The sequence below is a fragment of the Talpa occidentalis genome, unplaced genomic scaffold (assembly GCF_014898055.3).
Source record: "Talpa occidentalis isolate TD23 unplaced genomic scaffold, MPIMG_talOcc4v2.1 talOcc4.4, whole genome shotgun sequence".
In the NCBI taxonomy this organism is placed as follows: Eukaryota; Metazoa; Chordata; class Mammalia; order Eulipotyphla; family Talpidae; genus Talpa; species Talpa occidentalis.
In genome coordinates this window covers 56,452,443-56,524,531 of record NW_023604295.1, presented here as the reverse complement: position 1 = coordinate 56,524,531, position 72,089 = coordinate 56,452,443, and the positions used below count along the sequence as shown (strand labels likewise).

Genomic DNA, 72,089 nt, shown 5'->3' with positions numbered 1-72,089 from the left:
AATGCCTTCAATATTTTTTTTCAGTCTAGACTCTCTTAAGGAGTGAGCAGAGTTTGCCTTTAAAGAGTCAAATAGGGTGTATTTTAGGATTTCCGGGTCAGGAACGGTCTCTGTAGCGTGTTCCTCTTTGTTTTTACAATTTGGAAAAAATGGAAAACCATTCTTAGCCGCTGGCCTTGCAAAACCTTGCGGATTGCAATGATCAGGCTGTGACCATTCACTTTGCCCAGCACAGAAACGAGCTTCCATCGAGCCCCCACCCCTTCCCAGTTCTGACCTCAGTCCCACCACATCAGTGGACACCATCCGTCCAGGATTAGCTCAGTCTTTTGGGTCCCTACACCTGCTCTCTGTGCCTTTACCCTACTGGCTGGTGAAGAGTTCTACAAAGCCCCCAGGACACCCCCCGCCCCTCGCAGACCAGTAAGTGGCTATATCCTCCTTTTCTCTAAAATGGCAGTCACTTCCTATCTGGGAGCAAAACCCCAAGTTCCTACATCTTGAGCAAATTAGTATAAAGTTAACATAGGAGTGTCTCAGGCAATTGCATTTTTATAGCATTTTTTTTCATAGTGACAGTAACTTGGAAAATATTAAAAAGTGTATAGAAAAAAAAGAATATTCTCCATAATCCCAACCCACAAAAATTAACTATTAAACTGTTTATGTATCCTTGTAAGTCCTTTTTTCAAAATAACAGGAAAAATTACTGGACAAATAGATTTTTTAAAATATTTCCTAATAAACTTGTTTAAGTGAGAAATGCACAAAAGTATGTCAACTATAAACGTAGAGTTCAGTAAAGTTTCAAAAACTAACACAACCTACCCTTGCAGCCACCACTTAGAAATAGAGCATTCCTGGCATCCTTCATCCCCCTGCACAGTCAGGGGCAACTTCTCCCCACATATATCCTCTTCTTACCTTCAAATGAATAGATTAGTTACGTCTGTCCTTCAATTCCACATGAAATGAATGATTTTTGTAAATAGTCTATGTGATTTAATTTCTTTCACCCCATGTTGTATTTGAGATTCAGCCATGCTGTTACATGTGACAATCTTTTTTTATAAATTTTACTTTATTCTCTGTAGCATTCAGTTATGTCAAGTCAGCAATTTATTGATCCTTTATGTGGTTATTTTTTATTTCAATTTGTATAATTCACATTCCACCCAGTTCATCTACTTACAGTGTATGAGTCAATGTTTCTAGTATATTCGCAGATAGGTGCAATCATCAGTATCACCAATTTTAGAACATTTATATCACCTCAACACAATACCATACCTTTAGCTGTCATCCTAATCAAATCCCCTGTGCTTTACAGCCTTAAGCAACTACTATTCTACTTTCTATCTCTATAGATTTGCCTTTCTCTTCTGGACATGTCATAAAGATGGAATCAACAAATATGGGGTATTTTGTGACTGCTGCCTTATACTGATATTGGAAAATCATGTTATTTCTAGCTGTGGTGCTATTAGAAATAATACTCCTGTCAACATTATACCTATCCATATATTATTTGTGTCTATGATACATCTTTCTGCTGGGATAGATGCCTAAAGGTAGAACAGCTTAGACATAGGTTATGTTTATATTAGCTATGATTGATAGTACTAAATAGTTTTTCAAATTTACATTACCACTAGCATTGTATGAGAGTTTTCATTGCTCCACTGCCTCACCAACATTTGGTGTGGTTTCAATTTCCATTTATCTGAAGACTAATGAAAAAGAGCTGATTTTCAACTGATTTATTAGTCATTAGACTATCCTCTTTAGTGAAGCACCTTTGGATCTTTCCATTTTCTACTGGATTCTTTTTCAACTTATGTATTTGGTTTGCTTTTTAACTATCTCATTGTTAAATGTTAAATGAATGCAAATTTCTAGTGTTTAGCGAAGTCTAATTGATTATTCTTCCTTTGTGGTTAGTGGTTTTGCTATCCTATTTTAGAAATCATTGTCTAAAAAGATCTCATCTGTTACCAAAAACAGTGTCTTTTTCTTTGAACATTTGTATCTACTAACCACATAGGATTGGCTTTGGAATAGTGGAAGAAGTTAAGGGTTAAATTTCTTTAATATAGTTATCCAGTTGACCCAGGTATTGTTCTTGAAAGATCCTCCTTTTCCCTCTTCTCTGCAGTGTCACCTTTGTCATAATTCAGTGCAAATATAAGTCATTGTAGATATTGAAATCAATAAACAAGAACTTTAAAGTAACCATAAGAACATATTAAGGAATCTTACTAGAGGTAAGATATGATTGATGGAGAGATGGGAATATTATCTATTGTCAATAGAGATATGGATAGGGCCTCCCTGGTGGCACAGCGGTTGAGCACTGGGTTGCGAAGCTGCCCGCAGCCTCTGCAGCGCCGGTTCGATCCCTGGCTGCCGGGCGAGGGTCCCACATGGCACGCAGACCTCCCCTGCCACCCACTGCTCCCCTCAGCAGTGCACTTCGTCAGTCTGCCTGTTCCGCTCTCTGCTCTGGCTCTGGTGAACTCTCTCACCCTCCCATGCTTCTGACTGTATCCCAATCCTTGTATAAATAAATAATAATAAAAAAGAGATATGGATAATATTTTTTAAATAGATGAAACAGAATCCTAGAACTGGAAAATACATTACTTGAAGTTATTTGATGGGATTATTAGTAGGCTAGATACAGAAGGGGAAAGGAACATTAAGCTTGAAGATAGATGAATAAAAATCATGCAAATTTAAATACACTGAGGGGCCTCCCTGGTAGCATAGGGCTTAAGTCTCAGCGCTATCACACTATCATAGCTGTGGTCTGAGTTCAATGCCCAGCCAGGGAGCTAACCCATATATGGCACAGCAGACCTCTCCTGTCTTGCCCACTCTTCCCTTTAACATTATATTTCAGTAGATCCACCTGTTCTGCTCCCCTCTCTGTCTGTGGTGTATCCTCTCACCCCCCCACACCTCTGGCTTACACCCCAGTTCTGTGCTTAAAAAAAGCTTTTTTAAAAAACAAATTTAAATACACTGAGAAAAAATGTTTTAAATAACAAAGCCTCAGTGATTTATTTAGTAATATCAAGTAATCTAATATACATGAAAATGATCTCCTACAGGCAAAATGAAAAAGTGTGGGACAGAAAAATATTTGAAAGAGTATTAGCAAACACTTTCCAAACTTAAATAAATGTATTTTATCAAGGTTGTTTGGTTGTCAGTAGAGAGTTGATTCTAATTACCTAGCTTGCATGAATGGAATTTAGAAGTTAATATAAATAATTATAAACCTTTATATCTGCATGTATAAACAACAGGGCATTTTAAAGTCACATAAAATCTGAAAAAAATACCGTGTTGGTTGGAATTGCATCACTGTACTTTTTTAACACGAATGTTGCCCTCACTAAAGACTAGTAGTATCACAGCTTTTCAAAATATCCCCTCAATGCATTGTATGGCTTGCATGGATGACCTTTCTGACCTCTCCTTTTTTAATATCATTTTTTAATTAATGTAACATTGGCTTACAACATTCAAAATTATTTAGGGGTAAATGTTCATCCCTCTTCAGATGTATGTTACCACACTACACCCACCATCAAAGACCCATAATTCTCTACCATAGTCTATTAGGCCCCTCCCCCACTTTGCTTCCCTCTCCCCTCTGTCCCTTTCTGATAGCCGCAATTCTATAGTCAGATTTCTACGGTTTCTTTTGGCTTAGTTTTGTCTGTTCCTTCCCTTTGTTTTCTTTGCATGCCACAGATAAGAGAAATTATCCAGTATTTGTCTTTCTCCTTCTGACTTGTTTTGCTTGGTAAAATTCCCTCCAATCCCATCCATGTTGTTGCAAATGGCAGGATATGTTCATCTTTTTTATAGCTGTGTAGTATTCCATTGTGTTTATATACCACCTCTTTATCCACTGATCTGTCATTGGGTACTTGGGTTGTTTCTATAACTTGGCTATTGTAAATAGAGCAGCAATGAACATAGGAATGCATATGGCCCTTCAAATTAGTGCTTTCATACTCTTGGGGTAGATACCTAGGACTGGAATTGCTGGGTCATGTGATAGATCTATTTTAATACTTTAGAAACCTCCATACTGTATTCCACAGGGGCTGACCAGTCTACATTCCCACCAGTAGTGTACGAAGTTTCCTTTTTCTTCACACCCTCAACAACACATGTTGTTTCTGGTCTTTTTGATATGTGCCATTCTCACAGTATAATTTCATCTTCAGATGCTGGCATGACTCAAACCTTACTGGCTTCTTTCCATTTCAGGGCTTCTAGGATTATTTCTTCCTCTTCCTGAATGTTCCTCCCTCAAATATCCTGACTCTCTTCTTCTCAGATCTTTATTCGAATGTCATTTTCTCAATTAGATTAAGTGAAAACAAAAATCTTCCCCCATCCCCACCATGTTTTATCTATACCCTTTAATGGAAATGCTGTATATTTTCATTATTTAACTTCCTATTAGTGTTGTTTTTCCTACCACTAGAATAAAAGTACCCAGTGAGGGATGACGGAAATTTACCAGTTTTGTTCTTTGTAGTGTCTTTTATACCTTGAATGACAAACAATTATAATTAACTTTTTTTTTTTCATGACTGACAATGTGGATAATCTCTCTTTTTTTTTTTTAACATTTATTTATTTATTTATACAAGCACTTCGTACAGTCAGAAGCTTGGGAGGGCGAGAGAATTCACCAGAGTCAGAGCAGAGAGCAGAAAAGGCAGACTGACGAAGTACACTGCTGAGGGGAGCAGCGGGCGGCAGGAGAGGTCTGCGCGCCATGTGGGACCTTCGCCCGGTGGCCAGGGATCGAACCGGCACTGTAAAGGCTGTGGACAGTTTCGCAACCCAGCGCTCAACCGCTGCGCCACCGGGGAGGCCCAAGATAATCTCTTTTTTAACCTAATAACCCTATCAAGGCATTTCTTCATTTTTTCAATAGATATGAAAGTCCTCATAGTATTCCAGCATTTTTATATTTTTAAGGTATATTTAAGTTTCTTGGCAAAAAGGATTATAGCAGTAAAAGCTCCAGCTTTTACCAAGGAGAATAAGAAATGGGATAGGATTGTTTGCAAAGCAACCATAGGCTTTGCCTTAGTAAATAGACTGAAAATTTCCTTTAACAGACCAAATTGCTCAGACCCCCCTCATAAAGAAAACTACTTAGTGCTATAATCACAAAGAAATTCCCCTATTCAGTTACAAGCTAATTTATATCAACTTTTTCTCTTTAGGCGGTCAGGCTTCAGGATGGACGATGGACTTTCAAAATGGAAAAAGATGGAAAATCAACAAAATTACCTTAACTGTGCTACCAGCTGAATGAGTATTTCTTTGTAGTATGTTCAGACTTAAGAAGAATTATATTCTTACATTATGTAATCTACCAAAAACCACTTAGCTACTGTTTTAATCTAGGTTATTTTCGAAGGCAGAGCCTGAGACAAAGCTATACACATTTTTGGGGGGAAGATGATCCCAAGGCACAGGAATGAGAGAAGAGTGAACAGGGAAAGAAGGAAAGAAAATCCAAGCAAAATAAGGTAGCGTTACCCAATGGCCTAACACTGTTAATGGTTACTTAGTGCAGAAGCGTCTGAAGATTCTCATTAAACTTTGTCTAGAGATGAAAAGGAGAAGCATTTATCTCTCAGTGGCCTGTAGATTGCAAAGACATCAGCGCATCTCTGGTACCAGAGGATTGTGTGTCACAGAGAGAGAAGCCCTGAGACAGGGAGTTAGGTTCTTAGCCCTTGCCTGAAATAAGGCACTGTTATCACCGAGCAGGGTGAAACCTGCCCCGGGCTGTTCACCAGAGCTGGAGGTTGAGGAGATGGGAGAGAATGTATAAGAAATGCCTTATAAGCCTCTGGATATGTTGTTAGCCTTATGTAAGTCTGTTTACTCCCTTCTTGTCGAATCAAAATTTCTGTGGCCAGAAGAGGTTACACAAGGATTAAGTAAAAAAGTTAAATCTATTAGAATATATACCTTATAGTTTTATATAGATATATAAAAAATTTTTATAGTTTTATATAGAATATATACCTAACAGTTTTAACCATGAGTGGTGTTTATAAGAAATAGAAAGTAACATGAGAACTTGGAAAATTAAAAAATAATTTTACATGAAAAATGGGGCCATTGGATAGAGATACCAGGTATCTTCTAAACTCAACCTCAGAAACAATCATGAATTGTTTGTAGAAAAATGGAGAAATAAAATTAACTATTTTCTTGTGTTTCTGTGCGCTTTATAAATCAAATGTCATTACCTTTTCCTAACTTAGTGTTTCTACTGTCACCCAATGCTAGGATACAGAGTTTACAACCATGGAAGGGAAAATTGGTAGAAACACAGAAGAATATTTCAGATAATTTCAGAGCTGGCGTTAATATTGGTTGAATTACGGGAAAATTGCAGGCTTTGACCTGGAGTTCCTCTATGAGGTTTCCTTATATCAGAAACCGTTTTCTCTCTGCCTACACCCCTGTGATGTCATAATCACTCTCTTTTATGGAATTGCCACTAATAAGATAAAACCTTTGAGTTGTTCAGTTGAATGTGTGCTGGGCTCCTGCTATTTGCTATATTGGCACTCTGTGCATAAGACATACTATAAAACATTAGGTCCAATTTTCATAATACCTTTTCTTTTAAGGTATACCCAGAACATTTACCAAAACAGACTGTATGATCACAGATTTAATCTCAACAAATTTCAAAAGATTACATGGAGTATGAATTAAACCAAAAGTCAATTACATAAAGATAAAACATTTCCCAAATGCTTATGGAAAATTTATAACTCTAAATATAAGTTTTATAAAAAGATGGGCTAGCAGCATTTCATGAAACCAAGAAAAAGCAGCTTTGCAGACATTGGACAACAGCAACAAAAGACTGATCCCTGAGGGAGAGAAGGCTTAACAAGATGACCCTACAACTGTCCTGCCTCTGTATGTTTAAGTGCTCTGGATCACATTGCAAAAGGTGAAGCACAAGCAAAGCAGAGGAGTATTTCTGAGTTGAGAAGACAAAAATTGAAGTTGAGTGAGAGACTGAAATGGCTTGAGTTTTTAAGAGCAGAGTATCATCAAAGAAAAAAGAATGCAGAGGGAAAAAAGTTCCAGAACTCTACACCCAGATCTTTTGTTTCCACTGCTAAACATGACACTTAACAATTCCCAAAACTATCGATAGCATGAGAGCCTTCACTGAGAACTCCATTCACTAGAGAGCCCAAATTATACCTTAAATATTTAAGTTATGGCTAAAGGCTAAACTATCCCAACAGTAAAATCTACCAACACTTGCCCAAAGCAAACCTCAATAGTATGAAGCTGAATAGCAAGTAACTACCTGACAGAACAAAGTCCAAATTTGTTAGTTCAGGTCCTCTAAGAAGCAATAAATCAAATTGAGGATTAGATTTATAAGAGACTTCAACACTCAACTTGAGTGTTGAAATAGAGATGAAGCCACAGGAGGCAGAGTCTCAACCTGCAACACAAATCCAAGAAAGTTTAAGATCAAGGTCAGGCTGATACTCTCTCAGTAATCATGCCCTTTTAGGTTCGCTTTGCCAGAATCATCTAGTCATAGTTACAGGGGGTGAGGGAGCGCCAGGAGTCACCAAGCAGACCACCTGAGATCCACACACACCCTTCCTTGTCCTGTTGTGTAGAAGCAACCTGACATCATGGTCAATTACCCTGTGAGTTTGATGACTCCTCAACTGCATGCCCCTAGACACAAGAAACACAGTGCCTAGTGGTAACCATTGTAGCTCAAGGGAAACCTCACTGTAGCTGTTGGCAAGAGTATGCCTCTTGGAGACCTCTAAGCTTACACAGCATAAATGCACAGGGCAGAAAACACAAATACTTCCAATAAGTCATCGCAAGTGTCATAAATGAAGCCACTCCCTTTTGCTAACTCATTTGACTCAGTCCTCCTATTGCAGACACAGAACCACATAGGTCTGGAATAGTGAATACACTGTATCCTGAAAGATAACAGCCAGTGCTTTCAGAATATCCCTCAAAGCTCATACTTTGCCTGGCCTTTAGAAGACCTTTCCAGAATCCCATGAGGCTGGCTGCATATATGAGGTTACAGCATAGTCTGGTAGGTAACAAGTCCAGATCCTACACTTCACCTTCATTGCCATAAAGTGACCAGATACTGGGTAAGCCCTGATGAGTGCTGGCTGAGATTCTGGGTAAGAAAGAGAAATATGTACTACAACTAGGTTCTTCTCCTTATAAGGAAAAACTACTGGCCCTTCCTGGGTCAGAAAACTGAGCAAAGGGTTGGGCTATTTCATTAAGGCCAAAGCCCCCATCTCTTCCTTTTACATTTTTACCTTACTGGCTAGAGATGTTCAGCAGCATCCTTGTTGTTTGTTCATCCTCACATTCTGACCTCCTAGATAAAAAACCCTCAAAATTCAGTGCCAGAAATATGCCGCTCATCATGCCGCATGCTGTTTCTTTTTTTCTTTAAGATTTATTTATTTATGCATACAAGAGCTGGGGTACAGGCCAGAGATGCGAGGGGGTGAGAGAATTTACCAGAGACAGAGCGGGGAACAGAACAGGTAGACTGACTGAAATACACTGCTGAGGGGAGCAATGAGCGAGACAGGAGAGGTCTGCTGCACCATGTGGATTGGCCAGGGATTGTACTCATGCTGCAGAGGCTGCGGATTGCTTCAGAGTGCGGTTCTTAACCCCTTGTGCCACCAGAGAGACCTTACATGCTGTTTCTTAAAATGCCTGAATATATAGTATTTTTCTTCCCTTATCAAGCTACAGCACTTCTCTAGTGAGATTGTCCTGGATTTAACTGTAGCCATCTACCTAGGAGCTAGGAGAGAAGATGGAGGCTTTTCATGAAGAGCATCTACCTATTGCCTTGTCAAGGAGGGGGTCTTTGTAGCACCTTCCACCATAGGGGAAATCCATAGCTTTCCAGAAAGTGCTATACAGCCTTATATGACCACATTGGTAAATTCTTTCAAATTTTTAAGAGGAAAAAACTACCAAATTTACATAACTTTTTTCTACTGAATAGAAAAACATATTTCCTAGCACATTTTATGAGACAAATGTATCTTTGATACCAAAACCTGACTGAGGACGTTACAAAAAAGTAAAAATCATAGATGGAGCTGACATAAAAGTAGGATTGCCAATTTAGACCCAAAGATTCACAGAAATAAGAGATTATCCCCATTATAAAGTTTTGCTGATCACCTCAAGAAGATAAATAAAAGGCACAAGCAAAGCAGAGAGAAGTCTTAAAAAGTGCCAATGGCTTCCCAGGTCCTCTTTTCTTGCATTAGATAAACTATGGGGACAAGCTAGAATGAAATCTTCACTATGACGGGTCACCTCACACAACATAAAACATTTTGGTTCTCTATACTTAGATGATTATGTAACTTATAAGTCATTTTCGTAGAAGCCATCTCCATAAATTCATAGATTCTGGTTTTGTTTACCATAGTTAATTTTAAATCAGTGTCATCCTGTTAAAAATCACTTCATAGATGTGAACTAAACCCTAGTAATTAATATTACTGTATTTACATAATGTCTGCTATCAATGTTTAGAAAACAATTATCCTCAGTTACCTTTCCCCCCCCCAACCCCCCCACAAAATAGCCCCCAGAACACTTCTAAAAGAGCAATTAATGGGAGGCTAGCTATTTAACTCTTTCATGCTAAGTAGCCAATAAATCTTACAAATGTAGATGCCAAAACTAAAATAAATATTACAAACAGAATCTGCAAAGAGGCTAATACATTATGAAGTTAGTTTAACATTTAAAATTAATTAATATAATTCATCATATAACAATAAATGAGAAAAACCAAATGAAAATCCCAACAGATGCAAAATAAGCAATTGACAAATCAACACTCATTAACATCATAAATTATCAGCAAGCTAGAAACAGAAGGAAGCTTACATAACATCATAAGGTTATCTGCTAAAAAAACAAAAACATGTAATATTGATACTTAATCATAAATATGGAAACTTTTCCATTAATACTAACTAATTAGGATTAATGCAGAGATGTTCACTCTCTTACCTTGATTGCACTTATCCTAGCCAAAAGAGGGAAAAAGAGAGAGAGGAGGAAAAGTGCGGGAATAAATCTCAAAACAAAATAAATAAAATTATCCCAGAACACATGACTCTGTATGCAGAAAATGTGAAACCTACAAATAAATTCATCTACATGGTGAACACATTGAGTGATATAGAAACATCCTATCAAAATATGCATTATACATCCTTATACTGGACAAATTGGACAAATTAAAGTATTTAAAATTCATAGTTTCAAAAACATCAAACACATATGAATAAACCAATTATAAGAGCTACAATTTTTCTACAATGAAAATAAAATATTGCTAAGGGAAATTAAGGAAGATTTAAATAAATTGAAGTATAAACAATGTTAATGAGAGGAAGATTCAGTATTTTAAAAATCAATATTTTTAATTTGCTCCAAATTTATCTGTAGATGCAGTCAACATTAAAATTCCAGCAGGTTTTTCTGAGTCAGTTAATAAACTGAATCTAAAATGTTTATACAAATAGAAAGGACCAAGAATAGCTAATACAGTGTTAAGGAAGAATAAGTTGAAAGACTTACACGACCAGCTATCAAGACCCACCAAAATCACAAATTATGACAGGTAGATTTTGCATAGAGAATAATAGGCTAGCGATAAAACAGAGGAGTAAAATTACAGTTATTTTTCTCTAGAAGCAAATGCTTCCTTCTTATCCTAATACTATCTCCAACTCTTGTTCATCCCCTATTCAAATCAAACTATAAACTTTGTGCCTTGGGGAAGAGAGACCAACAAAACTTCATCAAAGGAAGCATGCAAAAGAAAAACTAGTTAATTGATTTTTGTATTTCCATCAACCAAAATCATGGCACCAAATGCAGGGTTGGAAAGATACTTGTTTAGGGCCTCCCTTGTGGCACAAGGGGTTAAGACATAACCTACAGAGCTATCTGCAGCCCCTGCAGCCTGAGTTTGATCCCTGGCCAGGGAGTTACCCACATGGTGCAGCAGACCTCTCCTGACTCGCCTGCTGCTCCCCTCAGCAGTGTACTTCTGTCGATCTGCCTGTTCTGTTCCCCACTCTGTCTCTAGTGAATCCTCTCACCCACCCACCCCCCACCACCTCTGGCCTGTACCCCAGTTCTTGTATGCATAAATAAATAAATCTTTAAAAAAATATACTTGTTTAGCAAATCACCTCCATGCCCTACCTCCTCCAAGCTCATTTTAATGGAAGAAAATTATATCTCAGCACAATTGAGAAGACAATAAATTACAATTGGAGAGAAAAATAAGGGTGTTAATTGTTGGCAACAGTGAAAATAAAGAATTCCCAGGGGAAAAAATGCATGTGGAATAGAGTGCCCTACTTCCACCTGGCTTTCCTGAGAGCACTTTATAGCATTGTTTTAAAAATTACAGCATTAAAAGTCGGGGTAGAAATATCTGCATTGGATAACTAGGCAGATCGATCCTAAAGTACCTCATGATTACTGTGGGGTCACAGGCTCTAACTAATGTTTTTCTCAGTATGCTTAAAATACTTGAGAAATTACCCCAAGAACTGACAGTTCTGAGCACCTCTTGACTAGAGACACAGTGTGAACTCTTTAAAGTGCTAGAGGGAGATGCAGGCATCTTATCAGATGTCAGCATGATGGATAAATATTGCTGAAGACCAGAAAAGGCAGTGTTCATTTCAGTTGATACCAGTTGTGAACAGATGTCTGTCAAGAACCATATGATCTTGCCCAAAGTCATGACACCACTTATGTCCTCTGGAATTTATATGCAGCCCTGTGTGGAAGAGGAATAGATGTTGTGTTGATCTATTTCAAAATATAATGTCTGTTTATCTGGAAAAAGAGTAAAGTTAAGGATATGTGTGTGTGTGAGTGTGTGTGTGTGTGTGTCACTAAGCAGAGAGACAGCTTAAGAAATAAATTAAGGAGCATCTCTGGTGGTGCAAGGGATTAAGTATCAACACTATGAAGCAGTCTGCAGCCACTGCCGCACAAGTGCAACACCTGGCCAGGGAGCAATCCACATGGCACAGCAGACCTCTCCTGTCTCGCTTGCTGCTCCCCTCAGCAGTGTATTTGATTCAATCCACCTCTTCTGCTCCCCCTCTGTCTCTGGTGAATCCTCTCATCCCCCGCACCTCTGGCCTACATCCCAGCTCTTGTATGCATTAATAAATAAATCTTCAAAAAAAAGAAATAAATTAAGTTCAGTTATGGGAAAATAAAGTCATTTTTCTGCACACCTGGGCATGTGACTTGTAAGCCCATAAATAAAACAGCAACACGAAAATTTTCAAGAAGCATTTACAGGCAGGGGCGCCTGAAGCAAACCATCTGTATTCAGTTCTTTTAACACAGGCTGCAAGGAAGGAGCTCTAAGATTAGGGAAACATTTTCAAATTATGTTCTGTGGAACACTAGTTCCATAGGATATGAATTGATGTTAAGAGAGAAACAAAGTTGGTAGGTTTTTTCAGTGCCAGGTTCTCAGTCATTCATATGCAAAAGTTTAGTATAACCCTCCAAAAGCAAAGTTTTGAACTGGCCCATGCGGCAGCATTATGACTGATGTACAGCAGAATCTACCTTCAAAGGATTCCTTCTAAATTTGCTGCGAACACTGGCAACTGTTAGCCCAGTGTGGGACCTGCCTCAGCTGCAGAACATCACCTCACATAGTGTTACGCCCCGCCCCTTCATGGAGTTGCTCACTTGCCAAGACCTATCACTACTCAGTCGTTGCCTCAAGGCAACTCTAAAGGTCATTCCAAATCCGGAGGCCCCTGTAGTGTTGATCAAGGCTGTTGTTGGACTTTCATTACAACTTGAACCCTCTACCCAGTCCTGCTTCTTTCTCTTTTTTTCAGCCAGTATTGGTCCCGAGAGCATTTCTTAATAAACATCCTGCAGATTAAACTGCACCTCAGAGTCTGCATCCTGGAGAAGCCAAGCTGGGACACCCCACTTTCCAATTTTGTTTGTCCAACACAGGCTTTTAATAGGTGTATCTAGTAGCATGGGGTTTAAGAAACACGTTTTGGATGCCAGTGAGTGCAGTATGAGAAGGTGGTATTTTTGTGGGAAGGAATGGGAGAGGTACTTGATACTTGAACACCAGCCCATGCATTCCTTTGAAATTTGAAACCAACCGAATTTGAGATGTAACTCTAATGGTTAAAAGTACTACAGGATACATTCTCTAGTGAAACAGATGGAGAGGATGTAAATATTATATGACCTGTGCAAATACACTTTCTTTTTCCTGTAAAAATGCTTAAATCTCTAAGGTGATCAACAGTGTTTGATAAAATGTACTCATTTCTGCCTGGAAATACAAATATTTTTCATTCACAGCTGCCTTTGGATCTTAGTGGGAGAAGAAGGGGGGACGTATAATAAAGGCCTTTGAAAATCAGTTTCCAAGAAGTGAAAACTGGGAAGTAGGAGTCAACAAAACTAAAAAATCCTTATAGAACTGTAAAAGCTTTCCCAAACGTCCAATGGATTATTATACACTAAACTTACTAAAATATTTGTGTCGGTTAAGCCACTGACTAACATCATTTCAAGAGTAACTGTATTACCCAAAAAAAAAAAGGAATGAATGAATATAAACATTTTTTAGCATACTTTTGAAATAGTGATTTTTGTATTAAACACTACTTTGTAACAAGGACCTGGCTTGAAGACTGACACCTAAGTGATCAGAGACAGGGAGCTGCCAGGCTAAACGGTCAGCACACTGCAGTCCCCAGTAAGATGAGATGCAGGCAGCCTCTACAAATGTGGCTTGGAGGGGGAGGTGGTGGAATTTGCTTCAGCTCACTTGAATAAGCTACTGTGTATGGCTCACAAGGGTCCCGTTCTTAATGAGGTGGTGCGTAGCAGCAGCACACTGTGAATCCAAATAGCAGATGGCAGCACTGTTGAGTAGGCTGGCAGTCTGATGTCTAGCCACCAACTGGCAGCAATCATTATTAAACTGATTCATGAGCCCAGGGAAAATCTTCATAAGAGTCCTAGCAAATGTGAGCAGTGAGAAGCAAATGATCTATCGCTACCCTTTATGAATACTACCTATATCTTTAAAAACATTATTCCCCAAGGCAATGTGCACGGAGAAATGGCATGGTGTGTGGAACTGAAGGCCCCATTTTTCCTACATACTCATATATTTTTAAACATGATAGCTATGATTTCTCTATTTGGTGAATAGCTTTTACTCGAAGGAAATAACTTCATAGCATTCACCCTATGGACTCATGGTAAATATTCAATGACAGGCAACCATTCTATAAATAAAGATTCCTTGGAAATGGTATTGCTGAATTAATAGCAACATATTCTGTCTCACATAATGAAGTAATGCCCTAAACCGCTCATAGTGCATTTACCTGAGGCAGGTAACATCCTTGGTGAAAAGCTTGTTGTGATCACACTTAGTTAGAAATGCAGATTAGGAGAGTCACCAGTTTTAGAAAACAGTTCTAAACCAAAGGGCTTTCACAAGAAAAAAATCTTGAAGGTATTAGGTTTTTTAATTCTGTTTTGACAAATCAAAATGCTAAGGCAATAGCAGTTTTTTCTTTTCAAATATTGTCAAGATCTGTTATTTGTCACCAATTAAGGCAATTTCTACATCTCTAGATAAAGAAGACTTAAGGAAAGACTTTTATGAAACATAAACAAAATACTTGACATAAAAACATCAATCCTTCCTGTTCTCTAAATCTTCATTACGTTTGCTTTCAAAATTGAGATGCTAGATTTCTCTTATGTCATATGGTAAGAAAATACTACAGTCAAATATCAGGTATTCCACATGCTACAATCACAGCTTTTATTATGTAATCTTTTATGATTACTTTTGAATGGAAGCAAAAATGTAAGTCTTTTTAAGAGAAGTGTTAAAATTTCTCTGAATGAAGTTTCTTTTGGCTTTAGCGCTTTGGTAAACCAATTCAGGCTGAACTGCCACTTAGAAATTCTGGAGACTTTTGTGACCTTTTTCAAACATGAGGGTGATTCCCTCCCAAAGTTAGATATCCCTGACAATAAAGTTCAAATGCAATATCACACTACCTTCAAGTTTCTCAATATTCTCCCTAAACAAGAAGTCAGATGCCAGAAGTCATCATATACCTTAATATTTGCGGCAAAAAAATCCAACAAATCAATGAGGGGTTTATTCACATTTGCCAGTCTCTTGATTACTTTGCAAGAAATAAACCAGGGGTAGAAGATGGTATATCCATATCTTGTTCTGCCTGAGAAAATAAATGCCATGTGTTAAAAGAAATCTGAAAATGATGGCACATGAATTCTATAAAATGGCTGGAATCCCTCAAAATATTGAACAACTTAGACAGACTTATGTTTTTATCAAACATTATAAAATGTTTATGTTTTATTTAAACATAATTTTGTATTTCCTAGATATTAGGAAAATATGGTATAATGAATATTTTTCCTGGGTATTGGGTTATTCTCCAAGGTCAGTATAAAAGAAAACCACTAATGGATAGTGTAGTTAAGAGAAAGTATTTCCAGGTGTTCTGATGCACTCATAAAGACCTGAAGGTGAGTAGGTGGACTGAAAGTATTACAGAGGCTCAATTTGAGTAACTCAGTCATATTACCAAAAGATGAATATTCTCTCTTAAAACAGAAGAATTCTAGCAATTATGAACTGCAGATACTGGAAATGCATTCCTTGAAACTTTCATGTACCAGGTAGTTGTTTTTGTTCTCTACCTTTCCCTGAATCTACCCTTATCAAATATACCAATGGTATCCATTTAGTGAAAAATCAAAGTTTTGTTCTCAGACTCACTCTAACACTCCAAGGCTTTTAATGCAATTGATCACTACCACCACCTTAAAACACTTGATTGGCTTGGTTTCCAGGCAAGTAGTGCATTTGCTTGCTTTTTTTCCTCTTTTACTACAGTTCATTATAAGTTTGCTGCTTAGCTTCTCATCAAAATCCCCATGTTTTGAAATCTGAATATTCCTAGAAACTCTGCTGTGTATACATTCTGATATCTGAATGAAGGTACACATTCTACTATACACTCTAATAAGGGCAGCAACTATTTGTGTCTGAATTACTGTGTGATGTCCAATACATAGTACACATAGAATTATTTGTTGAAGGAATGAATGAATAGTGGAGCAACATCTACTTTTAAGAGATGGGTGTAAGAACAATGATGATAACCTAGAAATTAAATAGTTCTTAACAGTAGTTTATTAAGGTAGGGATATATATCATAATCCTTATCATTGCAGAATCCAGCCAGTAACTTATCCAATAACATGCAGCTTCTAAGTGTGAGAACTGAGACTTGCACTCCTGTCATCCAAAGGCCACGTTCTTAATGCAGTACTACATGTATTGATGTGTACCAAAGAAAAATAAGGAATAGGAACCCTGCTTCAGTTTGCAGATTTCCTGGCACTTTGCTACAGTGAGATAGTCTTGACGTTGATAGCTCTGATGATAACAGGACAACAGATGCTGTTTTTCTTACATTCAAAAAGAAAAGGACCTTCTTACCTGTAAAATGCAGATGAAATTACTATCAGTCTACCATCTATCATTTTTTACTAAAATAAGATAATGTATAAATATAAATATTAATCACTGTCCAAAAATCCTGGATGACTTTTATTCTTCAGTTATTTCTACTGCAAGGTACTGAAAGAAGAGATGAAGTAGAGAGAAAGAAAATCTCCTTACTGACAGGAACAGAGTAGAGAGCAGGAAGAAGACAATCTAGAAGGAGGTAGAACATCGCTTATATACCCAGCTCTTTCATGTAGAGAAATGGGAGGAGAGGAAATGATTTCTAGTTTCCATGTAAAATATAATGAAAACCCACTACACAATTAAGGAATTAAAAGTTCATTGACTAAGCCAACCTATATTATTTTTTTTCAAAAATGGAAAATCATAAGGACAAAAGTACGCTGATAGCATAAATTTTAAAAAAGGCAATTCTTCAGTTAATTCTTTTTTTTCTGGTTTGGTTTCACTTTCCATTTAATCCATAGACATTACAATTAGCATATCCCAAGGATGAGGAGATTGAGTAGGCAGGGATGTTTGATTAATGAAGTAGCACTGATCCAAGGACCTCTTGCTCCTCACAACAGGTCTTTTTAACTGTAATCAGGTAGTACAACTAGGAATACTCCTCAAATTCCCTGAACTACTGAATTCCAAGTCGTCGTATTGATTTTTTTTTTTTTTTTTTTTTTGGGACCCTCACACTGGCCGGGAATGAACCAGAGCTGCAGAGGCTGCGGGCAGCCTTGCAGCCCAGGGCTCAACCTCTGTTCCACTAGGGGAGGCCCTCGTCGTATTACATTATTAAAGAAAATGGCAACCAAGATCAAGTTATAGTCGAGGACTTCACCTAAAAATTCTAACAAGGGTCCTCCTGGTGGTGCAGGGGTTAAAGTCTCAGTGCTATCAAGCTATTGCCAGCCACAGGGGCCTGAGTTAGATGATCCCTGGCCTCGGAGCTAACCCACATGGGTTAGCTCTCCCATCTTACCTGCTGCTCCCCTCAGCAGTGTATTTCAGTAGATCCGCCTCTTCTGCTCCCCATTCTGTCCCTGGTGAATCCTCTCTTTCTCTCTCTCTCTCTCTCTCTCTCTCACACACACACACATCCCACATCTCTGGCCTGCACCCCAGTTCTTGTATGCATAAATTAAAAAGTTTTAATAAGGGTACCTCCTTCCTTTGTTAATATAGTCATTAGCTCTCCTTTAAGGAGATTAAAAACTACCACTGCAGAGATACAAGTTTCTTGATTATGTTTATGCCTCTACTATGAACATAACACAAGACTTTAACATAGTTAAACAAACATATTTCTTAACCCAAAGAGTGCACAGGTATGCCCTCATGGGTAGAGTTTTAGACTCAATAAGTCAATATTTAAATCTAAGTTCACATCTAGCCAAAACAAGACTCAGCCTCAACCTCACTATGTTCATTATTTAACTGGATTGAGTCCCTCACAAGGTAGTTTTGGAGATTTGTAATAATGTGCTTAAAGGGATTAGATTGGCTGACACAGAGTCAGTTTTCAGTAAAGCATGACTGTAATTATTATCAAAGTTGTTAATCATTGCGATGGTGATACTGAAACTGATTGTAGTTTTATTTTCAGGAGATTTGCTTTTTTAGGTTTTGGTTTCATAAAAAGAGAAGTTCATGTTTTTGTTTATATAGAACCTATTATAGAAATATAGGAATTCGTATTACAATTATCCCCCCAATTCACTCATGCCAACTATGTGCTAAATACCATGTGTCTACATCTAGAAAGATATAAAAATAAGTGTAATGTAGAACATACGTAAACAACAACTTTAAGAAAAAAATAAATATCATGAAAGAAACATAAATAAAATATGGAAATTCTAAGTAGATGGTTCTATGTAAAGAAATCTGGGAAATTATCATGGAAGAGGCAGGATGGGACCTGAACTTTAAGCTAAGCAAAGAATTTAGAAATGCAAAGATTGAGAAAGAGGTAGACAAAATGGATGGTTCTTAAATGATTCACTCATTTCAAAATTTTCTCATTGCTTTAATTCCTGGAGTCTAACCCTTGTGGTTCTTACATGTTAGTGATGGAGAATAAGGCCAGGTGAAAGTGAAATGAGATGAGCAGGAGCATGGAATGTCTGTGATGGCCCCAGGGAAGAGTAGCTGATAATAAACCTGCAACCAGATCATGGGAGGTTTTAAATGCTGAGGTAAAACATTTGGACTTTATTCAAGGCTTTTGGAAAGAAATTTCAAAAGCATTAACCCCATTTTTGAACTTAAAAATAAAGTGGTCTGGTTGAAAATACAAACTCGGTGAACATTGCTAAAAGATAAACTGAGGCATAACAACATTTTTTAAAGTATATCTGAGCAATTTCTCAATTAGAAGGGGGTGGCGTGGAACCAATAAGTAGTTTGGAATGCTCTGTGGTGGTGCTTTCTTTGGAAGCAGAGAAAGGAAATGATTGGGCGGTCTATGGTTTCAAGTTGAGTTGACTGTTTGTGATTGGTTGTTCTTAGTGCTTTTGGTTTCGTAATCTTGAGGCATTTACAGGCTTAGATTTTGGTTTGCTTATGTAGGCTGCCAAGGCACTACAGTCACCTTAGTCTAATGGCCTCGTTTCTAATTAATTCAACAACAGGTACATTGTTAAAACAGGTTGAATGGTGTCTCAAGTTCTTTCTAGCAGTGTTTGAAATGTATCAGAAAGAAAGAAGGCTGGAAATAGGGGCACCTGGGATAAAAAGCTATTTCAATAGGTCAAGAGTGAGGTAATGAAGACTTAAACTGAGGCAAAAAGAGACAAATGAGAACCACTGTAATGGAGCTTCATGACTCCTCAGAATTGCTCTAAGTCCTGCCAAGATGGACAGCTTAGTTAAACTAAGAAATTCAAATCCGTATCTCCCTCAGCATTTATACTCACAGTGGTGTAAACATTCCATTTTAAAACTGTACATGAATAAATAACAAGGGGATTGAAAATTCAGTTCATCTTACAGATTCTAAAACTGATAGCTGTGAAAAACTAGAGGTGCCTAGGGACTCCAAACTGTAAAGGGGAAACACCCATGTTGCCCCTCCTAAGAGTCTGCACCCATACATGCTCCAAAAAGTGAAGTAATCAAACTGTGGTATTCAGAGATTTTTAATTAGTGAGAGTTTCTAAAAGAATAGAGAGAGAGATTGAGAGAGAGAAGAGGAGTAGGGGACAGAGAGGCTTAAAAATACAGAATCCCTTTCAAACTCCAAAATCAACCATCCCCTGGTGGGCAAATATTCAGCCAAACAGGCAAGGTCCAAAGTAGAGCAAACAAGGCCCAAAAGCAGAACAAATCCAAGGCAACCTCCCCCAGCAAGAAACATGAGCAAGGTGTGCAAGACCTAAAGATCTGGGATAGGAGGAAAGAACCAAAGTTCCAATCTGAATCCACCACAAGGTCAAGAAGGTGGCTGCTATAGTCTCTCAAGAAAGCCAAACTGTGCAGGCAGCCACCAAGCCACCAAAGCCCTCCAGCTTTGTATCTTATGGTCTGCCCCCTCCCCGCAAGGCTCTGCTCTTCCCCTTGATTCCAGCTATCCCCTTTGAAGAAATCAGGGAGTGTAGCAGTGAGAGTTATGGCTCTCTTAAAATACAAGCCAAAAACATAAAAGCAACCTCCCAAACTATGCTTTCTTTTCCTTTCTGACATTATCCTGCCTGCCTCCATCTTGCCTGTGCCTTCCTCAGGGCTTTCAGTTAGCATCTCCTTATGGTTTAAAACACTTGACAAATACTGAGACCCTCTCATGACTGCAACCAGTGTAGCAGAGCAAAAACCTGCCACCCCAAAATGTGTCTTTGGGAAGAGGTTTATTTCATGGGAGGGACTCTGTAGGCTAGGTGGAAGTTGCTTTTTATTTTATATCTAAACTTCTCTCTGTAAGGGTTTTTCCAGGAAAACCTAATCCCCTTGTCTCTTTTCAGAGGAAAAGACAGCAGTACCTTTGTTTTCCCCGGTGAGGTCCCTAACTGACCACCCTTTATTTTCCCAGCCTCCCTTGTGCTAGCTAAGGCATTTAAGATGGCATCTAAAGCCTCTTGGGAGACTGACAGAGTCATGCTGGGTCTCTCTCATGTATACAGAAGGCACACATGTTATTAACCTTCTCTATGCCTTTTGTCTTATCAATCTGTCTGATGCTTGTTTGAGTATCTGTCAGCCTGAAAGGTACAGGGGGACCAGATGAATTTCTTTGCGCCCCCACACCAGCGACGCATAACCTGCTAACTTTCAATCTGGCCCATTTTTGTGTGATGACACTTTCTTGAAGTGACTAATATTATCTCTCTGAGAAAAAGCCCTATGTGTGACTTTTCATTATAAAAATATCCACTGGGTACATAACATTATTCAAGAAAACATGAAAGCTTGCAGAACAAGTAAACAGCTAAAAGGGCAGCAAGACAAGATAAATGTTTCCTAATAAAAACATGGGAATACATTTTGTTATCTGTGAAAAGTAGAGAGGTTATCCTGTGATATATATAAGGTTGGAAAATACCACAGGAGACATATTCAGACAAAACTATAGATATATTAATAGATCTATAAATACAAATCTATCATATTTACATCCTCCCTTCACGTGCCTGTTCACTCCACTCTGTTATTCATCCAGTTATAAAATCAGAGACCTAAGAAATATACTTAACCTGCCCTCTTCCCTAGTTTCCTATACCTCAATATTTAAAATGCTCTGGTTAAACTCTACTAACTAGATTTGTCTTTTCCTTTCAGAGCTGCAACCAATGACTTTTTCCCCTTCTGATTTAGACTTTAAGGAGACACTACCTAAACGTTCTGAAGAAGATACAGGCAAAATGGAGACAGACAGGACAATGCATATGGGATTTGTTTCCCTAGAAGGGCCAATAGACTTTTTTCAACATGTCCAGAATAGGCCTTGTCCAACAAATGACACCTGGGTATGATCAACTGAAGGTCAATTGGGCCCCTGGGAGCCTTAGGGGGCCCACTATCATTATATGAGGATGCCAACTACTTAATGTTATGAACAGTGAAGATGGTAGCGTCTAAGAGAAGATGTTGCCCTTATTTCAGTTGTTTGCCTTTTTCCTAATCAAAGAAACAATCACTGTTCCCTCTTTTCATGACTCTGAAGAATGTGGTTTGGTATGCTCAGTGAAACCAGATTTATCTTGAATATCTCCTCCCTACCTGTTTTTACTCTCAGAGTGAAAGGATGAGGTTAGGGCCTCCCTGATGGCGCAGGCAGTTAAGCGCCGCACTGTGAAGCTGTCTGCAGCCTCTGCAGCGTGGGTTCGATCCCAGCCAGCTGGCGAGAATCCCACATGGCGAAGCAGACCTCTCCTGTCTCACCTGCTGCTCCCCTCAGCAGTGTATTTCATCAGTCTGCCTGTTCTGTTCCCCATTCTGTCTCCGGTGAATCCTCTCACCCTCCCGCACATCTGGCCTGTACCCTGGTTCTTGTATAAAAAAAAATAAATCTTTAAAAAAAAAAAAGGATGAGGTTACCTCTTCCTTATCTATCACAGGAAATCTCCCCCGCCTCTCTACTTGCCCCCCCCAAGTCCTGTGGTTCACCACATTTTACTTTAGAATTTATAACCATGTAAATTCTCCATATGTATGTTATTAAAATTTGGCCTTTTCTCTTACTAAACTGCCTGATGTTAATTTCTTCATCTACCTAGCCTCAAAGAACCCAGATGGGGTAGTGGAGATTTCCCCTGCACCATGATAAGTGAAAATTCCTCATGGCATAAAGATCCATGTATACTCTATTTTTCTCCCTTATGTACCCTTATCTGTGCTGTTCCCTTCTGCTTGGAACAGTTCCTTCCACTATGAATGAACTCCACCAAGAAGGCTCCAAGATCACTTCCTCAGTGAAGTCAGTGGTGTTCGCTGCCACACAGCATACATCCTTAACACACATATTATTTATCTTAAGCACTATCTGTAACCTACCTAACTCTACCCCAGACTTAATGAAATTCCTAAAGTAGAGAAGTCTCATCTATCATCTTGAGCATCAAAGTCAGTATCACACACAGTTCACTAGCAACATGAACATGACTTTACAACTCAACTATAATCATTAGCATAACTTTACTATTCCAGGGGGCTCCTGCCAGGAAGATAACATTGTAAATAATATATTCTTCATGACAAGAATTTCTTTAATATCCATCAATTCAACAGAAAATATCAACCAATAGTTTTTACATGCTAAAAATTTTTTTCTTTTTTTTTAAAGGTTTATTTATTTATGCATACAAGAACCGGGGTACAGGCCAGATGTGCGGGAGGGTGAGAGGATTCACTGGAGACAGAGCAGGGAACAGAACAGGCAGACCGGCCAAAACACATTGCTGAGGGGAGCAGTAGGCAAGACAGGAGAGGTCTGCCGCGCCATGTGGGACTCTCGCCCACCGGCCTGGATCAAACTCGCGCTGCAGAGGCTGCGGACAGTTTCACAGTGCTGCGCTCAACCACCTGCGCCACCAGGGGAGGCCCCACACTAAAATTCTTTAATAAATATAAAGGAAATAAATATTTTTAAATGTATTACTTAATAATAATGTAGCCTTACAGTGAATGGAGAGGATTATTACTGAATGAAGTGTACAAATTTATTATACTTCACTCCATTCTTTTTCTCCAGTGTTTGATAATTCTTCGTACTACTCAAAGGGAACAAATTTAATAACATACCAAAAAGGAGGAATTTTCTTAACTCTGTAGAGAAATATTTTCTGGATAACCTTTAATCAAAACAAAGGCAAGACCAGCAAATATCTCAGTCAAGTCTCCAGTGACATGGGACTTGTCTGATGATGATTTTCTATATACTGAAAAATTTTAGGACAATTAGTAGACAATTAGTTCACATGTGCTAGATGTGCTTATATACTAAGTGGCTTAATAGATAATAGATGTTGGTATTAAGTGAGCTTCCATCTCCATAATCTTTTCTCCATTTACTCATTTGTTTTATGCAATATCTCACCAATTTCCTGTATCCAAGAATCTTCTGTCTACCATCTAGAAATCATGAAGTATCATCCACAAAGTCACATATATCTTCAACTTATCCTCTGGTTAGTCTCTTGCCTTACTTGTATTAACTGAAAGCAATTTACTGTTGGTCCACCTCTCATACACTATTTTAGTTTCCTTAGACAAAAGAATGATTCTTGGTCTAGGGGGAAAAATACACAAAATTATAACAAAGAAAGTGTCAAAGAACATCTTGTCAAAAGGAGTCAGGAGCTAATTTAAAGAGATTCCTAATGGTCAAAGACAAGAAAATTTGGGCATCACTAAGAATAATTCCTACAGTGGATTGACCCAAACAAGAATATTTAAATCCATGAGTTTACGATTATATTAAAATAATAATTGATCAACATCAGAGGAAGCTGGTCATCATCTCATTATTTTGAAAGTAGTTAAATAAAATTTTAAAAGCATGCATTTTCATAAACTACACCAATGCACCACTAGTGTACCAAATATAAGATGAGAAGAAATTTCTGTTTATAGAAATGTTCTAAGGTATTTCCAGTCTCAGCCATGCATGATAAAGTAGCTGGTATTGAACTAACCCCTCCTGCCAAAAACAACTATAAAAACTGAGTGACATACATAAATCAACTGATTGAAAGCACTGGCAAGAAACCAGGACAGGAAGGACTTTCTCCACTCCTGAGAGAAGGAAGGCACATATGGTGAGCTCTACATCCGTGCTATGGTTTTTCTCTGAGGACATTTCTCAAATTGCTCTAAGGGAATAGAGCTTAAACACAAGGAGACATTCTTATTGGACTAAGGGGGAAAAAGGGCTGAGTTCAGGATTGCCAAAGCAACTTGGAATTGAGCATCAAAATCCCAGACAGGAAAAGAATTCAGAGAAGGAACCAAAATGCTGCATTCAAATTCCCCTTAATTCATGTTAATGCTCCGTGATGTTAACATCTCTGGTGATACTAACAAAAATGATGGCAGGTAGGGAAATGGAATCAGGGTTCTTATATCAATTGGTTGCTGTTATTAATCTAAGAAAGACCACAAAAACATAGATGTATACTGTAATTATATGGAAAACACCAAAAGAATAGATTTTTTTAAGGTTTATTTATTTATGCATAGAAGAGCTGGGGTACAGGCCAGATGGTGGGGTGAGAGGATTCACCAGAGACAGAGTGGGGAGCAGAAGAGGCAGATGTACTGAAATACACTGTAAGGGGAGCAGTGGGCGAGTCAGGAGAGATCTGCTGTGCTATGTGGGTTGCTCCCTTGCCAGCCGGGGATTTCACTTGTGCTGCAGTGGCTGTGGACAGCTTCATAGGTTGTGTCTTAACCCCTTGTGCCACCAGGGAGGCCCCCAAAAGAGTAATTTTTAGGTCTATAACTAAAAAAATCTGTCGAGGGGAAATTAAATAATAAATAACACTGGATTAAAATAACTCAAGATAGGAAAAATAAAGGATCAAAGAACAGATGGGTCACATAGAAAACAAATAACGTCAGTAAGCCGAAACCCAACTGTTTTTGTCAGTTTGAGCTACTACAACAAAGGGCAATAGATTGGGTGGTTTATAAACAACAGAAATTTATATCACACACTGTTTTGGATGTTGGAAGTCCACAGTCAGAGTGCAGGCATGGTTGAGTTCTACTGAGAGCCTCTTTCAGGTCACTCACTCTGATTTATTGTTGTATCCTCATATAGCAGAGGGTAAAGAAGTTCCCTTTCTAATCCCACAGATAAAGGACCTATCATCATAATCTTGTCTAATCCTAATTAAACTCCCAAAGCCTCTATCTACCTCCTAAGACCAACACATTGCTGGGGAGGGGAGTATTTCAACATACTAATTTTGAGAGGACATAAACACAGTCCATAACATCAACTATATCAATAGTGCTATAGGATGTATATGGAACAAAGACTTCTATTAAAATATAAAGACTGAACAAACTCTAGAAATCTGACTATAGAATCGAGCCTATAGAGGGGGTGGGTGGGCATGGGGGGTATAGGGGGTGCCCAAAGGACAATGGAGGAGAATTATGGTTACTGTGTGGTGGGTATGATGTGGTAACATGTCTAAAGAACTATGAACTTATACCCCTAAATCATGCATAGTGCTATAAATCAACATTACTTCAATAATACAATTAATAAGAAATAGTGATATTTCAAAATATCAAGTGACCATTAAATAGGAAAACAAAACATTTCTAAATTTGTGCCAATCATGTATGAATATTCTGATATGTATTAGACTTCATATAAGAGAGTGGTCCCAACAGACTATAGCAAATAGCCTAGGGGTGTAGTAGGTCCTACCATCTGGATTTAGTACTATGACATTTGCCCAATGAAATCACCTAACAATGCATTTCTCAGAAAGCATCCCTGTTGTTAAGCAAGACATGACCGTATAGAGGTAAAAGAGACAAACCCATAATCATTCTTAGAAATGTTACAACTGACAGAATAAGCAGGCAAAATAGCAAGAATATAGAAGATTTGAACAACATAATAAAACACCTTAGCCTATTGACATAAAGACAATTGTAGAGTCAAAACAGCTAAGTACATTTTTTAATTCACTTAATCATTTGCCAAAATAGACCAAAGCAATTCTTAACAAATTTCAAAGAATAGAAGCCAGAAAGTATGTTCTTTGACCAGAATGGATTTAAACTAAATGAAGATCACTGGAAATATTCCTAAATTTTTGGAAATTAAATAATATAGTTCCAAACAACCTTTTGAGTAAGAAAAAATCACAATGGCCATAGAAATAATACAAGTACTTACAAAGTTACTTTCAAAAGTTGATTTGTTTTTTAATTATTTCATAAAACAGCTTTTGGAAAACTTTAAAGAAAGCTTATAGGCTTATTCCATCTCAAGATGGCTTACCGCAGTTTTAAGGATGCTAGCCGCAGAGGCAAGACTCCTGAGTCTAAGCCAAAAGACTGTCACTCACGGCACAGTGACAGCATGAGATTCAAGTTTATATTGGTTCCTTTGCCTCCCCAATCCCATGGGGGTGACTATGGATCATCTCAAATGCATGTTGCTCATTAGGGTGACAACTCCTACTGTGCCCAAAATTGAAGTATATCTGTTATTCAGACTGCATGCTGTAACCAGGGAAGTCTTAAGCAAACTAGAACAAGTTGGTGACCCCGTATATACAGCTGAGCTGTCCTGAGCTTAGGAAACACCTAACTTTTAAAGGACACTGCCAATGAATTTGTCCAACTTTTGCTGGAGGAGACATTATTTTAATTCTCCCAGACAGCAAGTACATATGCCCTTTGCTTCAGCAAGAGACACTATCTTTTCTTCTAAACCTGCCTACTCTACAAGCATACTTGAAAGATAGTATAGCACAGGAGCTGTCAATGTATCAGCTAGTCTTAGATCTGTGGAGTACTACCCTATACTTATTCTTTTAAAAGTATGTTACAGTTATAATATAATCAACTCTGTACTAACCTCTATCTTGACTTTGAAAATTAAAAGTCCACACTCTCCCATATTAGATTAATTTCCTTTTGTTATGAAAATGATACAAGATATTTATTCATTGTTTCCTTAATAGGAATCTTGTGATTTTTTTAAATAATGTTTTTATTAAGGTAATATTGATTTACAACACTGCTTTTGATTCAGAAATATCAGATCTCACCTCTTCAGATGTATGCTGCCACACCCACCACCGAGGCACCCTAGTTCTCCACCATAGTCCATTGTGTCTCCTTCCCACTTTCTTTTCTGCCTTACCCCTGGCCCTCTGATAGCCTCGGTTTTACAGTAAGATTTCTAAGTTTTGTTTTTCGTTTGGTTTTGACTGACCCTTTGTCTTGCCTTTTTACAGTCCACCATGAAATCATGTGATATTTGTCTTTCTCTCTTTGACTTATTTCACTTAGTATTATCCCATCCAGTCCACCCATGTTGTCACGAATGACAAGAGTTCATCTTTTTTTATTGCAAAGTAGTATTCTGTTGTATGGATCTTCTTAATCCATTCATCTGTTCTTGGTGACTTAAGTTGTTTATACAGCTTGGCAACTACAAACAGTGTTGCAATGAACATAGGAACACATACATCCATTGAAATTAGTGTTTTTGCATTCTTCAGGTGTATAATTAGAAGTTGAATTGCTAGATCGTATAGAGGACCTATTTTTAATATTTTGGTAAAACTCCACACTGTTTTCCATAGAGGTTCAACTAGTCTGCATTGCCAGCAACGTTGTCTAAGAGTTCCTTTTTCGCCTCCATTTCGCCACATTCCTTTTTCTTTCACCAGCACTTGCTGCTTCTGGTATTTTTGATATGAGCCATTCTTAAGGTATGAGGTGGCATCTCACTGTGGTTTTTACATTTCCCTCATGGTAAATGATTTTGGACTTTTTTTTTTTAATATCCAAGAGGTCAGCTTTATTATAAAAAGGGAGAGGAGAGTAAAGACACTTGCACAGACACAAGTGGGCAGAAAGAGCTGTCCCGAAAGAGACAGGTTTGCTAAAAAAGAGGCCTGCCTGGCCACAGGTGGGCAGCCTTGGGAGGAGAGCTGCCTCTGCTGCTTTGCAAAGGGAAAAGGTGGGCAAACAGACACACCTGCATAGTCACAAGTCTGCAGAAAGGCTGTTACAACATTGTACATTTTTTCATGTGGCTGTTTGCCATTTGCATTTCTTCTTTGGAGAAGTGTCTTTTTAGCAATTCTGCCCAATTTTTAAAAATTGGATTATTTAGGGCCTCCCTGGTGGTGCAAGGGGTTAAGATGCAACCTATGAAGCTATCTGCAGCCACTGCAGCACAAGTTTGATCCCCGGGCAGGGAGCTACCCACATGGTGCAGCAGACCTCTCCTGACTCGCCCACTGCTCCCCTCAGCCGTGTATTTCAGTCACTCTGCCTGTTCTGTTCCCCACTCTGTCTCTGGTGAATCCTCTCACCCCCCCACATCTCTGGCCTGTACCTCAGTTTTTGTATGCATAGATATTTTTAAAAATTGGATTATTTGGGGGTGTGTGTGTGTGTGTGTGTGTGTGCTTATTGTTATTGTTGACCTGTATGAATTTTTTGTAGATCTTGGATATCAGTCCCTTGTCAGATAGATGATATGCCACTATTTTCTTCCACTTAGTAGGGTGTCTTTTTGTTTTAGTGATGGTTTCTTTGGCTGTGTAGAAGCTTTTTAGTTTGATTTAGTCCCATTTGTTTATATTCTCTTTTGCTTTTCTTGCCATTTGGAGATGAATCCACAAAAACATTGCTGACGCCAATGTCATGGAATGTTTTGCCTATGTTTTCTTCGATGTATTTTATAGTTTAGGGTCTTACATCCAAGTCTTTAATTTTTTTTTTTGCGATACTTTTTTTTTTAAGATTTATTTATTTATTTATACAAGCACTGGGGACAGTCAGAAGCATGGGAGGGTGAGAGAATTCACCAAAGCCAGAACAGGGAGCAGAGCAGGCAGACTGACGAAGAAGTACACTGCTGAGGGGAGCAGCGGGCGGCAGGAGAGGTCTGCGCGCCATGTGGGACTCTTGCCCGGCAGCCGGGGATCAAACCGGCGCTACAGAGGCTGTGGGCAGCTTCGCAGCCCAGTGCTCAAATGCTGCGCCACCAGGGGAGGCCCCAAGTCTTTAATTCTTTCTGAGTTAGTTTTTATGTAAGGCATGGGATGGTGCTCTAGTTTCTTTCTTTTGCATGTGGCTGTCCAGTTTCCACCCCACCATTTGTTTAAGAGCCTTTGCTTTCTCCAGTATGTTGGTTAAGGCATTTAAGTGTAATCACCAAGATGGCCTATGTTTCAGAAATAAGTGGCTATTTTATTTCAGTAGCAAAGACTTAATAATAAAGAAAATAGATATTTCTAGTGTTTTAAATATCCAAGGGTATAACTATTACACCCTTCTTTTTGCATCTACCAAGATCAGGGTATACCTAAAAAAATAACAAGAGAATTTAAGAATAGTGAATAGTAAATAGTGAATAGTAAATCAGAAAAAAAACACAGCAAAACTACACCTTTGGTGAATGAAATGTATCCTAGGAGTGTGAACTACCCTAGACTTTATGGAATGTGTGAAATTATTTTCCCTGGATGTGGCTAGCCTTTAAGTTCTAATGACCCATATTAACTCTAACAATTTATTTATAACAATTTACAAATATATCTGGTTATATACCCCACCTAGAAGATTTCTGGAGTTTCTAGAGGATGTTTCATAAGCTGTCACCAAAAGTTTTCTTACCACATTCCACCACTTACCACTGAGCATCCACATTATACCATTGTTACTAGCCAAAGAGTCAAAAACTGTCACCAACTCAGAATCTCTCTCACTGGTTCTGGGTCTGGCCACCTGCCAACCTAAAGGCAAACAAAGGACCTTTGATGCAACACAAAAGAAAAAAAAAGTTCTAACCAATAGGGTAGAAGGAGAGGGAGAATTAGCAGGCTAGAGGGAGAGGGAGAAGGTCCAGTTACCAAGCAATGGTGCAAGGAAGAGATGGTGTGAGGAAGACATGCAGCCCCATGAGTCAGCAGTGTGTGGCAGAGGCCTGCTGCTACTGAGTTGAGGGTGAGGGGTGCATAGCCTGTTGCCCAGCAAGGAAATTAAAGATCAGTACCCACACGCATTGCTCCCTACTAAATACTCACAAAAATGGCCACTGAGCTCCACCCCCTTCCCAGCAGCATCCTCACTCAGACCATCAGGAGTTCAGTTGAGATTACACAAGCCACTAGATGTCAGGGAGAGGTATTCAGCTCTGGGTTATGCTGCTGGTCCTGGAGAGGGGACAGGGGTCAGCATGGTTTGCACCCAGTCTGGAAGTCTGCACTGGCAGCCCCTAGGGCCTGGAGGTGCAGGGCTGTTCTAACACCATCAGGTCTGTAGGATATGGGAGCCTCCCAACACAGCTGTGGCTTAGGTACCACAGATAGATCATATTCTCTTACTGCAATAGTTTTCTGTTGTTTCATAGCAAATTGTAAAGGCTGTGACTTTAAACAACACAAGTGAATTTTCTCACACATCTGTAGGTCAGATGTCTGGCATGGTTTAAGTGGGTTCTCTGCTTTAAGGCCTCCTGTGGCTAAAATCAAGGTTTCCCTTGGGCTGGGCTCTTTTTGGGAGGCCCTAGGAAAGAATATGCATTCCAACTCATTCAGGATGTGGGCCAAATATGGACTGAGATCCATGTTTTTGTTTTTTTTTGTTTTTTTTTTTTGCTAGCTGTCAGCCAGTTCCTTGTGGCCTGGCCTGCAATCCTTGGCACAAGGTCCCCTCCATCTTCAGAACAGCAAAAATGCATCAAATCCCCCTCGTGCTTTGACTCTTTGACTTCTTCTTCTATTACTACCTACAGAAAACCCTCTAATTTAAAAGGATTCCTTGATAAAATCTAATCTCCAATCTCCATACTTTGAGGTCAATGACTTGGGGCTTCAATTACATCTACAAAATACCTTCAAAGTAGTAGATTAGTGTTTAAATGAATAATCTGAGTCATAAATATTGGGATTGTGAGAAAGAGAGTGGGGAATGCATCTTTAGAATCCTATCAGTTACCATGTGGGGAAGAGCTCCTCTCACCTCTCTAGCCCATTGTTTTAAAGAGTACCAATCAAATGTTGTTTGTCTATCAATACCTGAGTTCTAGAAAATTGGGTCTTTTAAGGTTTATATACAGACTCATTGCTCTCCATAGGGTTTAAACTGAATGCAGTGGGGGCTTGGCTGTACTCAAATGAACCTGAAAAAATTTATGCTGTGTTCAAAATCACCCATTCACCCAGACAACTGAGGCTTTGTTACAGGGTCAAACTCTCTTCTTTTAGGACAAATACTTTCTCAGAAATCTCTTTAGACCATCAGAAAGACAAGTTTGGTAGGAGATGGCCTTACCAGGACATGACATGCCCAGGTATGTCTGCACTCTGTTTGAGTCTACAGCTTGTTCTCTCAATAATTTACGAATTATTGATATGGGATCTCTGCGCTTCCTGTCAGTCCAAACATTAACCACACTGAGCTACTGCTCTCCGTGGACACAGAGTATGTTCTTGCTGAGCGGCTAAATGTATGACTTGTAGTTTGAGACAAACAGGGATTTATGCTTCCCTAGTTTACACACTTCCTCAAAGGCAAGCCACAAGTTTATGTGTGTTTGGAAAGGGTAAGGGCAAAGTAATAATTAACCAAACACATTTCTAGAAAGGATAAGTAGAAAAATATTTAGTGTGTTTTTTTTCCTCCAAAGATATCTGAAGGTCCAGAATCAAGCAAAAAATTAGGCTTTGTTTTCTAAGTATAGAATAAAGATTAGTAGCAGCTATGCAAAAACAGAGGAAGCATTATAAGAAGGAAAGATAGCGTCCTCTGTTTTCACTTCTTTTCATCCGTTTTCTCTAAACAGACAACCCAAAGTGTGGACTCTGACTGAAATGATAATAAAGACAGAAATGTGGGAAGAAGGTGGAAAGTGAAAGGCTACCCACTAGTCTTTCATTTTTTCAACTTTGCTTATTAACAGGTATCAGGTAAGATCATCCTTGACAGAAAGTAACTCCAGAAAGAGCAGGACACTGGTAAGCAAGCTACAGAATATCTATTTTTTCTTCAAAAACCAGGACCCACATAATTAAATTCTATTCATTATTTGATTAAAAAGTTGTTTAACTTCTGAAAAAATGTGGGAATAGAGCAAAATGAATTGGTGAATTTATTGTATCTTTTTGAAGGAATTGTTCTATGAAACCACCCAGTCAACAGACAGCTGATAAAATGAATCAGCAAAGGCAATGAGGAATTTAATTTCCAAATTTTATTTTCCCTGTATTAATCTCAAGATTATTTATGTGAGAAAGAATGGTATATAAAAAGAGAAATACCTTCCAGGTTTATGTTAGTCTTACCTTCAAAAATAATGAAAGACTCTGAGCAAGAACCATGTTATATGTTTATGTTCAACCCAGAAAAAAAAAATGAAAGGAAACATTTCTTGTGAGATTTTGTTGCTAAATCCATGGTCTCAGGTAAGGAAAAAAAAAATAGATGTACACATAGTTGAAAGCAAAATCTCTTTCCATCTGTGTACAATAAAGTTTATAAATGAACTTTCACAAGAAGTTTCTAATCAAATCTAAATTATTGGAAAATATATATAAATATTTTCAATATTTATACATGCTTACAAGTATTATAATTAAGGTACAATGAGAAATAACAGCCTAAATCACCTAAGTCACAGCTTCTGTTAGCCATAGATAAAGATATAAATGGTACTATGAAATGTGATTTCTGGAAACTACAAAGAACTTTCTGATGTGCTGGTAAATTTTGAGGTCAAGTAAATTCAAATTAGGTACTTAATTTTGTATGACATTGTAGCCATAAGTAATTTTTTTAGTTTCTGAGCCTCAGTTTCTTCATATGTAAAGTAAAAAAAAAAACAAAACTGGGCCTCCCCGGTGGCGCAGCAGTTGAGCGCTGGGTTGCGAAGCTGCCCGCGGCCTCTGCGGCGCCGGTTCGATCCCCGGCTGCTCCCGGCCACTGGAGGAGGGTCCCACATGGCGCGCAGACCTCTCCTGCCGCCCGCTGCTCCCCTCAGCAGTGTACTTCGGTCCTTCTGCCTGCTCTGCTCCCCGCTCTGGCTCTGGTGAATTCTCTCACCCTCCCGCGCTTCTGACTGTACCCAGTGCATGTATAAACAAAACAAACAAACAAATAAATAAATAAAACATGCCTCTATTAAAAAAAAAAAATAAAACTTTCTTATCTTTGTACTGCATATGACCTCATACTCTCCCTTTTGTCAGCTCTTCTACAGTAATGTAGTAAAAACTGACTAGACATTTCCCAAACCCATTTCTTATTTCTGAACTAACAGCTAAACTACATTTCCCAGGAGTCAAGTATCTCAGTGGCCCATGTGACCTGTCTCTCCAATGGAGCATAAGCAGGGGTGGTGCTGTTAGTGTGTGACCTAGGGGTACCAAGGGCCCCAAACTGTTGAGTTCTAAAAGGTTTGCATGTTCTAAAAGGAATTCCATCATCCACATGTGCAAAGACAAAGGAAACATATTCTTAGTGTGACTGATTCCTAATAGAATTGCTACGCATAGAGAGAGAGGAAAGGATTTCAAATGATATTTTCCCAATAAAACTTCAAAAAGGGGCCTCCCTGGTGGCACAAGGGGTTAAGTATCGCACTGTGAAGCAATCTGCAGGCTCTGCAGCACAAGTTCGATCCCCAGCCAACCAGGGAGAAACCCACATGGCGCAGCAGACCTCTCCTGTCTCTCCCGGTGCTCCCCTCAGCAGCGTATTTCAGTCAGTCTGCCTGTTCTGTTCCCTACTCTGTCTCTGGTGGGTCCTCTCACCCCCCCTATCTCTGGCCTGTCCCCCAGCTCTTGTATGCATAAATAAATAAACCTTTTAAAAAAAAAACTTCAAAAGGTAAACATCCTCTGATAGGCAATGCCCACCAAACTGGCTTGGCCTTAAGTGTGATCACTGAGGCTCAAAAGCCTGCCACAATTCTGAGGTACCTTTTGGTAAGGAACCACCAGAAAGGAGAGTCAGAACAAGAGACTCAAAATTCAACATATACCACTTAATCCATAATGAGGTCAAGATAACAGCTGTCATTGTCTTGCCAAAGACTAGGAGCAACCTCCCACTCCTAACCACATGTCTGCTCCAAGTATTTCTACATATCTCTCATCCTTGTGTCTCCTTATACATGTCTTCTCCAAATGTCTCCCTCCAACAGTACCAGGATGCAAGGCAAAACCAGAAAAGTAAGAGCATCCAAGCCCATGTTTCAGTTATAAGCCAAGCATGACCTCTTAACTCTGCCTTTAGTTCCCAGTGGCCCCCTGTCCAGGAAATCAGGTTCATGGCATGCTGGGATTTGTAATTCCCAGTGCCTGAGACCTCATAGGCATGGAGGTGGGGCAGGAGTCTTAAAGATGTCTAGGGATGCAGTTCATCCAGGATGTCACCCTGGGCTCAGAGTTTTCTCCTTATTGTTCCTCTAATAATATGCCCACAATGCAGCTTCTATTTCTCCTTAAAATTCATCTACTTTAGCCAGGTTTTTTTGCTTCCAAAGTCAAGTACAGATATTTTTCTAAAGAGTTTATTTTTTCAATGTAATACTCACATCTTTTTAAATTCAAAGTTGTCTCCAATGTCTTTAAAGTTGCATTTATGACAAACGAAATTAAAATTATTAGAACTTTCCATTAAAAGTTGAAAAAAGGACAGATCCTACAGCAAAGGGAAAAGCGGTATAAATCGGGACTTTTCTGGACAAACCAGAATAGTATGTACAACCTAATTCAAAAAAGAGAGATACAGTTAGATAGAGAGATAGAGATACTGATTTTTCTAACCAGATGTCAACCCTCCTCAGAACTGAAGATATCGTGTTTCTAATGGTGAAACATTAGAAGCAAAAAGCAGGAAGCATAAATTATGAGAAAACCAATGCTGATTTCACATCAGACCACTGCTGATGGGGATTTGTGTTGTCTTGCAGTTGCAATGCCATCCTTAAATTACTTCTTAAGAAACATCCTATTTCCAGCATTTTGCAGCCAATTATTCCCCAAGAAAAGCAAAGCTGCTAAATGAAATTCAAAATAGACAGAGGGAGAAGCATATGTCTGAAAAATACATTTACAACACTTCACCCCCACCCATTCCCACCACAAAATAATGAAAGATATTTTAGAGGTAACTGTCCTAAACACCAAATTCAAACCTCTTCAATCAGAGCTTCCCAAAAGAAAGTACATTGGGGAACCAGTCACAAGTTAAAGAAAGAAACTTAGTGACATTTACTATTTCTTTTATCCTTCAAGGAAACAATCCCAAGTGCAAAGTGGTCTTTCCTCTAGTTCAGGACGAAGAGTCCTTCCCCCAGTTATAGTCTCCTTCCTCCCTGCAGTGAGTAGCACAAGCTCACCAACACTCTCAAGAAGATCCAAATCAACACAACCTAGAATGGTGACTTGGTTTCATAGAAGCAGGTCAGAAAGAAAAGGATAAATTTACTTAGCTACTGAAGTTATATTGGATTCCAGAATTTCTGTTTTCTCAATAGACTCTGATGCAGGGATTGTTTTTCTCAAGAACCACAAGAGGGAGTATTCTTACTTCTTTGTCACTGTCTTATCTCTGACACAGAATAGATATTATCCTTATGCTTGTCTAAAAATGATAAGACATATTATTAAACACTAGGCAAACTTCTTTTATATTCATCTAAAATGCAAGTAATTATCTGCTTGTCTTTCATTGATTCATATTTATTATATCCAGGATATCTTCTTAGCCACATGTGATAGAAGAGAAATCACAGTATTTCATATTAGTTCTTTCTTTTCATGATTATTATCTAGAGAGAGTGAAAGAAGATTTCTCTCTCAACTTGTATTCAGCAAGTGCAAGATAACAATAGGCAGGTCTCCTTAACTAGAAGGAAAGAAATAATTTATCTAAATGTAATGATACTTTTGCTGTAAACTGACCTCTTGCCTACTTCCTAAAACACCAAAAGCAAGCCACAAACATGATTCTGTCAATTATCATCACACTGTTGTTTATAATATAAATAGGTGATAAACTAATACAGTAAGGTCTCACTTAACGTCATTGATAGGTTCTTGGAAACTGAATAACTTAAGCAAAATGAAATCAATTTTGCAATAGAACTACTTAATATAAACAAGAGTTAAGTTCCTGCTGCATATTCCTAGTCACAAAAATATCAACAAACTTCTAAATAAATACCCAAAACAACTTATATTCATTAACTCACTCATTCATTCATTCATTTATTTTCCCACCCGCTTATTTCAGTTGAGGTTCACAGATGGCTGGAACCTGTCTTAGCAGCTTAGAGCACAGGGTGGAAATAAATCCTGGACAGGGCGTCCTTCATCACAGGGTACTCACGCACAACCACATGCACTCATGTTGGGGCAATTATCATTGACTATGAACCTAACGTGCAAATCTTTGGGATATAAGAGGAAACCACTAAAGCACCCAAAGGAAACCCAGAGAGACATAGGGAGAATGTGCCAACTCCAGACAGATGGGGGCACCAGTCAGGAGTTTATTTTTTCAATATTATAACAAAATAACGTTGAATGAAATCATATTTTTCAAGGATTTGTTGTACTTTCTTCAATGACCAAAATCTAGTGAAAATCAAGAAATTACCAATCTCAATGTAAGATCTACTTTGACTATTAGCAAAAGTAATTAACACCAACTGCTAAAACAATCAACCTAAAATATCCATAGATTCACATGCATGCATGCATGCATTCATGCACAGACATGACATTTCTCACCGATTTCACTGTCTGATAGGAGCTGAGTGACTGGCCTAGGCATTCAAAGATTCAGGCTCTTTCCATCATGAGACCCCACTGGATTCTTAGTGAAAGAGAGCCTTAGAAGCTGTGTTGCTAGCATGGCATTGACAGTGACACAGCATCACTTTTAAAAAGATTCCATTTCAGATGTAAGTCACTAACATAACATTGAAAAGTATTCAAAGGGACGGTAATGATAGCAAACCTTCTGATGGAAAGAGTGTTAAAACATTTGTGGGCTTGTTTAAAAACCACATCATCTATACATACTTTACATAAAGCTAACATAATATCCCCTATTTCCTATTGTCCTGACTGGTAGCTTATATTAATGCAACCATGAATACTTGGTGGTTGAAAATACAAAATCTGGAGCAAATATAAAACTTGGCAGGATACAAGCGATTTTCCATGAACCTTTTTAATAAAATGATGCTTTAAAAATTTTACATTTCTAATAAAAATAACCTCACTGGATAGGCTCAAAAGCAGAATGGAGATGACAAGAAGGGGGACCTATAGAACAGTATCAAAAGGTCTATTATTTGAATAATCAGAGTTTCAGGAGGAAAGAAAAAAGGGTGATACAGAACAAAACATCTAAAGAAATAATGGTTGAAATGACCTCATTTTAGTGAAATAATAAAGTTATAGTTAAAAGGGATTCAATAAACTCCAAAGAGGATAAACACAAAGAAGTCCATGCCAAGACATATTGTAATCAAACTTATGAAAAGTAAAGACAAGGAAAAATTCTTAAAAAGCAGAAAGAAGGACCAAACACAATAACTATATGAGAACATCCATTCAAATGTTTCTCATATGAAATCATGGAGGCCAGAAAGAATTAACTCAATGTCTTCCAGTGTAAACATTTCCTTCAGGAATAGATATAAAATAAATGCTTTCTCTAACAAGGGAAACCAAAAGAATCTGCTGCCTGAAAATTTGTTCTAAAATAACTGTTAAGGGAAGTTTTTCAGGACAAAGGGAAATGATACCAAAGAAAATATAATATCAAGAATGTAATATCAGGAATGAAGGGAGAACAACAAAAATGATGGATACTGGGATAAACACAACTTTTCTTAAGTGCCTTAAAACTACATAAACTATTGGGCCTCCCTGATGGCTCAAGGGGTTAAGCACCACGCTATGAAGCAATCCGCAGCCTCTGCAGCATGAGTTCAATCCCCGGCCAGCCAGGGAGCAACCCAGATGGCACAGCAGACCTCTCCTGACTCACCCGCTGCTCCCCTCAGCAGTGTATTTCGTTGGTCTGCCTGTTCTGTTCCCCGCTCTGTCTCTGGTGAATCCTCTCACCCCCCCACATCTCTGGCCTGTACCCCAGCTCTTGTATGCATAAATAAATAAATCTTAAAAAAAAAAACTACATAAACTATTAAACCAGACAAAGACAAAGAGGAAAATAAATGAAAGAAAACACAAACCATTACCAATCATAAACATCAACACAAAAATCTTCTACAAAGTATCAAGAAATGGTCTGCCGCAACATATACCAAGAATCATGACCATTGGACATCATTACCAATTGATGTAACTGTCACTAAAAGATATATCAATAAATAGCAAAATAATTTTGGAATAAAATTCAACATTACACCATGATTTAAAAAAAAAAAAAAACACTGAGCAAACTAGGACTAGAAGATGAATTCTTTTAACTTGTTCAAGAGGATTTACCAAGAAAAAAACAAATTCTGATGTCATACAAAAATTTATGCTTTCATCACTCCTATTCAACATCAGAAAAATTGGAAAAGAAAAAATAAAATTGACCTTATTTATAAGAAACAAAACCGTCTATGTAGAAATTCCAAAGTAATCTACGTACACACACAAACCCAAGAACTAATAAATGTGTTTTGTAAGGTCTCAAAATATATAATCAAGATACAAAAATCAACCTTATTTCTACAAGCTAAAAATGAACAATTGGAAACTCAAAATAATTTTAAAAGCACAGCAGTTTCAAAATATTTGAAATGTTTAGGTATAAATCTAGTAAACTCTCAGACTTATGTACTCAAAATTACAAAATACTCTTTAAAAAAGTCAATGAAGCCCAAAATAAATGGAGAGACAGACTGTGTTCATGGATTAGAAGATTTCACACAAAAAAAGATGTTAGTTTTTCCAAAATTGATCTATGGATTTAATGTAATTCCAATCAAAATCCCAACAGGATTTTGTAAATAAATGCAAGTTGCTTCTAAAATTTAAATGGAAAGTCAAAAAAACAGGAAGGGTCCAAACCCTTTTGAGACTGTAGAATATAGCTGGAGGTAATTTAAAAATTACTACAAGCCATCAAAATCAAGGCAGTGTGCTATTGATGAAGAGATAAACACAATAGGGCATAAAATAGAAAGCAATTGGCCCCAAATATAAACTTACTCAAATGAATTCTAGATCCAGAAGTAAACTATAAAGCTTTTGAAGACAACAGAAGATTTTCCTGAGAGGAGGTTAGATAAAGATTTCTCAGACATGACACTGAAGGTAAAATTCATACAGGAAAAAAAAATGATAAATTGAATTCCATGAAACTTTAAAACCTTTGTTTAAGAGAGTAAAAAGATCTGTGACACACTGGTAGAAAATATTTCCAAATCACCTAGTTGACAAAGGATTTTATGCAGAATATGCAAACAGTTCTCAAAAACTCACCAATAAGACAAACACCACAATTTAACAGTAAACAAAATATTTGTACAGATACTTTACCAAAGAAAATCCATGGTTCATAGTCTATGCTATTTTCTTTATAGTAAATAACTTTTAATAATATGACTTTAAGGAGGAAAATAGTTGCCATTTTCAGATCTCAATTTATCAAATAAGCATATGAATATATGCTTGACATTATTATTAAAACATCAATGAAATGCCATATCATACCTACCAGAAATGTTTAACAGATGATACCAAGTGTTGGTGAGGCCACAGAGCGATTGGAACTTTCATACATTTCTGGAATGCAAAATGGTATGATCACTCTAGAAATTAGCGTAACAGTTTTTAGAAAGTGTAACACATTTTTCCATATGACCTAATAATCCCATCACTAGTTATTTATCCTAGAGAAATGAAAATATATGTTCACACAACATATGTTCATACAGTAACTCTATTCAAAATTTTATGAAATAGGAGCCAACTCAAATGTCCTTAAATAAGTGAATGGATAGTCAAACCGATATATGAATACAATGGAATACAATAAAATAATCTATTGTTCAGCAATAAAAAGAATAATCTATTGACACACCATAGATTTATTTGGGATAAATCCCCAAATGCAAAATGCTAGGTGAAGAAGTGAGTCTCAAAGTTTAGGTTATGTTTCCATCTATTACATTCGAGAATAGAATAAATATATTCCTTTCCTTATATTCCATTTTAGAAAATTAAATATTATATTGATAAAAAATACATCAGTGGTTGTCATATATTAAAGTTTGGGGAAGGGGTGAATATATAGGGCCCACATAAGAGATTTTGGGAGGGATAAAACTGTTCTGCATTCTAATTGTTATGGTGATCACATGAATCTCCACATGTGTTCAAATTAAATGAAAAGGTAAATAATTTTTAATAATGTGACTCTAGGAGGAAAATAGTTGCCATTTTCAGATCTAGATTTGTCAAAACCTTGATAACTTAAGGCTTTAATTCATTGACTTATTAATTCTTGCCGTAACACTGTTATTTAAGTATCCTATTGCACAGATCATATTGAAACATAGATTAAATAGCTTTTCCAGATCACACAAATAATTGGTGGCTGAGTCAAGATCTCAACTCATCTCTGTTCATCTAGGTTCACAACCATTAACACTTGGACACTGAGACAGCAAACCAATTTTGGAAGAAGACAGTACAATATTTGTTTCTGATGTTTAAGATGGGTACAAATAATATTTACTACTGGCATTAAAATTGAAAGGAAAAGAATTTTGAAGGCTGCCAATTCTAAAAATATTCAAGAAATATAAAACTTTGCTTTATCTATAATACAAATAGCTGAGAAACTCAAATAACTAAAGTGTTTCAACTGCAATTTATTTTTATATGAAAAATATAAATGACAAGTAAGCAAGCTGATATCAGGAATTTTTAAAGCAATTTCCAAAATACACCACAGGGTCAGCATATTTACAGCCTTTTTTTTTTTTTTACTATTACCTTGAAGTACACAATTCTAATAAATAAGTATTTAACCACCTACTATTTGTGTTCATTATGATAACTATGTTACTTCAAGATCCTGACATGCCTTCTGAATCATTAAAGCAAGTTTAAAATTTGTCCAGATGGTTTTATGACTACTTATTTCATCATTTTCCCTCTAAACATGGAAAACCTATTACTGTATACTAATTAGCTGAATCATTAAATTAACTGTAAAAATCAATTTCCTCAATCATTTCAATGAATAGGAGTTCATAGTGTTTAACTATAAAGTTTTAAAGGAAAATCAAAAACTAATCCTTGTCTTTGTTAAATATACTTGTCGGTTACTGATTTTGAGCTCTCTGATCAAAATACATCAGAGCCTTTCAAGTTCTGTTTCTCCATATAACTGCAGGTTTGTAGTTCATGTTCAATTATTTATAAAATAATTTAAATTTCTGTGAAGGAGAATGCATTCTCATCCTCTGTCTTTGTACCCATCATAAAATGCTTCTGCTCTGGGATGCTGGAGGATTCTGTCCAATTTAATTCAATTCTTTGAATTTTTAGTATTATGCCAAATATTGTCTTTGTACCCATCATAAAATGCTTCTGCTCTGGGATGCTGGAGGATTCTGTCCAATCTAATTCAATTCTTCGAATTTTTAGTATTATGCCAAATATTGTTTAGATTTTGAGAATAAAAGGTAAGGCAAGTATGCACCTTACTCTCAAGTTACTCAATAACAAATAGGCACGACAAACCTTTAAATAAATGACTGCAAAATTAGACATCTCTAGAGTATGCAGACACAAAGGAAGTAACAAGTATCTATGCATGGCTGGATAAACAAAAGCAGCACAGATATGAAATTATTGAATAGATCTTAGCCCAGCTGCATCTACATTACTTTTCCCTTTCACCCAGGGCCCATTATGCAGGCAACCATAATGAATACCAACCCTATCTTTGAGATATGTGTTTCATAGAAATAGGCGTTAATCCAGAGATCAACATACTCTTTCTGTAAAGGACCAATAGGCAATTATTTTATACTCTGCATTACAACCTCTGAGTGAAAATCACCTGAGGCAATCTGTAAACAATGGATATGGTTATGTTCACACAAATATTTACCAAAATAGGTGAAAGCTAGATTGGATCTGCAGGCCAGAGTTTGCCTACTCCTGCCATTAATCAAACCAATACAACTATATGTCTAAATTTCAAATATAAATTAACTGTTCCTTCATTAACAAAATAATAAAGGAGGTATGCCAATGAAAAATCTAACTTCTTAGCAATGAAATTAATAGACTCAAATTCTTTTGTTGTATCATCCTTGTCCTCACACAAGCAGAACCTGAACTCCTATGAATTTTGTTCCTCACCTAACAAAGTGGTTTTTTACTACCTAAAGTTACAGGACACATCAGGTAATCCTTAAATGAAAGATGAAGTGCTTCAATAATCATCTATGACTCTTTAACCTCTATATCGATGATCTGAGAATCTGAATTAAAGGAAAATAATATGAACTGAGCATAGCTGTACCCTTATGTTCCAGTGTGGTTAATCTGGTCTTTACCCCTTAGCAACTATTATTATTTTTTAATATTAAAGTATTTTGGGTCTTTATTTAAAAGATTGGTGATATTTTTGTGACCAGAAACATTCTGTAGAAATTTGACTCTTGTTTCAGCAATAATTGTTTTCATTATACACCAAGTGCTTAAAGTGACAGTTTCCAAGAACCAACCTACCAGGCTAAGGGGGGACTTACTGTTCATATATACTATATTTTCTATATCCATTTACCTGTGGATGGATATTTAGGCTGTCTCGATGTCTTGAATTTTATGAATAATGGTGCAACAAATATGCAAATATCACTTCAAGATCCCAATTTCAATTATTTTGAATTGTATACCCAGAAGCAGGATCACTGTTCTATTTTGATCGCTGTTCTATTTTTAATTTTGTGAGGAACTCCATATTGTGTTTCATAGCAGTTTAATTTCACATTCCCACCAACACTGTACTTGAGTTCTAATTTTTCAACATCCTAGACAACACTTACCAACAGATTTGAGGTAATGTTTTGTTTTGATTTTCATTTGCCTGATGATTAATGATGCAGAACGTCTTTTAATATACCTGTTGGTCATTTGTATTTTTTTTTTGAGAAATTTAAGTATTTTGGCCATTTTTAATTGGGTTATCATCATTTTTGTTATCGAGTTATAATTTTTTACTTTGTATATTAGCTCCTTATCAGAGATATGATTTGAAAATATTTTTCCCACTGAATAGATTGCATTTTCACTCTCTTGTTTCCTTTGATGCTAGAATTTTTAAAAATTTGATATGGTCCATTTGTTTATTTTTGCTTTTTTGCCTGTGCTTTGGTGAATTTATTGATGGTTCTATCACTAATTAGAATTAAAATTCAGGACAACAAAAGAGAATGAGAGATTTAAAAAAAAGATTTAGACACTGGTAAGATTTTAGCATGTTCTGCAGAGGGAATAATGAGCAACCAACTCCTTTATAACATAGCCTTGTAGAAAGCTTTTCAGTAAGTCTTAATTGAGCCAAGTCCACTCCATGGGTAAATGCTTTGAGCCTGACCCTTTGGTTTTGAGTAAGACAAGAGCTACCTATTGACATATAATCTCAAACTTCTTTCATCACAATGTCTGAAAAATAATAAGATTTGGAACTGAGACTGTACTAACTAAGTGATAATGGACAGGGGTGGTGTCAGAGAAGTGTGAAAGCCATGACTGGATTGCCCTAATTTGTGGCTAAATCGGGATGCTACCTTTGAAAAAAGTCAATCTGGCATCACCTCGTAGAGCTAAAATTCAGATGAATCAGTAGGTCAGCAATAAGTAATACAATTTTTTTTCAAATGCTGTTTTTAAAAACATAGTAATTACCATTGAATACAAAGTGCATCCTGCTTAAAAAAACATTCTGATGCTGTAGCAAAGGTAATGCTTTTTATTATGAGCTGCCCACATGTACTTCTCAGGCAGTGATTCATCTGAACAGTATTTCAGTTAAAGAACATTTTATTCTAGAATGAAAAATAACAGAAAAATACTGACTGCCCCACAGTGGTGTGGGGTTAGCATAAACATGGACTGACAGGCGGTTAACTCTAAAACTAAAATAATGGCAATACCTTACAGCACATGGAAGCTGCTATATGATTTCTTTTATACATGAACATAACTTCAGGGGTCATAGGTTATGAGTCACATTCCTGTTTACAGATGCTAGTATTTTGTTCTCCCCTGTAATTATAGCGGGAGTCTGAAGAGATATTTCAGCTCATTCTAATTTTTCTTCCTGATGCTGTTACTGACTGTCCACTACTAATACTCTGCAGAGAGTATCATGGATAGCTCCAGCTTTCAGGATCTAAGGTTATCTCCTAATCAGAATGTAAGGACTTAAAAACCTTTGATCAAGTTTTTAATCACAAATAAGATGGTCTTCCTTTAAGGGCCTTTTGAGAGTAGCAATCATGTCATTGTGTCTCAGTCACCATAAGAAATAGAATTCTTATTTTAGCACCAAAGGCAACTCTCCTTGTAGAAGGAAAGAAAAATCGTAAATAGATAGTTTGAAGAACAGAACACAGTGGAACAAAACACATTTCCTTTTCTCTCCCACATGGCTCTAGAGCTGATTTTATTTTGTTTAATGAAGAATTATATAGAGACTGTGATTTTACAAATGTTAAATGAGTTAATCTTCATAGCAACCTTGTGACACAATTACTATTGTTATCTCCAATTTGCAGAGAATGAAAGGAGACATTGAATGGGACAAAGGGACAGCAGAGATCAGATTCAAAGGCAATTCCTGGGTTCGTGACTGTAGCAGTAGGTAAACTTCTTCCCTCCTAGGAGCTCTCCAACAGGGCTGCAGGGAATCTTGTGATGAGTGATACCCCTCTGATGAGCTTCCATTCACAGGAAGGTCACTTCACACCCTTGATGAGATTTCCAACCTCAGTCTTTCCATTGGAGCTGCTACAATGTCTTTCTTTGTTCTTATCACTCACTTATCATTATCATTTCACTATCAGCTCATCTTATCACTTTATTATACTACATACAATATACATTATTATATAAAATACATGATTATTATATAAAATATATTATTATGTAAAATACATATGATAAAATACCTATGATACATACATCTTATTATATTATATATTATCATCATTATCTCATCTCTTTTGATGAGAGTTGCCACATTTTATAACTGGCTAAATTCAGTTAAAACACTCCATGGGATTTTTATTTTGAAGTCCTTCTGCTTGAGTAGAATTCATGTTTTAAAAAAAAAGAGAAAACAGGTCTGCATATCTGAGATCTTCACAACTGATTTGTCAAGGATGGTTCTCATGAACACTCTGTCATATTTTTGGCCTGGTTAGCAATAACCCTGGATTTTTCATTTTTAACCTAGTTTTAGTAGTAGTGGTTGCATTAAAAATGCTGAGGTGGGTCAGGTAGACTTTCCTTCTCCAGTTTCAGCCTGATCTCAGCTGGGAGTAATTGAAATTTTGTACAGTGATCAGAGTTTCCATACAGCAGGATATGGTTCCATCTGCTAAACACCCAAATCTTTCTAGGAACAAAGCAATTAAGCCATTCACCCAAGGACATCATGCAAGACACTCAATAACACAGGAAATGCACATGGTTATCCTGGTAGCTTGATGCCCTGTGGATTATTAGTGATCCAGCCAGGGGATGTGCTGATCCCCACCAGGGTCCTCACCCCAGCCTGCAGGGTGCCTGAAGCTGTCAGCAGCCAGGTATTGGAGTCTATGGGAAATTGCAGGGCTGGTAACATATGAACTATGCAGGGGAAATAAAGGCAAAGACATTCTAACCACTAAGTTACTGAGTAAAGTATTCAAGTAAATTCCAAAAAAAAAAAAAAAGTAAGAACAGTTGACATTTGAACAACACAGTTTGAACTGCACAGGTCCACTTATACAATGGTTTTCTTATAAACATATCATATAAATCTACAATATCAATAAATATAGTATAGTACCATAAATTATTTTGTCTTCCTTAAGATTTTTTTCAATCAATATTTTCCTTCTCTCTAGTTTATTACTTTATTATAAAAGTACAATTTGTAACACATCTAACATATAAAATGTTAGAAGCTTAACATATCAGTAAAGCTTCCAGTCAACAATAGGCTATTGGTAGTTAAGTTTTGAGGTGAGTCCAAAGTTAAATTTTCAACTGTGCAGGTGTCAGTGTTCCTAAGTCCCCTAGTGTTCTATGGTCAATTGTATTTAAATAAGACCAAAAATGTCATTGATATACTTTTCAGATTTTGCTTTAATATACATAAATTTAGCCTACCATGTTAATTTATTAAGAATTTTAATTCAAAATAGTTTCAATAGTTTTTTTTACATAAATTCATCAATAAAATAAAACCAATTTCTCAATCAATAAAGACTTATTTCAATAATTATATAATTATAATTATTGGTATTTCATTTTACTCTCAAAATTTTACATGGTCACCTTACCTGATGAGAGAGTTCATTGCAATGTGAGGCAGTCCCTTCCATTTATTGGGCTACAATAACCAGGAAGTTCTTCCTCTTCTGCTTCCTGATGAATTTTCCTTAGTTCAGTTCTGCCTTCGAAACCTACACAAATTTTATTCTGCATCTCTTCCCTAGGAGAAATAGTTAAGAATATTATCATCTAGTCCCTGTCGCCCAAGCAGACTTTGTAATATTTACAAACATAGTACATCTACTTTTTCCTGTAAAAGATGTTGGAATGTTCACTATAGTCATTCAACAAACATTTGCTCCTAATCAAAACAAATCCAAGATTTCTTTATAAAAATCACTTATGTGTTATTATTGCTCTCATTTTTCTTTCTAGTAGTTATTCCTTGCAGTGAAATACTTAGACTAATAAAGCAAAAAAGCAAAAAAATAAATTGAAATATTCCTTCAGGAAAAAGAAATATTGATAAGATATAGAGATGTAGGTTTTAATATGCCAACGACAGAAAAATGACATAACGTCCTGTAAAGAGCACCAATTTCCAATTCAGACCCACCTCACAGGATTTGATCATATAAAAATAATGTAAGAAAAACAGAATGATTGGAGGGACTATATAAAGATTAGCTATTATTATGATAATGCATCTTTTTAGACCTTATTTTACATACAATCTCCTGACCAAGAAATAAAAAGATAAAATATGAAAACATAAACTAAAAGAAATGTAAGGGGAAATATAAATAATTTAAATTTTTTTTTAAAGATTTATTTATTTATGCATACAAGAACTGGAGTACAGACCAGAAATGCGGGAGTGGGGGGGCAGTGAGAGGATTCACCAGAGACAGAGTGGGGAACAGAACAGGCAGATTGACTGAAATACACTGCTGAGGGGAGCAGTGGGTGAGGTAGGAGAGGTCTGTGGGTCACCTCCCTGGCCGGGGGTCGAACTTGTGCTGTAGTACCTGCGGATTGCTTCATAATTCTGACACTTAACCCCTTGCGCCATTAGGGAGGCCTCAAGAATTAAAATTTTTAAAAGACTACATTGTCTACAATAAATTTAAAAATTCAGATTAAACATATCATTTACTAGAAAAACAAAATTTACCAAATTAATTCAAGAGGAGATAGGAAATTTGAATAGATTCTTAGTCACAGGCAGAAAATAGGTGTCAAGGCTGAACAGCTCAGTGTAAAAATTCCCACCCACCCTGCCCCCAGCAGCTCAGAGTGACTGGGCAGAAGCATTCAGTACATGCTTGTGAAGGCACCAAATAAATCAAACTGGTAAGAAAAAAATGTAAAGATTTTCATCCAATAAGTCTGCAAAACTTAACGATTTTGGAGAAAGGCTCCATCAAACATTTCTGAAACAAGGACTCCCTTTTTGCTCTTTAAAAGCAATTGCTAGCTATAGTTAAGCAAGTCTAGTGAAAATTGAAATAGCATCTCCAATCCTAAATACAGTGTTATAAGATTATTACAGAAATGTAATATTGCAGTATAAAAGCAAGTGTGTTTCATATCAGGATTAAAGAACAGTTCAATATTAAGACATTTATTAAAGTAGAAAATCACATGATCATATCAAGAGAAACAGAAAAGACACTTGATAAAATTCAACTATGTTTTTGATAAAAATCTCATAGAAAATGAGAACTGAAAGACATTCACACAATGTATTTCTCAAGGCATTTATCATAAGCTAGTGGTAAACATAATTTTAAATATTTAACACACATTCTTCTAACTACAAGAACAATGATGCCCCATTGTTATCTTAAAATATAATCTTTTTGCCTAGACTCAAATTCCCTTGAAGTTTAGGTCAAGAGCTTATTCATAATTTTATCATTATAAGTTTATCATAACTTTTAAGGTATTCCTGAAATGGTATTCTTCTGCCCCAGAATCTTGTATCAAAAGTAAACCTCAAAATTATTTAGTAGGCTAGTTAACTGAAATTCCTAAGTAAAAATTAAAACCTCTTAAAAACATAGTTTATTAGTAAGAAATCCTCAGCAATACCAGATAAACTGAGAACCATGCATTCCATAATTTCTATGATCAGGAAAAAACCTTTAGCCTGCCATCCTATCTTCTATAGAAAGTACCATTTGCTTACATATCAGAAGCAATGAGCAGCCCCAGACACAATCACGGATTGACTGACCCTTCTCACAAAAAAACTTGCCCGTGATGGAAACTCACTTCTACTGCTCTGCCTTCTATTGTCATGTTCTGTGAGTCTATAAGATAAAAGGTATAGGAAGAGGACACAGAACAGATAAATGTGTTCTCAATTCAGCCATAAGAACTGGTAAGTCCAGAAATCATGTCAGATCGAACTCCTTTGAACACACTTTGACCTGCATCACCTCTTTAACACCTCTTTGAGACCTTCCTCAGTCTTCAGGAAAAAGAAATATTGATAAGATATAGAGATGTAGGTTTTAATATGCCAACGACAGAAAAATGGCATAACGTCCTATAAAGGGCACCAATTTCCAATTCAGACCCACCTCACAGGATTTGGCTATATAAAATAATGTAAGAAAAACAGAATGATTGGAGGTACTATGTAAAGATTAGCTATTATTATAATAATGCATCTTTTTGGTGCCTTTAGAACCGCTTCATTTGGTTTCATCCACCTGGAGACTGGAGGGTTTCATTCACCTGGAGGGTTCACTGCATTTCAGTTAGTGACGAATAATCTTTGAGCAGCATCAAGAGACCAAAGGTTTGCACAAATATCCTTCTTAGTAATCACTGCTATTCTAATAAGTTCTCTGTTCTCCTGGTTGAATGACTCCTTGCTTCCACTTTTACTTTGTGGGCATTTCTCTCTAACTAGCATAATTCTGCCTTTCAGCGGCCACTTGGGGGACATTTTGATGTGAAAAAGATTTTTCTTTTGATAGGTGCATTCAAAGGAACAGGGAAGAGACCCTCTTGAGATTCTCTGACTTGTCAATCTAAAAAAGCAATCACTTTGGTAACAAAGGGGAAATCCTAATTCATATTTTTATACCTAGAAAGGGCTTTAAGGGTGTCAACATTTTAAATTGTATATTTGATAGAAAATCAGGTACCAGAGTTACTGTTTGAACTGACTTAGTTTCTCTCTCTCTATCTCTGTTTTTCCTTCTCATTATTTTCATTAATCTTGGAAATTATACTTATTCTTAGGTATAGTTTTTCCAGAAAATGTTTAAGTTTGGAAAAAACGCAAAAAATATTTTTAATAAGCAAGTTTGAAACTTTTTTAATTTTTAAAAGATTTATTTATTTATTTATACAAGAATCGGGGTACACACCAAATGCGGCAGAGGGTGAGAGGATTCACTAGAGACAGAGCGGGGAACAGAACAGGCAGACTGACGAAATACACTGCTGAGGGGAGCAGCGGGAGAGAGAGGAGAGGTCTGCGGCGCCATGTGGGATTCTCCCTGGCCGGCCAGGATTGAACCAGCGCTGCAGAGGCTGCAGACAGCTTCACAGCATGGAGCTCAACCGCCTGCACCACCAGGGGAGGTCCTGAAACAACATTTTTAAAGAATTTAATCTTGATAACTCTTCTGATGCTACAAATCAGAGGATGTTCTGATTTAAATTTAAAAAAAAAGATTTATCTATTTATACAAGAACTGGAGTACAGTTTAAAGGCACAGGAGGGTGAGAGAATTCACCAGAGAGAGCGGGGAGCAGAACAGGCAGACGGATCAAAGACACTGCTGAGGGGAGCAGCGGACGACAAGGCAGGAGAGGTCTGCCATGCCATGTGGGCCTCTCCCAGGGAACCCGCGCTGCAGAGGCTGAGGACAGGAAGCCCTAAACAATAATTTAAATCAGAGATTCCAACATGGTGAGGCAGACCTCTCCTGTCTCACCCACTGCTCCCCTCAGCAGTGCTTTCCGTCCGTCTGCCTGTTCTGCTCCCCACTCTATCTCTGGTGAATCCTCTCACCCTCCCAGACCTCTGGCCTGTACCCCAGCTATTGTATAAATAAAAAATAAATCTTAAAAAAAAATAAATTATTGGGCCTCCCTGGTGGCGCAGTGGCTGAGCGCTGGGCTGCCAAGCTGCCCACAGCCTCTGCAGCACCGGTTTGATCCGCGGCTGCCGGGCGAGGGTCCCACATGGCGCGCAGACCTCTCCTGCCGCCCACTGCTCCCCTCAGCAGTGTACTTCGTCAGTCTGCCTGTTCTGCTCTCTGCTCTGTCTCTGGTGAATTCTCTCACCCTCCCGTGCTTCTGACTGTACCCAGTGCTTGTATAAATAAATAAATAAATATTTAATAAATAAATGAATGAATAAATAAATAAATAAATAAATTGTTCTTTATAGATTTTTAGTCACTCTTGGATTTTAGGCTAATTTAAATTGTGTTATTTACTAAATTGATATTTGGAATACCTACATAATTTCTCTGTAGAACAATATAACATTTTGATGATTAAACCTACTTTTTTATTTCCTTTGTTATCTAATTTTATTTAGAGAATGACTACAGATGAAGGCAATATGTAAATGTCTTTAAATGATAGCAAATACATTTAGCTTGCCATTTTACAATGTGTTGAAGTAAAATAAAATGTATGGTTATAAGAAATTAGCTATGTTATTGGTTTTTTATCTTGCAGTTTTTTCTAGTGTCTAGAAAGATAAAATTTGGTTAAATTAATTAAAGGTGGTAATAAAAATTAGCTATGGAGAAATCAGAATATGTATGTCAGATAATAATATGGTTTGTTTGGTTTAATGTATTTTATTTATATATCTGTTCATTTATATGAATATAAATAAATTTCATATGTAAATACATAAATAAGCATTGTATATGTAAATAAATATAATTAACGATGTAAGAATATTTATATACTTTAATCTCTACATTAGTCTTTAAATTAATAGATTAAAATACACTTCTTCATTTACAATTCTATACATTTTAACATATGCAAAGGCTTTTGTAAGCACCACAGAAACAGGATATAGAACAATTCCAAAACTCTTGTAAATTCCCTCTTATTATGCAGAAGGTAGTCAAGTCTCCCCTCACACCTAAGCCTGGTTTCTCTGTCCCCATAGTTTTGCCTTACCAGAATGTCATTTAATCTAATCTTTTAAGATTGACTTCTTTAATTTAGTGTAAGACATCTGACATACAACCATGTTGTTATGTATATCAGTAGTTGGTTACTTTATATTGCCAAAAAATATTCCATACTTTGTGTATCCATTCACTCATTGAAGAACATTTAGTTTATTTCTAGTTTGGGCCAATTATGAATAATGCATTATTGACATTCACGTTCAGGTCTTGTGTGAATTTATGTTTTTATTTTCTGGAAATACATAGCAGCCAGATTCTTGGGTGATATAAGTGTATATTTAACTTTATGAGAAACTGCCAAAGTTTTCAAGAATAGCTGTTCCATTTTACATTGCTCCCAGATGAGTGTTAGTTCCAGGTGGATTATGTTTTTGTTTCGTTATGCTTTGTTTAAAGATGTCTGTTATTGTGTTTTGAAAGTTTCATCTTCCTTCAAGTTTGTGGGAAGATTTTATCATAAGCAGACAGTTAATTTCATCAAATGACTCTCTGCATCTCCTGATATGACCATATGTTTTTCTTATGTCTGTTAGTATGGCGAATTCTATTGATTGATTTTTGCATAGTGAAACCAGCCTTGCATTCCCAAGATAAACAAACCCTACTTGGTTGTGATGTATTGTTCTTTTTATATAGTGCTGGATTCAATTTGCTACTTTTTTTCTTAATTTTGCACCTATATTTATGCAGATATTGGTCAATAGTTTTCTTTGCTTGTATTGTCTTTGTCTGGGTAATATCAGAGTCATGTTTGCTACATAAAATGAATTGAGAAATGGTCATTCTACCTTACAGAAAGGATTACGCAAAACTGATGTTATTTCACAAATATTTGGTATAATTCACCAATGAAACTCTCTGTGTTTGGTATTTCCTTTTTGGACTATTTTTTAACTATAAATTCAATTCCTTGAATTGAACTCTTCAAGTTCTGTATTTCTTATTGTTTGTGTCTTTCAAAATCAATCCATTTCCTGTAAGCTGTCAAATGCATGTGCATAGTGTTATGTATAGTAATCCCTTTTTATCCTTTTAATGTCTGGGAGGCTACAGTGATATCTCCCATTACTAATTTTGTTACATTGTACCTTTATTGTTGTTATTCTTCATCAGTCCTCTGGAGATATAGCAATTTACTAATCTTTTCAAATAAAGATCTTTTGGAATTTATTCATTTTCTTGCTTTCTTTTTTTTTCTCTCAGTGTCATTGATCTTAGTTCTTTATCATATCTTTACTTCTGTTTGCTTTCAGCATAGTTTATACTTATTTCGTTTATTAATGTGAAAATGTACCTTATATGTTTGAGACCCTTTGTTTTCCTGTATAAGAACTGAATGCTGGGACTCCCTGGTGGCGCAGGGGGTTAAGACGCAACATATGAAGCTGTCCGCAGCCTCTGCGGCACGAGTTCGATCCCCAGGCCAGGCAGGGAGCAACTCATATGGTGCAGCAGACCTCTCCTGACTCACCCACTGCTCCCCTCAGCAGTGTACTTCTGTTGATCTGCTTGTTCTGTTCCCCGCTCTGTCTCTGGTGAATCTTCTCACACACCCCCTCCCCGCAACTCTGGCCTGTACTCCAGCTCTTGTATGCATAAAAAAACTAATCTTTTAAAAAAAAAGAACTGAATGCTATAAATTTCTTTTTTCCTCCCAAGTGACCATTGGCCTAAATGCTTTAAATTTCTAAAAACTACTTTGAATGCCTCTCACAAATTTTAATATATTCTATTTTCATTTTGTTCAAAATATTTTCTTAAAATATCTTCTTTTAGCTGTCATATAGAATGATATTATTCTTATAGAATGGTATTATTTAAATTACAAATATTTAAAAATCTTTCCTAAAAGTTGATTTTTATTTTATTTCCTTTATGGTCAATGCATATAATTTGTGTTATATCATTTGTTTAATTAATAAATTTTGTGACTCAAAACATGACTTATCCTGGTGAATATTTTATGTGCACTTGAAATGGTGTTCTATAAATGAATATTAAATTGCTTGACAGCATTGATCAAGTCTTCTATGTCCTTGGTGATTTTCTACCTACTTATAATTACTGAGCAAGGATTGTTAAAGTCTATAATTGTGGATTTGATTATGTCTCCTTTTCAATTCTTTTGGTGTTTACATCATATTAAAAAAGTATTGAATCTATTGTTAAATGCATAAATATTTAAGATTAGAATGTCTCATTGGTAAGTTGAGCCTTTTCTCATTTTGTAAAGTCCCTTTTTATGCCTGGTAATTTTTCATGTTCTGAAAAAAAAAAAGAAAAAAGGTGAAAGACTAACCCTCTGGAACCTGTGAATGTGAATTTACTTGGAAAAGGGATCTTTGTAGATGAAATTAAGAATTTTGAGATGAGATTACCCCGGGTTACTTAGATGGGCCCTAAATCCATTGGCAAGCATCCATATAAGAGACGGAAGAGAAAACATAAGGAGGAGGTGATGTGACCATGGAAGCAGATACTGAAGTCATACCATCAAGAAGAGGAAGGAAGCCTTACAGCCAGCAGAAACTGAAAGAGCCAAGGAGAGAGTCTCCCCAGAGCCTTTAGAAATTGTGTACTTGTGCTGATACCTTGATTTTATACTCTGGCCTCCAAAACTATGAGAGAATAAATTTACATTATTTTAATTCACCACATTCGTAGTAATTGGTTATAACAGTCTTGGGAAGCAATATATGAGATAGTTAGTATTTCAGTTGCTCTTACTTCATTTTTAAATTTCTAAATTCCATGCTGGTCATATTTCCCTTCTACCTGGAAAACTTTTACCATTTCCTTTAAGGCACAGCCTTATAGCAATAAATTTTAGCTTTCCTTCAACTGGGAATGTGTTTATTTGCCTTCATTCCTGAAGGATATTTTCACTGGCTATAGATTTTGGGCTGATACTTCTTTTCCTTTAGCCCTTGAGAAATGTTGCTCAACTGTATTTCAACCTACATGATTTCTAATGAGAACTCTTCAGTGACTTAAATCATTGATTTTTTTCATTTTTTAAAAATCTATATATCTATTCAGGTAACATTGGTTTATAAAACTGTGATTTTCATTTACCTTTTTCAATGGCTATTTTTAGGATTTTATTTTTCATATTTGTTTTTCAGCAGTTTGATTATAATATATTTGAAAGATTATTTATAAAGTTTAACCTGTTTGGAATTTGCTGAGCTTCTCAGATTCTTCATTTATTTTTCCTCAACAAATTTGTGATTTTATTCAGTTACTCTTTACTCAGTAACAAAGGCTCCTTTCTATCACTAAAATACTTCGTTGACTGTTTGGCAACACTGCTCACTTGTAACAATAAAAGTTTTCTTTATTTGAGAAAAATAAGTTACTAATAATCACTTTTATTTATCATTTTATATTTTCAAAATACTGTCTGAAACTATGAGTTATGTTCAAACATTTTTTTCTCTGAAAAACATTTTCATTTTTGTAATTCCTCAATTAGCCTGTAAAAGAATATTAAGATATCTTTTAAACTGAAAATATCTTTGGGTTTCTTGGACTTGCTGCTAGGTAACACAAAATTGTGTTCCTTTGCCTCCCAAAGTGAAACTAATAAAATTAATTGGTCTTTCCTAACATTCTATGAATATTAATTAACTCAAAAACAAGGTAAAAGGTCTTTTATTTCTCAAACTTAACAAAAACCTGTACATGTACATATCATAAAAGTATAGCCTACCTGAATTAATTATATTAAACTTAACACCCAGAATATTTCAGTGATTATAAACATTTTTATATTAAAAGGAATGAATATTCAAGCACACAGACAGGCATGATAATTATCTAGAAATTTTGATTTCTAGGTTGCTGAATTTCAATGCCCATATTAATTGGGAATAATGATAGTATATTGTATAGCACAAATCAAAATATATGGTGATTTATCATGGTCCTCATTGTTCTTACTCTCTAAGTTTTTACTGACTATATCCTCATAAATTTATGGTGTTTAATGCCTCAAGTGAGAATTTCACTTTCTTTCATTCTGCCAGTTCTTCTGGAGATTTAGTGTCTAGAGACATCACAGAAAAACTGTCCTCGAGGCTTGATGGAAAGAACCTTGCTAGGTCTATTTAATGAATAACAAGCAAAAAACTGTAGGGTGTTTATAAGGTCTTAGACCTACACCTCTCAAATAAAAATATGTAATTCATACCTGAAAATTGTCTTCAAGTTGCGGATCCTTAGGACTTCATGTTAAGGAACCTTAGGAATCATCCAGGAGCATGTGATTTGGAGATGGAGCTGGAGGATGGAGACAGTTTCTAATGAAGACCTTCAGATCAAGGAAACAACTGTGAATAGTAAATGACTTCCATTTAAGACCTATGAACAAGATCCAGATGACCAGAACCACTGATCTCATGCTTTAATGTGTATTATTTTGTTCTCTATTTCCCTAGATATTTTCTTTCCTCTTTTCCAATTGCTAACTTATTATTATTCCTTAACCATGATACCTGTAAAGCCCCCACACTGAATTTTTTTCCAAATGTACTTCTTGACATGATTCCAATTCCCCTCTAGAGTTTGCAATTTGGTGAACATATACTAATCAAAGTGACTATTGGGTTTGTACTCATTTTACTTTGGGTGCTACCTAGCTTCATTTGGTACCATTTCCTTGCTACAAATCAGATGAAATAAAATCCCTGTTACAATCCTTGTTAATAGGACTCAGCCACCAAGAAATTTATTTCATGACAAAAACCACAATAAACCTGAAAGGAATCTAAAGTCAGGAAACTAAAAATAAAAAATGAAGCCAGGAAACTGACTATGTCAGTATTAGAAAATGATTCCCTTTTCTGTAGGAAAAAAAAAATACACAGAGGGACTAGTCATTGTAATCAAACTGTCACAGAGCATAGAAAAAAGCTAGGGAACCAATGGGGTATATTGAGAGGTTTGCCTTTTACAGATCTTGCAAGAAAGGTGTATTAGTTAGGCTAAGCCCTCATCCCTGTCCAATTTACAGATTACAGTCAATAGTCTGCTGTGCTTCAAATCCAATACTAGTTGTTAGGAGCCACCCTATGATCTGCCTTTAGTGGAAATACTAATATGAGGATGTCAGATAGATTTGGCCTCACACCAGGCAATGGAATTTGTGCCAGGCCTATTCTGTTTGATATCCACATATAAGTCTTTGAAGCACAAAAGACTATTGACTGCAATCTGCAATCTGTAAATTGGACAGTGAACTATACTATCAGTAACTGATGACTGCCTTCAGGATAGCTCTTAATATAACCCTGGGTCCTTTTGACCCATCAATTTTCCTTGTAAGAAAAATAAACATTTAGACAGTTTAATTTAAAAAGGAAAAAATTCTGAGCTTCAACTTATTATTAAATAATATGTTAGACTATTTTCTTTGTCATTTTACACTTCACATGAAACTTGAAAAATAAGCAGAATCCTATAGAACATGGTACAGAGAAAAGCAGGATAATAGTAACAGTACTTAGGCCCAGAATTCCTCACCCAAGAAGTTCATGTATTTGGACAAGTGGTGATTCAAAAAAGAGGTTTTTCAAAATGAGCATATACTGATTTAGGGAAAGAACTTTACACTTACATTGCTGCAGACTTCTGTTAGATCTTTATTAGTATTAAAATTTTCTGGAAAGCAAACATAAAATTATGAAATCAGGCTATTATCTTTATCTCTGGTCGTGTGGCCTTTTCAGACAGGTTATAGAATCAGTTCTCTTGTTTTAATTTAGTTATTCCAATTCCTTACCAGGTCTTACTTTTTGTTAAGGAGTCATTCCCTTTGTTTAAAAGTATCCCCAGATCCTAAATTTTTCTGAGTTGTTGTTTCCTGTCTCCCCCATTCACCTTTCTCTGACATAGTTAAAGAATGTGAAGTGTTTGCCTTGTTAGTAGTTCCTTTTCTAATATATTATAACTTAAATGAATAAGTTGCCCACACTTATTCCATGGAGTCAAAACTTATCTCCAGGGAGATTTGCACGTGACAATACACGTCTTCCCTTGTGTGAATGCTCCACAGTGTTAGTACCTGTTTTGTGGAGCTGCTGAACTAAGTAGGGTCAATTAACTTACATTATCAGCTGCAGCAAAACATATTGTCTCTTTAAAAGTAACAATGGGGCTTCCCGGTGGCGGTGGCGCAGCGGTTGAGCGCTGGGCTGCAAAGCTGCGGGCGAGGGTCCCACATGGCGCGCAGACCTCTCCTGCCACCCGCTGCTCCCCTCAGCAGTGTACTTCGGTCCTTCTGTCTGCTCTGCTCCCCGCTCTGGCTCTGGTGAATTCTCTCACCCTCCTGCACTTCTGACTGTACCCAGTGCACGTATAAATAAATAAATAAATCTTTAAATAAATAAAAGTAACGATGAACTGACTTCATTTTAATTATTTTTTTTCTAGTAGAAACAGTTCAGTGTTCACTTTCTTTCTTTTTAGAAGCAAGAAAGGGGAGAGGTAAAAGGTCTGCTCTTTTTGAGGGTTCCTGCTTGTTTTGCAGCCATCCCAGGCAAGGTAGGTTCATTGTTGGTTCAGGAAGCTTAAAAGAGATGGCTGGAGCCCCGGGCATCATCCCCACAGGTTTTTTAATACTACTCAGGGGAAACAAGTCAGCAGGAAGACAAGAACTTGGGCGCCCCCCCCTGCCCCCTGCAAATCTCTATACGTACTTTTCTCTCAGCCATAACGTTTGCTAGTCCTCTCCTTGCTGTTCTCTGTGTGACGCAGGCCCAATATCCCCGGCGCCCAGGCTCAGGCCGGCCCACACCATCCTACAGGTGTCCACCATCAGGTGCCCCAGGTCCTTGCTCCCAAGCTCTTCCTGCATTCAAGGCCACAGGTGAAAGCCACAGAGGCCAGAGGCATAAACGCCTAAACTGGTAAAGAGGCATAAACCATAAACTGGTAAACCCAGATTGCTATGCAAGGAGAGGTCTGATAGCCTCTATTATCTGCTACCTTCAAACACAGTCACATATTTAACTCTTAACGAAAGTGACTTTCTTTAGTTGGGAGTTTTCACCGAGAAGTACCTGTCTGGCAGATGAGCAGCTTGATGTACACTATCTAAGTGATGCTTTCCTCATCTACTTAGCACAATTTTAATTACATTTCATTTTTATTATGTTTAATTTTTAATGCCCTTATTTGGGATATTATTCAACATATCTTCCCACACTAGAATATATTTTCTACAATGTCAGGAAAATGTTTGTACATAGAAGATGCTTCCTTGGCATATAACTTAGTGATTTTTTGACACATAGGATATAAATAGGATATGTTAGGATATAGAAAGGCCCTAAATGAATGAATAAACAAAACTGCACAAGTAGGACAGAAACCAGGCATCTGCAAGCAATGTCTTCTAAACCATGTTTGTGTTTACTTATGTGTTGGGCAATGAGCAAAATCAGCAGAATGGGTAATATTCATGACATATAGTTTATATTTTATCCTACTCTTGGTATTAAAATCTCTGCACACTGCCTTTAACAAAGCTGTAGTTCTAACAGATAATTGTTTTCTGTGTTTATGATTTTTTGACAATTTTTAGTAAATTAAAGTTGGCAACTCTATCTTAGTCATCCAACTTGATTTTATTTTAATAGTTTTTCTTCACAATCATTGAAAGTTTGGGAACTACTCATGTAAGCATGTCAACATATAATTTTTTTATTTTTTTTAATGTTGAGACTTTTTTTTTTTAATGGAGGCATGTTTTATTTATTTATTTATTTATTATATTTGTTTGTTTGTTTTGTTTATACATGCACTGGGTACAGTCAGAAGCGCGGGAGGGCGAGAGAACTCACCAGAGCCAGAGCAGGGAGCAGAGCAGGGAGAAGGACCGAAGTACACTGCTGAGGGGAGCAGCGGGCGGCAGGAGAGGTCTGCGCGCCATGTGGGACCCTCCTCCAGTGGCCGGGGAGCAGCCGGGGATCGAACCGGCGCCGCAGAGGCCGTGGGCAGCTTCGCAACCCAGCGCTCAACCGCTGCGCCACCGGGAATTAAGATTACTTCTCAAAAAAAATACAAATGTAAAAGGTTTTTTTTTTAACTCATTAATGAGAGAATCAGCAAGATGGTAATCTGTTTCAAAGGAGGATATGAGAAATTAAAAGAGAGTTACTAAAAGAAAGTTGAAATAATATTGCTAATTTGGATACAGGACAATGAAAACAATAACCTTTATGGATAATCTTTTCTATAGAACAAAAAATCATTTGAAACTCTACAGAAAAAAAGTGAGCTGCAATTTACCAATTTTCTCCATGGTAGCATAAAACTTTACAAATTCAGGACCATAAGAAACAGTAAATAGAATTTAGGAAGGTAAAAAAAAATTCCCTTCCTATTAAGAGACAGACAAGTCAGACCAGTTTGTTAAACAATCTAGTATGACTTATAGAAGGTCATAAGTAATCTTTTTTCCTCATTTCCCAGTTCTAGATAATTAAGAAGCTGCCTCTAATGTTTGAATGGAGGTTACATTCGTGAGTGTGTAAATATAGATCTATAGACTAATAGATACAAGACCGAAGGAGACAAACCAACAAACAATTGATTTGGAATTAGCTATGATTTGGAAAGAGCATTATGGGTGTATTGTTTGCTAGGGCTGCCACTCACAAACTGAGTGCTGTAAGTAGCAAAGATTATATTCTTACAGTTCTGTAGCTAGAAGTGTCTGGTCAGGATGTGGGCAGGTCCATGTTCCCTCTAAGGGCATGTTCTGCAACCATCCCAGGCTGCGTAGGTTCATTGTCAGTTCAGGAAGCTTAAAAGAGAAACTTGGAGCCTTTGGCATCACCCCCACAAGTTAGGGGAAACAAACCAGCAGGGAGACAGCAACTTGGACACCCCTGCGAATCCCTGCAAGCTCTTTTCCCTCTTAGCAGTTCTCTGATGCGTCCACCACTCTCCACTGCACTCTGGTGCACAGCCTTCCACACCCCGTCCTCTGTGACTCTGCCCTTATATGCTTAGTCTCTCAGCTCAGGATGCCCACCTACGCATGCCCACACCATACTTCAGCTGCCACTGTCAGACAGGCATATGAGAACACAGGTGCCGATCATAGATGCCAATGGCAGGGAGGGTGTAAAAAACCTGATAACTTCCATTTACCTTACAGGGCACTAGGGAAGAGTCAGCTCCAGGGTTGTCCCCAAGCTTCTGGCAGTTGCTTTATGTGTAATGCTATAATGCCAGTCTTCACGTGCTATTCTCCCTGTGTGCAAGTCTGTGTCCAAATTTTCCCCTTTTTGTAAGGATACCAGTCACAGTGGATTAGGAGCCAGGCTAGCCCAGTATGAGCTCATCTTAACTAAATTAGCTACATCTGAAATGACCCTATTTTCAAGTAAGTTCACGTTCTGAGATATCAGGGGTGAGGTTTTAAATATACAAAGGGGGCAAGTCAAAATTCAACCAATAGCAATGGGTAAGTTTTTCTGAGAACTTTACTTTCTAAATTTTCAGAACTAAATGCCAACACCTATTTCCCAAAACATTCAATAACAGTTCTAGATGTATTTATTTGTTTCCAAGGGCAGACCTAACAAATTGCCAGAAACTTTGTGACTCAAAACAACGTAAATATATTCTTGTGTAGTTCAGAGGCTAGACATCTAAAACAAAGGTGTTGGCAGGGCTATGCTCCCTCCAAAGGCTGGAGGGAAGAATATTTCCTTGCTTCCTGGTGCCTTCTATGCGTGCTAGCACTCTGTGACTTACAGCTTTGGCAGTTGAGTCTCTGCCTCTTCCCAAGACAGTCTTTTTTTTTTCATTTGTTTTGTGTTCAGTTATTTCTTAGTGGTTGCTCTCAGGCTTAGCTTTACTTATCAAAATTGACTTAGATTTATAGTAATTTAGTTGCAGTATGATATAGAAATGTTATTCTTATCTAGGTCTATTCTCTCTTCTTCATTTTTGTGCTATAATAATAATATATATATTGCATGTATGTGTTTCTAATCCAATAATACACAGTTATAATTATTTCTTTATATAATTTTATATATATTAAAGAAGCTGAGAAAAGAAGAAAAAGTGAGTATATACTTATTTTAGAAAACCCTTTTTTTTTTTTAACCATTCTGGTTCTCTTCACTTTTTTTTTTTAAAAGATTTATTTATTTTGGCATACAAGAGCTGGGGTAAAGACCAAAGATGCAGCGGGTGAGAAGATTCACCAGAGACAGAGTGGGGAACAGAACAGGCAGATTGACCAAAGTACACTGCTGAGGGGAGCAGCAGGTGAGACAGGAGAGGTCTGCTGCACCATGTGGGTTTCTCCCTGGCTGGCCGGGGATCGAACTCGTGCTGCAGAGGCTGCGGATTGCTTCATGGTGCGGTGCTTCACCCCTTGCGACACCAGGGAGGCCCTCTCTTCACTTGTTACTGCAGGATTGAGTTACCATCTGGTGTCTCCTTTATTTCAACCATCTTCTTTGTACTGTTAGCAATACAATTGTGTACATGTAGTACACAAGCTAAGAGAACTATGCATTTGTACTGTCCTTTATAATTACAAAATTGCCTTTACCAGTGCCTTTTGTTTTTTCATGTGAATTCAAATTACTCTCTTGGGTCACAGGCAGTTTTTGTTACCTGTTTTTTCTTCATCTGGATGTGTCACACTTTCCTGTTTCTTTGCATGCATGTCATAATTTTTCTAGAAACTGGACATTTTAAGAAATATATAATCATGACACTAGATATTGATTCTCTTCTCCCCCTCTCAGAAGCTTTTGTTGATTGCTTGTTCATTTGTTTGATGTCTTGGATAGATAATTTCAGTGAAGTTATTTCCCCTGTAGTGTGAAGCTTCTGACGTTGCTCCTCAGAAGGAACACCTTTGGGCTAGGACACAGTCACTGGTAAGACAGTGGTTTTAGCAGATTTCTTTGACTGCCTCTTTCTCTGATCCCTCCATTAAACTGTCTGCCTCTTTTGGCATCACACCAAGCTCTTAGGTTCCATTACTTGTTAACTGATTGCTCTATCGCTGTTAATAATACCCTGGGGCAAAAATTGTTCTCTATTCAATCTAACTGAAATTGGGCCCTTTTTCAGGGACAGTTTTTGAAGTTTATTCTGACCCCAGAAGGATTCTTAACTGTCTCGGTTGTTCTCTCTGGTAAACTAGCTGGCCTCTGGTTTGTTACTATCATAGGTGCACCAACCTCCTCTTAATTGCCACCCAAATCCCCACAGATTGTAAGAGCATTTGACCTTTAACTTGAACTTCCCCACACTCTGCTTTAATCAAACCATTCCTGAGGGGAAAGTTTTATAGATGTCTCTTCTTAAGGATCTCCCCTGGGGAAAAAGGACATATCCTAATCAAGGCAGTGAAATCTAGGGAGGAGTGGTCTCCTCTGCTGTTTTTGTCTCCCCCTCCCACCATGGAACTCCCACCTTAGTGGTGAGGTAGACTGAATGTGACGAGGGCTGCAGGATTCTCAGCCTGCCATGGCTGAGTAGACCTATGGGTGGAGACTGGATGAAGAAAGGGCAATCCTGATCTCTCAGCCACACACTCTCTCTCCCGAGGAATTTAACCTCTGCAACTCATGGGGGAGAGAGGTAGGAGAAATGCTGGTAGTCTGTCCCTACAAGGAAGGTATTGTTTTTTGAATGCGGGTTTAGAAAACCCGGAATCCTATATTGGCCACATCCACCTGGAATGGAGTCTCAATCCAGCTACACTGAGGGTCAATGTGATGAACTAAAACACAGATGAAATGTCACAGAGTCTTGCTATTCTTATCAAATTTGAGTAGACTTTTAAAATAAATGTTTCTTCATTTGCTGCATACCCTTAGAGACCTGAATGTTTTAAAATAATTTTTACCATTTATGCTTGTTTTGTTAGGGAGCAGGTCCACAGAATTCTTTATTGCTACCATTCCTGATATTTGCTCTACATAATTAGTCATTGGTTTTCAATTATAAACCTGAGCTTACACATTAGGTAATGTTAAATTGGGGAAATGTTTTGCTAATGTTGAACTCTTATAAAATTTTGCATTAGAAATACTTAAAGAATGGACAAGATGACATTTCAGACTTACTGTTGTTTCTCACTCCATATGGGAGAATACCAATATTTAATAGAAATGGTTAGAAAAAATATCTCAGAAGATTCTATATGTTTATAGTTTCATTAAAATGTTTGGAAATATATGTCAAAAGCAGACATCTGTTGGAAGGCAGTTGAAAGTGAATATTAATGAAATCTAGGTGCAAACCAAATTTGCCTTATGCATTAATCCAGCTATAAAAGCTGACCCAGTTATAATATCTCGCTTAATGTTCTCTAAACCAGTTACAACCAAGTCAGTTCACTAAGTATTCACATTAGAGTAGAAGGTTGTGTCTAAAAATGAGTATATTTCCCACGCCATTCATTAATTTATTTAATGCACTAGAAGTGGTTTCAACTCCAGAAAACAAAATAATCTCCTGTTAGAGATTCGTACTCAAATATGACATAAAAAAAGTGCTTTGGGATGCTTTCCTACTTATGTTTTTATTTATTTGTGTTCCCTGTGATGTACCAAGTGATTGTCAGATTATGAAATGTGGCATCTATAAATATGCTTTAATTACTCATTTAGTTCAATCACTTAGTCAACAAATACTTAGTGAATAAGTATTCAGCCAGCCTGTTTTGGATTCTGGGGATACAGCAAAGTATGAGATAGACAAGATCCTTGTCCTCTTAAAGTTTATATTCTATTAACTGAAAATAAACAGATAAATGCAGAAATGTGCTATATAATATGCTGAATGCTAAAATGTATTGTTTACACAGCCTCATCAAGACCAATGCACTTATTTGCAAGCTGATAGTCATGGTTGCTGATGTTTCAGCCATTTCTCCCCCTCTGTCAAAGGGACCCACTTCTTCCAAGGTTAAGATCACTGCCCTAGGGTAGCCATTATTCAAGATCTGGTTAATGCAAATTATGAAGACAGTTTTCCCCTCAAGTCAATTTGTGGATAACCTATTTTTCTTCTCTACTATTGCAATAAATTTCAAGCAATTCATTAGGAAATCCCATCAGGTCTGCTGTCAATAAAAATGTGTTTCCTCCTCACCAAGTTCAGTGCCATATGCAGTCTAACCCACCATTCCCTCACTTCCCCAGATTTTTGCATTGACTCTACTTCTCTGCCTCTGCCCTTCTCTCCTGAAGTATATATTCAGTACATTCGAGGCTAGTGTCATGAGCTGTAAGATGTGCAGTCATATGGGGCCCCAATTTCAGAGATACACAATGCTCAGTTTAATGTTCTGCTGTCACCATATTCAAATTTTTAATAACTTTTTATACAAATGCTTATGCATTTGCTTTGGGTCCTGCATGTTATGTAACCAGATCTGACCATCACCTATTGGGCATACTTATAAACCAGACGGTTTGTTTCATTTGTTTTGGGTCCTGTATGTTATGTAACCTAACCTGACCGTACCCTATTGGGCATATTTATAAACCAGACCATAATGCTCCTCTGCTCAGGACACTACAAAGGCTTCCTTTCTTATTCAGAGTAAAAGGCAAAACCATATGTTGGCCTCTAGGGACCCATGTGACACCCCTCCCCACCCAACTCCCGCCTCTCTAATCTTAGTTTCCATCACTGCCTCTTCCACACTCCTAGATCTTCCTCAAGCAGGCTCCAAGCAACTCAACCTTAGGGTTTGCAGAGCTGTTCCTTCTGACTGTTACATCTCACTTGAATATTGCATGACTTGTTCTCTTGTGATCGTTAAGCCACATTGTAAGTGACGCCCCATCTGATCACTCCAAGTAAAACACAAACCCACATCCACTTCTCACACTGGCTATCCATTTTATTCTGCTGTATTTTTTACATAGAACTTACCATAAACTGATATCCAGTTACTTAATCTTTTTATAGTCTGTCTGGCTTCCCTTGGTAATCTTTCCTTGACCTGTCTTTAATCAGTCTCCTCAAAGCCCTCTGCTCAACTAGACCCAGATTCCAGGTTTCCCTCTCTGTCCCTACAGTTTGAGTAAAAATCCTGATAAGTCAGTTTAGCAAAAATTCCCCTCATGATCATTTCACCCTGACCTAAATTTAACAAGAATTCTGTTGAGCTGGTCTAGCAAGAATCCCCCTTATCACTGATGCTTCTTCTTAGTAATTCTCCCTCCCACCCTGCTTCTGAATATAAACCCCTACTTGTATGGGGTAATCTTTATTGTAATCAGGAGTTTAGTCTGATCTTGCTTTCCTGTTATGAAATACCACTATAGTAACCTTCCTTGAATAAAGTGTGTCTTACCATTTTTAAGTCTCATGACTATTTTCCCTCTTAATACCCATATTTAAATTGTAAACTCCCCAAAGTCAGAAATTTTGTGCTATATTCCTATCACCCAGAATACCATGGGCCACCTGGTATTTGTTAAGTGAAACAATGAATGAGCACCTCGTATTGAGAGGTAAGCACAGTATTTCCATGCCCGTATTCTACCTGCACTACAGAAAGGTAAGCCAGTGCAGGTGACTGATGCTATTTCTCAAGAATCTTGATGGGATGTTGAAAGCAAATTCAGTGGGTTCATTCTCTTGGTGGGTGGCAGGACTGAAAAAAAAATCAGTGCCAAGATGGAGTGCACAAAGCACAAATGTTTGTTTCTATGTGACAGAAGAGACGAGGCAGTAAACTAGCATTTCCTAAGAAACTGTCTTCTAGAAGCAGTGGGTAAAGGTATATATTATTGTTTTATAGCAGAGGGCATATTCAGGAATGTCTTTTATTCCAGCAGGCATCCTCTGCTCCTTATCTTCATTTGGAAGGTCTGCTAAAAACATACCTTCAGGGATACATGAAAGTTAGTCATTTACTTGATTCTTATCTAGGTTTTTTTTTTTAGGGTGAAAGAATTTTAATGATAGTCTTCTTTCTACTTGCTAGATGGGATATTGCCCTCTTCAAGAATCATTTAATAGAGCCCACTAGATCTCTAAATTTATTTGGATGAATTTTGATTTTGAACAATGTGGAAATGTGATTATGTCAATTGGCAGTCTCTCCTTGTAGGTAGCAAAATTCCTCCTGTAACTAATCAGCAACAAGGCCAGACTACCTTGGGACAGAAAGAATCTTTCTATCGATGCAAAATGGTTAGTTGCTTGTCAAGACCTGAGGACTCTCCTAATCTCTCTCTAGATCATAGTCCCAAACTTTCAAGTGAAAGATCAGAAATGTTTATCAGAAATCCATATGTGCAGTTGTGCTCAAGTTTTCTGCAATAGACATAGTTGGTATTCTGTTCTAACTGTAACTGCCTGTACGCTTCCTAAACTAGTCCTCTGGAAAGGAAGAGGGAACAATGGCCATTGAGTGGGGAACCTGGGAGACACACAAGCAGGCTGCTCTGACCTGTTCTTTGCAGCCTTGGCGCTTTGGCACATGGGCTCCTCAGAGACAACAGCAGCTACCATCTTGTCCCTCTGGTGGATTCCACTTGTGCATTTCCACTCCCTCTGTCCCAGCTCTCTGGAATCTGCCCACCCCCTTGCTTGTGGTTCCTGATGGTGTGTGCCTAGGACTCATCCCAGCAGCAGTAATTTCTGGCCTCAGCTGCCCTGCTCTGAGTCTGGCAAGGGATAGGTTTGACTGATTCGGGAGTTTGATTGGGAGCCTGTATTTCCCTACCCTACTCATTTTCTCCCTTTGCACTTCTCCCTTTGAACCTCATACCAATTAACAATCTTTACACACACTATAGAGTTCAATTACCTTGCTTTGATATATGCAGGTGACATGAACCCTTGGAACAAGCAACATGGGTTTTTTATCATAACAATGTGGGGTTCCTGAGCATCGCTTGGTTTTGCCTGGTATCATTCTTGGTTCCCTGACAGGGAATGAACCCCCCAGGAACATGCCATCAGTACCTATAGAAAGCAATGTGCTTCGAAAGGTGTTTAGGTTTATTATTAGCTTCATATAGTCCTAACATTTTAAAATCAAGGCTATTTGCTCTGTGCTCACCCCATATAAGTAACGAGCAGAAAAGTGAATTGGGAGAGAGGATGGATTTAGAAAACTCATCTATTGTTCCAGGTAGCCTATCTCTCAGGGGAAAAAAACAAACTAAACCACATGTTATAGAAATTCTTTCTTGAATTACTAGCAAAAACAAACTTTGAAGAGGAAAATAGCAAGAACAACAATATTTAAAATGATATGTCATTTAAGCTTTATGTATTCTATCTTGACAAGTCTTTTATTTAAACAGTAATTTGTCCAAACAACTTTCATCTTTTCCTCTCTATAAAATGTTATTTAATTTTAGGTTCACAGATTAGGGAGCACAATAATGTATTTTTATAATTAGGATTATAATTTTGTATATTGTGATTCAAGTTTACTTATCCACTTAGAGACTGTGTGCATATTCTAAGGGATAATGTTACGTAAGGCTGAGCTGCATGTCTTGATTCTATAATTTTACAAACTGTGTTTGGCAAAGTATAGTAAAATCAACAGTAATGATACCTTATTTTCACAGGATCTTTCATTTAAAAAAATCTCAGAACAGGGCCTCCCTGGTGGCGCAGCGGTTGAGCGCTGGGTTGCGAAGCTGCCCACAGCCTCTGCGGCACCGGTTCAATTCCCGGTTGCTCCCCGGCCACCAGAGGAGGGTCCCACATGGCACACAGACCTCTCCTGCCGCCCGCTGCTCCCCTCAGCAGTGTACTTCGGTCCTTCTGCCTGCTCTGCTCCCCGCTCTGGCTCTGGTGAGTTCTCTCGCCCTCCCACGCTTCTGACTGTACCCAGTGCATGTATATACAAAACAAACAAACAAACAAACAAACAAATAAATAAATAACATGCCTCCATTAAAAAAAAAAAATCTCAAAACATCCAATATTTAGAACACATTAGTAAGGCATGCTGACTCTGTGACAAAAGTTCTATGTTTTAATACAAAATAATATAGAAAATTATTTAAATTTTTCTGTTACTCATCTAACTTAGACTTGTTGGTGCCTTTGGATTTTTCAAAGAAATCCCTATTTAGTAATAATAGAGAAGCAGCTTAGAGTATTTTTATAATGTAATTGAGTTTCTGCAGAAGCACAAAACATGTATGGTAGTTATCCTTAACCCAGACAGAGTAAAAGAAATTTTAATTAAAAGTATTTTTATTAAACTAGCAACAACAAATGTTGGTGAGGGTGTAGAGAAAAAGGAACTCTCCTGCACTGTTGGTGGAAGTGCAAACTGGTCCAACCGCTATGGAGAGCTGTGTGGAGATTTCTAGACCTACTAAACATAGAGCTTCCATATGATCCAGCAATTCCACTCCTAGGTATTTACCCAAAGGACACAGAAACATCAATTCCAAAGAACACCTGCACCCCTATGTTTATAGCAGCACTATTTACAATAGCTAAGCTTTGGAAACAACCCAAATGCCCAAAATAGATGACTAGATCAAGAAGATGTGTTACATATACACCATGGAATATTACTCAGCACTCAAAAAAGATAAACACATGCAATTTGCAGCAACATGGATGGCGCTGGAAGGGATCATGCTCAGCGAAATAAGCCAGAAAGAAAAAGAAAAATACTGGATGGTCTCACTCATAGCAGGAATCTAGAAAACTTAAATAAGGGACCAGAAAATGAATAACTATAAGAAAGTGAAAATCAAAATCAACAAAAAACCATGAACCAGAGACACGCCATGGGGGCAGGGGGGCAGGGAGGGGAGGGATTGGGGTCAAAATAAGGGGGTTGCAATTGTATGGGGAATATAAAAATAAAATTTATTTTTAAAAAAAGTATTTTTATTATTTTGAACATCTGCTATGTACCAAGCCCTCTATCAGTCATGCCACATTTGGTCTCAGTTTTACATGCAGATAAATGTATACATTTGACAGTGATTTTGAACTTCACAGGAATCCTACAAGACAGATAGAAATATATTGAATATGCCTCAGAAAGAAACTACAGGTATAGTGGTTCAAGCTACCTAAGACATCTAAACTGAAAAAAAAAAGAGCACTGTATTGGAATCCAGATTTCTCTAGTTATATATTTTTTTAACACCCAGCTCATTACAATTGGAAGGATATGGAGGAGAGTGTGGAGGTGGTTTTTATTAATGAAATTTTTCTTTGCAACTCTCCTCTATTAATAATCCCAACTGTTCATTTAAAAAGTTAGATTCAGAAGTAGGAATCAAGCGTATTGACATGTTCTTAATAACAGTTCATATCTTTTAATGACACAGTATGGATGGTCAGGTGGCTTAAGACATTGAGTTTGTTTAAGGGACTTACGGTCCTGATAACATAGGATAGTGTTTCCTAAAGTATGCCAGATATAACACCAATGGCCCACAAAATGATTTTCAGTGAACATTTAAAGAGTTAACCTATCATATATTTTTAACACTTAATAGTTACATATTTTTAACATTTATCAGGAAGAAAAGAAACTAGAAGAATAAACTCTTACTTGTATAGGTCTTATTATTTGCAATAAGAACAAAATCAGTAGTGCTGTAGTAATTCACTTTGCACAGTGTCTGGTTACTCTAACAAATTCATGAATGGATCAGACCTCCGATAATTAAAACTTTTGCTTTGGTATAAGGATATTATGATTGTACAAATGACTGGTATATATCATCATATAGCAAATTTCCAGTCTCATAAGCATTTATTTCTTAGTAATACATTAATTCAGTGCTTCTGGAAGTCAATCATAGTTCACCATATGAGTATATACTATTGTGAACTGTAATCTGGATTGATTGGTTTGTTTTTAAATTAAAACTATCATGGTTAAGAGTTTTAAAAGATTTTCCAGCATAATAGAAGAGACTTATAACAAATATGACTACTAATTGAGATAGTAATAAAACCAAATTAATGACTGACTCACCTGTTAGTGTTGTAGAAATACCTATTTCAACAAAAAAACAAAATATTGCACAAACATATTAACACACTTTGAAATTTGAAATTTCATTGCCACTGAACGCAAATCCATTTCATTATATGTTCTTTTTAAGAAACATTAGTGTCATTTTGACACATACAAAGAACACTGAGAAACTATCAAATTTTTTGAAGAAAAATTGAACGACATTCAAATATCATAGAAATTAATATATTTTATAATGAATAAGAATATAAAAGTTGCATGGTATTGTGAAAAAAAGGTAGAAACATGCAGAAAACTGCTGACAAAAAAGTGTGAAAGCAATGATTAGGACAAAGCAAATAAAATGATTGATAAGTTAATTCTCTCAGATAACAGAGTTCACTTTAGAATTACAGATATAAGCATAAGTAAATCACATTTAATATTCAGAGAATGATGAAATGAATATAATTCTCTGTAACTGATGAATCCACTAATGTACACACAGAAAATCTTTGAAATTTTTCTTACATCATCTGAATAAAATAATCCATAAAAAATTTTTTCTCAACAAAACTGCTCAACTGAGAAGTATTCTAAAATTTCATTGAAGTCTGAGGATAACGATGATAAGTGTCATTCAACTAAATACAGCAGATGTCATAGATGATTGATTCAACACACTTGATTAATACAGTTGAAGTATTATGCATATACTCGCAATTATATCTACAAAGAAATCCTAGCCAAGAGATATATGCATAAAGATTTAAGAAAAGTATTTATTAAAATTTTCAATCATTGCAAGATTCTGGGTTCTCAAAATTTTCTCAGACTTTGGGGGAAAAAAAAAGCCTAGCATAAGTAAAAAAATGAGAAATTGTTGTCTTGTCATTTGGTAGATTCACCCTTATATGCCCATTGAAGTTAATATATGTGTGAAATATTGCATATCCAGTGCTAACATGGTTTATCACAGATTTAAGTTTTCAAAATGATTTGAAGTTCACTAGCAT

General features: G+C 37.1%; 1 protein-coding gene and 1 long non-coding RNA gene across 5 annotated transcripts in view; one reads left to right on the top strand and one right to left on the bottom strand.

The window, feature by feature from the left end:
• LOC119258132 (uncharacterized) overlaps positions 1 to 6,652 on the top strand; it is a 12,110-nt gene extending 5,458 nt beyond the window's left edge. The window contains exon 4 of the mRNA XM_037526625.2: positions 5,262 to 6,652. Coding sequence (XP_037382522.1) covers positions 5,262 to 5,349 — 88 coding nt within the window. The 3' untranslated portion in view covers positions 5,350 to 6,652. The remainder of the gene's footprint in view (positions 1 to 5,261) is intronic.
• An 8,737-nt stretch (positions 6,653 to 15,389) lies between these two features.
• Positions 15,390 to 57,740, bottom strand: LOC119256836 (uncharacterized). 4 transcript variants are annotated; one of them, XR_008553884.1, is made up of 5 exons: positions 57,724 to 57,740; positions 56,299 to 56,387; positions 46,989 to 47,140; positions 40,130 to 40,197; positions 15,390 to 15,419 (listed from the first exon to the last, which is right to left on the bottom strand). It is a non-coding gene; the product is annotated as an uncharacterized LOC119256836 (long non-coding RNA). The 4 variants fall into 4 exon arrangements; XR_005127899.2 differs by lacking the exon at positions 57,724 to 57,740 and having other exon boundaries at positions 56,299 to 56,425; XR_008553883.1 differs by lacking the exons at positions 15,390 to 15,419; positions 57,724 to 57,740 and adding an exon at positions 16,681 to 16,711 and having other exon boundaries at positions 56,299 to 56,425.
• Between the last annotated feature and the right edge of the window lie 14,349 nt (positions 57,741 to 72,089).